The 72,089-nt window shown below is 39.4% G+C and overlaps 1 protein-coding gene and 1 long non-coding RNA gene across 4 annotated transcripts; both read right to left on the bottom strand.

Annotated features, from left to right (window-relative positions):
• Positions 1-14,175: 14,175 nt before the first annotated feature.
• LOC127472155 (uncharacterized) lies at positions 14,176-17,451 on the bottom strand. Its single transcript, XR_007904888.1, has 3 exons — positions 17,371-17,451; positions 16,477-16,685; positions 14,176-14,250 (listed from the first exon to the last, which is right to left on the bottom strand). It is a non-coding gene; the product is annotated as an uncharacterized LOC127472155 (long non-coding RNA).
• A 20,731-nt stretch (positions 17,452-38,182) lies between these two features.
• Positions 38,183-70,802, bottom strand: SMARCA1 (SWI/SNF related, matrix associated, actin dependent regulator of chromatin, subfamily a, member 1). Of its 3 annotated transcripts, none has more exons than XM_051789722.1 (24): positions 70,560-70,797; positions 66,890-66,976; positions 65,195-65,361; positions 64,165-64,265; positions 63,949-64,049; positions 63,478-63,657; positions 62,723-62,878; positions 62,338-62,469; positions 61,509-61,577; positions 60,643-60,752; positions 59,768-59,994; positions 59,094-59,215; positions 58,606-58,758; positions 57,075-57,207; positions 55,953-56,101; positions 55,224-55,343; positions 53,941-54,051; positions 53,640-53,753; positions 51,628-51,750; positions 49,964-50,096; positions 48,935-49,053; positions 48,523-48,735; positions 43,282-43,392; positions 38,183-42,577 (listed from the first exon to the last, which is right to left on the bottom strand). In XM_051789722.1, the coding sequence occupies exons 1-24, from the start codon at positions 70,656-70,658 to the stop codon at positions 42,506-42,508; spliced, it is 3,102 nt and encodes a 1,033-aa protein (XP_051645682.1). In that variant the 5' UTR covers positions 70,659-70,797; the 3' UTR covers positions 38,183-42,505. The 3 variants fall into 3 exon arrangements, with proteins under 3 accessions (XP_051645682.1, XP_051645691.1, XP_051645683.1); XM_051789731.1 differs by lacking the exon at positions 70,560-70,797 and adding an exon at positions 69,939-69,957; XM_051789723.1 differs by lacking the exon at positions 43,282-43,392 and having other exon boundaries at positions 70,560-70,802.
• Between the last annotated feature and the right edge of the window lie 1,287 nt (positions 70,803-72,089).

The following is a 72,089-nucleotide window of genomic DNA, read 5'->3' as shown; positions in this document are numbered from 1 at the left end:
CACTGACACTGATTATTTCTGTGCTGCACCTCTCATGCACTATATGCTGTTCAGCCTTTGTAAAAAGTAAATCACATAGTTTGGTCAGTTTGTGTACTAATAACTGCTCTAAATCCAGGAAGAAAAAAAAAAGGTAGTATATGACTTCAGAATGCAAATACCTAGATGGACCAGACTGCAATTGTAACACCAGCTTTCTGTTTTACTCTGCCTTGCCACCACAAGTTTCCTCAGTATCATCAGTTATTTCTACAGCTTTTTTTTTTTTTTCCCAGTGATAAAAGACTTTCCATCACACAGAGCTACTTCCTAGACAGCAGCAGATGCTCTGTCTTGCACTATGTGCTCTCTGCAAAGTCACTGGGAGCTGCGGGTCTCTGCTCCAGTTGGGGTTTTGCTTTCACTGCCAAACCCCAGTGCTGCTTTAATGCAGTACAACTCCACTCTCGTGGAGACCCGGCCCTGTCATTTTATCAGGAGGAAAACTGCAGGGGGGTGGATACAGCACTGACCTCTCCCGGCGAAGAGCAGCCCCACCGTGTCTCCATTAGGATTTTACAGCAGAACAGCTGACACACGCAGAGCTTGCACAGGGCACAGGTGAAGGAGGCAGCTGCCAGGATGCTGCCCGTAGGAAAGGACAGCCTGTTTCCTTTGCATTTGCCAGAACATACCGAGATGGACTGTTTCGAACTGGTACAGCTTCCTGCCCTGGGAGAAGAGGAGACATGCAGGGTTGTCAGAGGGGACAGCTCTGTTCTGCTACAGCCACCACATCCTACCCCCAGTCCTTGAGACCCTTCTCACCACGGTCTGATGCCACTTTCTGTGCCAGTCCTACAAAAGTTACTTTTTTTCCTTTCTACTCTCTTTTGAAACTGTTGCCTTTCCCTGCAACCTGGAAACACAAGACTAGGGGGACTAGGGAAGTTCTCTGGCTACATGCTGAGTTTGGGCAATTAATATTTGTGAAAGTATAGCAAATTGTTTTGAAAGAAAATTTCTAGAGAATTCTCCTGATCTTTCAAAAGCATCGTGTGAAATTGCTCTTGATTCCACACAACTCTAAAGACAAGGGAATAGCAAACCCTGTAAGAAAACTAAACGACAGCTCATCCACTTATAACAAATTCTCATTGTTGATGAAGATATTCATGAATTCAGCCAAAAGTTATTTGCAAATAATGCCTATTTCTGAGGTTGTAGTGTTCACCATAATTTTTCTTAATTACATCTGACACATTCCATATTATTTATGGCCTTCAGTGACACTGGGAAATTAACTCAGAGTCTTCTTTAAAGTAAATATACCGAACAACAGAATTAAATGCTGCACATTTGTATTACAGCATCCAGGCACCTGAAGTAATCAAGTCAGTGCATGCAGTGACATGGTGGGAATAACACCACATGAATGCCTACAAGAGATGAGGGCATCATTAAGCAGACTTTGCTCTCTCCAGTGTCTTGTCTAAACTTTGTTGTTCAGGGAGATCCTGAACTTCCAAGAAGCTTAATCAGCCCATGCTGATAGAAGACCAGTCTTAGCTTGGCTTGTGTGAGGGACTTACAGAAACTTCAAGGAACTCTCACCCCAAAATATCTGGTAGCCTGGAGGTGTATGAAAGGTCCAGGTGGCCCAGAATAGGAACAAAATGCCAACCCTCATTCATCCTTTCCCCACACTCCCTGCAACACAATGGCTACATACATTATATTTTGGCCTGTGCAAGAATCCTGTTAATGCCTTCGGTAGCTTCAGATAGGAGCATCCATGATGCACTTTGGAAAGTTAATGAAACCTGTCCACCAGAAAGGCTGAAAATTGTTGTCCTTCAGCTGTGTCATATTTAATCTCCAGGGCTATTTCCTTTTCAAAGCAGTGTGTGGACAGGAATAGTTTTCCTTCTTGTGGCAGGCACAGGTACACACAATCCACAAGCAAATTTATAACAGGGATTTGGTATCAAAAAGACAAGAATTGAAAATTAACTCTTACTGCCTTCAAATCCACTGAGTTTCTGTCTGCTTCCTTAGGTCTCTAAATCTTCTCATGATCTGCCAGCCTGGGTGTACATCACAGCCTCTGCTGAGGAAAACAAAAATAAAAGGCTGCTTTTTAAGTAGGCTCTCTTCAAAGACACAGTTACTCCTGTGAACAGGTTTCATAATTTACTAGAGATTAACAGCAGCTGGGCAGCTCCTTTAAAAGTTCATCTTTTACCATAAAGAGTGGTAAAAAAATGACTGGACAGAGGGCAGGATTGTAAAATATACTAACTCTTCATGAGCATTTGAAGTTAGACTGTTCTGATTATACTGTCTTTTCTCCCTGTTTTACCTGCAAACTGCAAACATTTCCACAGGCAGATTTGTATGCACACAGATGTCTGTGAAATAGTTGTTCTTCAGACATTTGAATGAAAACAAGGCAATATTATGCACAGATCAGAGACTTTGCAGCTCATCAGCACCTATTATCACTAAGTAGGAAACTGCAGACAGACACAGATGCAGCTACTCCATCCGAAGGAGGGAGCTGCAGTGCCAGAGCTACACAACCACACAACAGGGAGAGTACCATGTGGGTGCCATGTGCTCTCCACCACATGGTGAGACACAGCGAGTGGCTGGAGCAGGTTAGAGAGGGGTACAGTGTAAATACAACCACTATATCTATTGTGACAGACAGCTGCCATGGAGGAACAGCTGGTTCATAAACTTCATGGCACAGTCTCCTTAAAAATTCACTTTTTTTTCTTAAAAAATCCTTCTTGCCCACCTGGACAAACACTGGCTCATGTTCAGCCACTCTTGACCAGCACCCAGGCCTTTTCTTGCCAGGCAGCTTTCCAGCCACTCTGCCCCAGCCTGGAGCTGCAGGGGGTTGTTGTGACCCAAGGGCAGGATCCAGCACTTGGCCTTGTTGAACCTCACACAATTGGCCTCAGGCCATCAGTCCAGCCTATTCAGATCTCTGTGCAGAGCCTTCCTGCCCTCCAGCAGATCAACACTCCTGCCCAGCTTGGTGTCATCTGCAAACTGACTGAGGGTGCACTTGATCCCCTCGTCCACATTATCAGTAAAGATATTAAACAGGACTGGCCCCAGCTCTGGGCCCTGGGGACACCACTTGTGACCATCCACCAACTGGATTTAATTCCATTCACTCTCTGGGACTGGCCATTCAGCCAGTTTTTCACTCAGTAGCAACTGTCAAAGCAGAAGGTGTGGCATAAGAATTCATGTTGATAACTCTTCCATTTTCCATTATTAACTTGATGTTTTAATAGCCAGATCAAATCAAAACCATAAATGGGAGTCCTGACATGATTAAAACAGCCATGAAAAGGTTAAGGGCTGCTTAATTGAGTTACAATTCAGCACAAGATTTAAGAGAAAAATGTCACATATGAAAGATGAATATTAGAAGATAGATGGAGTAAGGGTTAAGCTGGGCTTTTAATCAATATATGGACTTGGCACAGACATGAATGTGTCACACAAGCTTTCTGAGAAGACAAGTTCCATAAGAACTCTCCATACCCACATTTCCATTAAATTCTATCTTTTTCATCTGGTTCTACATCTGCAATATTAAGGAGAAAATTACTTATCTACCTTTCCAATGTATGAGGAGAATTATCAAATGCAAACCACCATGCAATCTTCGGGTAGGAGATGGCAACAAACCTCTCCAAAGTACAGGCAACAGGCAAAATAAAAGCAGATATTTTAGCATTTTTAATTTATTGACTAGCAGGGAATGATATCATGGGTGTCTGATGGCAGATGAAATAGCTGCTTCACTTCATTTCTATAACTGTCAGAACCAAGTCCAAGCAAAGCGAAAAATGTGACACCTTTCAGCCAAACTTAATGGGAATAGAAATGAGTTGAAAAAGAATTGCAATGAGGTCTACAATTGAAACATCTAGGTGTTTAGAAATCATTACTTATTGTGTTAACACAATAAGTGTGATATGAACCAATAAGTCACAAAGTCGTCCCTGCATAGGAGATAATTTGAAAATACATTGTTTTGCAGTTGTTTGGAAGTATGTCATGAATTTTTTTTTTTAATATGCATGACAGCCAGTATTTTGTGTAGACTCAGAGAAATTTCATATTTATTTCTGACTCATTATCCTAAATAAATCATAAACTTTCATGCTGCTTAGTTATCTAATGAGAAAGAGTGAGTATATACAATAAAAGGCCAGACTGCCCCTTCAACACAGTAGCAATTGTTTTCTCTCTCATTTTGAGTAAAAGTTCACTTCTGAATTATATAAATCATTAGAGACATACCTGAAAAGCAGAGTAATACTTTTTTTCCTTCTGCAGAAGCTCTTGGCACAGAGAAGCTGCTTCAAATCAGGAGGGACACAAGAGGCAGTAAGGCAAGAAGAACACAATAAAATCAGTCATGTCTAACCCGCCATCCTTATCACAGAACTAACTAGAACATAATCTTTGCCAAAATTATTATCCAAAAAAATCCTTTAGTGCGTAGATTTCTCACCTAGGGAACCCTTTCCAATGCTGTGCCAACAACTTCACTTCAACTTGCCAAACTGAAACACTTAGAAGTCTTGTGTCAGGCTCTAAGATCACTAGTTTTAAAAAATAATAATAAAAAAAGTTTCTTGAGTTCTTTTACTTTCCAACATAGTATTTGAACCTTGAAAGTCGATATTTTCCGGCCTCCCTGAATTTTACTTTTTTTTCTTTACAGAAATTGATAGCTCTTCATAATCATCTGAGTCTAGATGCTGAAACTTGGGAAGCAAAAATACATATTTCTTCCAAGTGCTGACAGTTTTCATTTAATTTCTTGCAATCAGGGTCAAGGGAATAATAGTCTATTGTCCTTTAACCTCACAGGGCTCAAAAACTCATAGAAATGCTGCCCTTTCACAATGTTTGTCTGGACTTTGCTGGAGCTGGCCAAGGGAAGGTGTCTCTGGGAAACAGTGCCCAGCAGCACCTCCCATCCCCTGCCCTCCATGGCACCCAGCTCTTGTTGTCATCATCCCCTTTGCTACAGAAGACCATCCTGCAGTGGGTTTACTCTCCACTTTCCCTCCTGTCCTTCTACTTCCTTTAAGCACATTGATCCAAAAAGTATTTGTCTGGTTCTTTGCTCCATCTGCTGCTCAAATATTAAATGTGAAAGAAGGTAGAGAGCACCTGGACTACAGCAAAAATGCTGTTTAGGGTATGCTGCTACCACAGAGTTCACTTGCATTATCAATTTGAAATAAAAGCAAGATGCATCCATGGGTTTGTACAGCAGTCTCACAGGGGCTCAGCCCATGACAGAGTGAAGATTTCAGGCACCCAAATCATGCAGCACCAGGTCATCTAAAGGAAATGCAGTTTCAGTAAAATGAAATATTTGGGCACAGGTCAGCAACTTAAACAATTTACCTGGAAACCAGTGAATATTTCCTTATACACCCCCCCAGTTTTCCAGAACTTCTTTAATTCTATGCTAGATTACATTTTATAGGGTTTTGGGGTTTTTTTTCTCCAGTTTGGACATACTTATTTTCTTTCTTGATTCAGGAAATGAAATGGGAGCAGAACAGAACAGAAGAGATTTGCCTTTTCCTTTCTAGAACGTGACCACAGCATCCACTAATTCCTGGACTTTTGGTTCACAGTCATTTGTGCAAACCAACTTTATTCTTCCTTAAGGAAACCTTAGAGACATTGCTTTGGTATTCAGAGGAAGAAGCAGTTCTGTGCATTTACCACTTTTTTGTTTAACAGGATCCTAGAACACAGAGGAATTTTAGCACTTTTGGCCACATGAATTTTAGTGGGTTTGGGCACATATGCTTCTCCTGCATGAAAGCCTATAAAAATCATCACAGCCTCATGCATCACTGGCCTGATCCAACTTACACTGAAATCTCTGGGCACATCTCCACAAAACTGGACCCATGCACCCAACAATTCTCCTCTGACCAGGCTAAAAATAACAGAGCTCTTGTATGAAGCCAGATATAAATGGATACCAGACAATAAATCACTGTAATAAATACCAGTAAGAGAAGAAAATGGGGATTCAAGTCAAGCTCCAGATTTATAAACCATAGAGGTAAAAGATCGAGCAGCTGTGGAGAAACAAATGGGTCTGATTGACTGCTTTGTTCTGTTTGCAGATAAACTTTGCAATTGCAGCTCCAGTTAATAATCATGCAGGAATCCTTAGCTGTAAGCACAAAGAGAACAATAAAACAGCAAAACTCCAAAGTTACAACGCACAATAGAAGATGGAAGTTGATGCAGCGGGGCTTTGCCTCCTCTTCATTTGGCAGTACTGTCAAAGTGGCATAATGATTCAGAAAATAATGAATACATAACTAAAACTATGTCAGAATAAGCAAGAAGAGAAAAAACCATGGGTTTAGTACCAGTTTCTCTCCCTACTAATTGCTGATTTTTATAGCTTTGTGCCTCTTAGGCGGCAACACTGAGGAAGGAGAGGGAAAAAATGTTTTATTCAGTGCTCAATAAATGCACTGCAGTTTCATACTGACACAGCACTCAGGACAAAAGCATCCACTGTGCCATCAAGCAGCTGAACTTCTAGTCCTGTCTTGTCTGAAAAAAACAAGCGAGATGCCCCTTCTCCCAGTCAAATGACACATTAGTTGCTGTCACTGCTGTCAAGTCTGAGTTATAATGATAGCATTACAGCTCATACAGCCTGAAGGCAAACCAAACAGCATCAGAGAGGGAGGCTGCCAGGAAGGTGCAGTCACCACCTCATCTGCCTAGTGAGAGGAATAATGTTTTTTGCAAGAGATATTTCGCAAAGAGCAATGATCCTAGCAAACTACCATGAGAAATTCCCATCCCTTTCTGACTGACCAGTCTCCTTTTCATTCTACAGATACAATAAATCAACCTGCATATCCACAGCTGATAACAGTATTTTTCCTCATCAAGCTGAGAGCATATCAGGCTCTTTCTGTCATACTCAGCCCCTAACAGACCATACTCGTGGTGCTATGTTTTGACACACGTTTTGTGAGAGGTTCTGACCTCCTCGTGCTGCAGTCTAGCTTTGATCATATGGTTCAAATGCATGACAGCTGCAATGTAGAAATTAGCACATGGCACAGAACACCGACCTTTTGGCCCAAATAAAGGCAGGGTTATGTCCGATAGGAATATTGTCCTGACATGTAGCCATTGTTGTGAATAGTTTTTTCTAAGAGAAACCATTTTAAATTTTCACCTGCTTTCCTGCACTCAGAATTTCTCCCAGCATTTCCAATTCTGCCAGACAGTCTGAACTCCCATTAATAGGCTTCAATTCCTTCCCATACTGACAGGCAATGCACTTGCACTGTTTGTTTGCTGACGAACTGGAGCTTGCACTTGGGTTTCCATGCCCCCAGCAAACAGATGCCCGGGTTCTGTCCCACCACTCAGGAGCCAGAAGGAGTATGGAACAGGCAGGGACCAGCCTCACATCTCAGCATCACACTGAGCTGCTGCAGCAGCGACAGTGCCTCGTCAGAGAGTCTGTCCCACCAAAGCTCATTAGGGAAAAATAAGCGAGGATTGCTGGGGAAGGATCTTGTCATTGTTAATAATGTCAGACCCTTTTCTGCCTTGTCTTTTCATGTTAAAATTTTCAGAAGAACATGGAGCAGTCACACTTGACAGGTCCTAGAGTACCTTTGATATCCTGATCAAACTCGGCACCTACTACTTCATGTCTGGAGTAAATGATCTTTGGAGCTCACATACACATCGTGTATTAGCATATGTAGCTTTTTTTAATATCTGAGAGGTATGATTCTGCTAGTTGTATATGGATACACAGCTACCTATTCCTTGGCCTACTCTGATATCCAAGGGGATTCTCAGGCAATTCCCACTAGGCTGGCCTCAAGGATGGTACTTTTCTGCATTATGCAGAGCCACAGTTGTTACTCTGAACAGCTCATCAGTCTGTCAAAGAATTGGGTGACTCCTTCGAGCCAGCCACACAGACTGGCTATTTTACTTTTCCCCTTCTGACAAATAAATTATTGAACATATATAACATGGAAGTTTTCCTTTAAATTCATTAACAGATCATCCACATACCACAGCAAGCTCTTATATTTGGATATCTTTCTCTCATGAGCCTCAGGCCGACTTCTCTCTCTCAAAAATGAATTTCCCAGTGGATACTAACATGGTTATGGCGATGTACAATCCACTCCCAAATACAGCTCCCTGTGTTATGTCCCCACCTCACATCTCCTGTGCAGCTTGAGAAGTACCTTGCTCCTGAAAAAGCCTCTAAGGCTCTTACATTTGAGATTTTTATCCCAGACTCCCTGTGATCCACATTAACTTCCTTGTGGTTTGAAACTACACCTGTCTGGCCCCACAATCTCACTGAATACAACAGTGTGGTGACGTGAAGCATGGACTGCTCCAGCTGCAAATGCCTGCTGGGAACCTGCCTTGCACCAACCTGCAGCAGGTTCCTGATGGAACACATGAGGGGAGTTTTCAACAAAAATACTGGCAACAAATACTGCCACATGGGTGTTAGCAATTCCAGCAGGTGCCACTAGCCCCAGGTATAACAACCTTCTTCCCTCTCTAGGACAGCTGCACTCATCCTGACACGCTGCTGTGCCTGCCCCTGTACACTACAAACAGATTTTCTATCTATCATGCATAGCACACAAGAGAAGCTTTGTTATCAGTCTCCGATTATTTTTGCTGCATATGTAAGGAGAGGTTGAAATAGGCCAGGTTTATTTAATGAGCACATCCAGCAGCGTCAAAAGGTACCAGTCCTGCAGCCTGCAGCCCCCATCCCTCAGCAACAGCCTCAGCAAGTGGGGCACTGGAGAAGGTGACTGCTCCCACAGATGCTGGAAGAGCTGTAACTACTGAATTTCTGGTGCATTCAGTGACCAGACTTGGACAAAGTTTCACTATGTTACTCCAGGCCCTGCATCTCCTCAGCTCTGTCACTCGAGCTATCAAAACCTGCTACACAGGGTGATATTTTCCCTTGATGCAGTGATTTGCCCACAGGGAACTCATCTGAAATCTTCTCCCAGACAAAAAGCAGTGCCAAGCACACTAACTAGATTTAATCCCAAACCTAAGGGCTGCCTGTGGCATTACTTGGAGGTTGACAGCTCTTGCTGCCCCCCACACCCACCTCCTCCTGCCATCTCACCCTTGCTTGTTCTGTAACTACCAAGAAGACCTAATTTCTGACACTAGCTGTCCAGAAGTCTCACACAGAGAGGAATCATCTCCTCATCTTGCTTATATTACAAAACATATTAGAGATATTGAAGTGAAGTGTGTTAATCCTGTAATTATCATGGTTATAATGAGGCAGTTTAATGATCTTGCTAATTGTCTGTTCAGCAAGACTGGATTAGAAAACATTCTTTACCCCATTCACCCTTTTAATTCTGCTTAAATCAGATGTTCCCTGTAAGTGAAGAGTTGTAACTATGTGTATCACTACCCTATCACCAAACTAATGTTTAAAAATTGCTACAGGTCTACCCAAAGGCCAAATATTATATTGTAAGCAACGTCTATGTGGCCACACTCAGTAGCTATTCAGCTACATATTAATTCAGACAAGATTGCCAGAGGAAGCAAAAAGAGAAATAAAACATCTCTGTAAGGACTAAAATTTTGCTTATGGATTGCCTGCTAAAGGCCTTAAAATTATCAGCTGAAATAAGCTGCCTGAAAGTTGTTTCTGCCTAATCAACTCCCTTTCCTGTTTATTCTGCTTCAAAGCCCCATCCTCAGCCTGTGTCTGAATACAGGTGCTGTCCCAGAAACCACCTGCAATGCCCCAGGAAACTTCCATCTTCAACTCATGTGCATCCTGGGAGTAAGTCAGGAGCCCCTACATATGTTGTCAGAGACTCATTAAAAGTTATCTTTACAAAAGAAAATAATCAAGAATAGGTACACAAGTAAGTCATTGCTAGCTACTGCAAAAACCACCCTTCCAGCACATCAGCTTCTCTGCAGGAGTTGTCATGCATATGCTAATCCTGGAGTAAACTGAAAGTAATTGAAAGCAATGAAGCAGTAATTTACCCCGTGTTTGCTGTAATGCAGCTTTCCTCACCATGGCTTGTTCAAAACTCCACACCTCATCTTTCCAGCACTCTCAGCTGTAAAAAAGGTGAACTAAGTGATACTGTAATAGGTAAAATTTATCAAGTATCTCAGTGTGGAATTCCCATTTTGAGGCTGACATTTGTGTTTCCCAAGCAAATGATTGCAGAAGTGAAAAAGAATGAAGTGTGGTCTGCCCATTTAGACAAACACACCCCTCTGAGCTACCGAGGCAACTGGATAACTTCCTCCAGCTACCAGCCATCTCTCCGAGGGGGTGGAATCCCTACCTCAGCCTGCTGCTACAAAGCAAAGGTCACTTGTCATCAAAACTGGTAATAACGGTGCTGTGAGCAGCCACCCAAAACCCAGAGGTCAGATTTAAACTGAGATTAAACCAGCGAAGCTCCACCATTCAGAAAATAAAGTGATTTACAAGCAGTTGAGGTCCCAGCCTCTGCATTCAGCAAGCTTTGCATCACGTTGCACAGGCAAACAACTCAGCATACATAGGCTAAGCTGCCCAGCACTGCAGAGAACAGACAAAAATCAGGAGTTATCTCTTACTGTAACCAGATCTTAATGCTCAGCACTCACCAGATTTTGTTTCTAGTACATTTGACACGCTAGAGAAATAATGAATAGCAATTAGAATTAATCATTGCAAGCTCCATTGCAATTAACAGCTGTGGTTAGCATGCCAATTATTTATGAACATAGAAGTGACGTATGGGCTCAGCCCCAAGATTTAGCCAACCCACTGTCCCATCTCCAACTGCCAGCAGCAAATGCTCAGAAATGTGTTCACAAGAGCAAGGCAAGCATCAAGCAATGCTTGCCCTGAATACCCTTCCAACCTCCAGTGACTTACAGCTCAGGAATTTCCTGAGCCAGACGCTCTTGTCAGGGTTGTGCATGGGAGCAGCTGGCACCCAGCAGCACCCACAAACTCCTTTTGCTCTGCGAAACATCACTGCCTGTGCCTCAAAGGCCAAACCCCAGAGGGTACAGGCAAGTACTGCATGTAGCACTATTTCTTTCTTTTTTTCAAATACAATTATTCTCTTAGCATTACTGTACGAGCTCAAAGCAGCACAGAGCTGGAGCACTCCATTAGCCAAGTGCTGAGTGTGGATAGTTTGCTGGAAAAAAGGATTCACAAGTGAGACAACACCCAGGTAATAAATATAATATACTCTAATTATTTTCCATAGCCTTAAAAAATACTGTCAGTGCAGGATGATAACCAAAGGATGCAATCAGGAAAAGGCTTGTAGATAAGCACTGGATTTCATTAAAACCAACCAACAGAGATTAAAAATAAAGACAAGACAAGCTTATCAGGACACAAGTCCTCTTCCCAGTTCTATCAGCTCTTCTATTAAACTGTATCATCTCTCCCCAGAGACCTTCCCTCACTGAGCAGTGCTCGGGGCAAGAACAGCAGGGAGCTGGTCGGCTCAGTGGCTTCTGGAAGGCCACCACTCCTGCTCCCCACTCTGCAGTGGCCACAGAATGGATGGGCTCACATCAAGCCAGGCCCAGGAATGAAAGCTCATTTACAGGCAATGGGAAAAATATTCCCTTGGTGGGAAGAGGAGGTGTCAAATTACAGTGCAATACATTAAATGAGACTGTGTCTTACCACGGTCCAGAAAATAAAGCGGAAATATTGGAGTGACGAGGGTAGGTGGATTCACCAGTGAGATGAGAATCGAGCCCAGGTCCTCTGTAGGGAGATGGGTAAAAAACCAAGGGGATAAGGCTGAACTCATTTCCCTCGCACCTACAACAGACACTTTTAATCTGTGCTTCACGTTCTTGATAGCACAGACACAGCCGTCTGCAGGGGGTTGAACTGCAAGGTGCTCAAGTCAAAGAAAAGTTATTCAATAACTTCAGACAGGTTGTGGCATAACCTCCAAAACCCTTCCAGCTCTGCTGGGCAGTAGCTCTTTGCAAATCAGTTGTTGTACCTGAAGATAGCCTAGTGTGAAATTTTAAATAAAATACATATTGATTTTCAGACATATGTTACAGCAAGTAAAACCACTGGAGATGATGGAGAGCCTTGTTTTGTTATTTAGGGGTTTTGTTTTGGTTTTTTTGAAATAATTTAACAATACCACCACCCCAAAACAAGCTGCCACATAGCAAGTGGTGGACTCAGTATTACATTTCAAATGAAGCATTTGTTTCTCATTGTGCCTTCAAAATTATAAGCTTCTTAATTACAAACCTCTGTCTCAGAAAACCTTAGATCAAGAGGTGGTAGCCAGAAAACAGCAGCAGCAGGACTGTTATCAGTTTTGTATGATCCTTATCAATATATCAGTGCTGCAAGTGAATTTGCACATCAGAGACATCTGGGGCCAAACACAGCAGAAACTGCTCCCTGTTCCTGAGCTGCAACATGGCTCAAAACCATCCCTCTGTCCAACATCTATTGGTCTATCTTTAATATGAGCAACTGGTGGAAAGTTTGGGGTAAAAACTTCGCAAAGATGAATTTAAATCAGAACCAACGTTATTTCCAAGATTGCTCTGCAGTTCCTTCCATCTACTCCCTGGCTCTCCACATTAAATCACTTGGGTACCCCATATACTGCACCACATCAGACCTCAACAGCGCAGATCAGAACGCACAGCTGTGTTTATGCGAAAGAGAAACTAATAAATGAAAAATTACGAGTGGAAATTGAATCTGCTAGACGAATGCTCAGCAATAGATTAGCATATGCTGCATTTGCAAAAACAAAAAAATAATACTTTAACTCCAGCTTATATTAAATATTGAGATCGCTGAGTTTTCCTCCAAGTTCTGCATGTCTTGATATATTGTGAGCGGGCATATTTCATTAGCTGCATATATCCATATCTCTCCAATAACTTTCAAACTCCCGGACTGCTGTCATTTGGACTTAGATTTGAAGAGACACTTGAGACCTATAAAAGAAGGAAAAAACCACCAAAAACCAATACTAAAAGCAATGTGCTTTCACTGCTTTTGTCAGTGGAAACTTTCCTTTGAGCTGTATAATTGAAAAGCAATGCAGTAGCACAAAATATTACATGAGACGAGGAACATTTCAGTGACAGCCTCGTAGCCTGTAAACCAAAACATAATGCATTGTTTATCACAGATAATTGCAGCCTTTCTATCCCATTTTAATCTTTTTGTTACCTTTTAAACAAACACTCTCTCCCAATCTTAGACAGAGGAAATAAGAAAATACATTTGCATTCTCTTCTGAAGAATAATCATTATCCAGGGTAACAGAGAGAATAAACTGGATTTTTTGCAGAATATGCTACCCTGGTTATGTTAGCTACCCTTTGCAAGATAAGATACAAGCCAGTGAACCATCACAACACATTTTCTTATTTAACTTTTAGGAAGCTGTAACTAAGCTGTAAGCTTCTGTGTTTATATTGCTTTGCTTTGAATTCATATTCTGCCTTATTTTAATATTTTCTAAATTTAAAACAAATCCCACCAAAGTCAAACCTTTTTCATGCAGATGAGGATGCCAAGAGATAGTTCAGTTGTTGATTTATCCCTTAGAACAGGAACTTATTTGAAAAGGCATATCTCAATTTTTAATCACTTTTACAGCCTAAGAGGGAGCATTTTCTGGCGAGATATTTTTCCTCTTGCCTGGACTGCTCTGAAAAGCAGCCGCAGCCTAATATAACATCTGAACGCTGAAAAATCCTCAAGAAGATCAAAAATGTAATTCTAACACCAATCCTAAAGCCTAATTTAGCCAAAGCCATTCAAGGGAGAAAAAACCAAAACAACTTAGTAGTCAATAACCAGAGAGAACTTTAGCTGCATCCCTGAGTTACCAATTTCATGGACATTAATGTTGATGACTATTCTTCTTTTCCTTTCACATCTATCCATAGCCTGAGTATTTGCATGTGTGACTGATACTACTCATCCCATGAAAGTCAGTGGAACTATTAATGTTCACCCACTCCTGCTGAATTAAAGCTGTGCCTACCTCTATTTGATGTCAGCTTCTCTCTCAGGGTGACCCAGTTTGAACTTCTTACACATATTTAACAAAAACTCAGCTTCTCTCCAACGAGATACCACTGTTCTCTGTTTGTCATATCCTGCAAAGACAAGGGCTATGTAACACAGAAAAACTTGTGCAAAGTCAGCTCAGTTTGCTGACACCACTCAGATGTTGTTCTTACCAGGCACCTGCTATAACAAGATTTGCAATGCATTTTTTAGAAGAACACTTGGTTAAATTAGTATCTGCAAACTACAGTGCGACACATGCATAATGCAGTGTGGCAGCTCTGGAGATTTACTAAGGCTGCACAGAGCAGCTTCCACAGTGATAAATGAAAAATACAGGTTTTCAAAATACGAACTTTATGTCTCAAGACACGTGTTATTTACCCACAAAATTAATGGAAAACTACCAGAAATAAGAATAGGCATTCTCATTAAGTTGTTTTTAATTTACTGCTCTGTTTTGCACCATCAGCAAACCAGACCACTCTGGCTGTGCCAAGACTGTTGCTGTCCCAGATTCAGTCAGTGGGAGAAAGCCAAGCAGGAAAGCAAAACTTGGATCCAATCTTAACTTGCCCAAGGTGTAGGGATGTTTGAAGGACAGCTCAGAAGCTTATAAAGGACATTAAGTGGATAACTCACTGATGTGACAGTAAGTAGGACAGTGCAAGGTCTAAAGAAGTAAATTGTAATGTAGTCTTGGTCTCCAAAGAAATTGCAGAAGTAGGAGGATAAAACTCAAACTCTTGTGCTTCAAGGGCATGAAACTCCTGGTGCTGAAGTGAAGAAGGGACAGTCCTGCAGTTCTCAGTAATGCCTGATCCAGCAAATTTTTCAAAAGACAGAAAAACACAGAAAGCAGTAATGCAGGAACACAACAGAGTTTGAAGTCATGGATTTATGGAATTCAATATTAATTAAGTTAAGGTAGAGCTTGTTATTAGAGACTATTGCTTTCAAGTTGCTTCTTTTGGTGTATTTATTAATTTGGGTATTTTTAAACATGTTCTGTACAAAATTAAAAAAAATTGATTTTAGATTTCTGGATTATACTCTGTCCTACTTCACTATTTCCACTGAGCTTCACACAGACTACACTTGTGAGTGCTCCAGACTGAAGCTGTCTGTTCAAAATGCCAAGTATGCTTTTTTGGCAACCAAGACCAACAATAATGTACAAACAAGAATTCTGTATTTGTAGCTAAAGGACATTATGCACTTCTAATTTTCATCCTTCTGCCCAAGAGCCCCAGGGAACAACCCCGCCACCAGTAGCACCACAACACAGAGCATACCTGTCCATACCTATTTCCCTAAGGCCTCCCTCTCTGCCTCAGAGAGAGGTGAATATTGTCCCCTCACACCAACTTTCTCATCCAGTTGACAATTACTGAAAGAGGAGCCTTTGGATTTTCAGCCAGTCATTTGTATGGCTGAAAGAAGACAAGAAGACAAGACCAGGGTCATGAAAACCATTCCAGTTTCTTCCTCATGATAAATTGGTTGCAAACATTTCTACTAGTTCTAGCAGTATAAGTTGGAAGTCACAAGTGAGCAGAGCAATTCCCACTGCAGCTGGATAAACCCTCCCTTCCCAATCTGTTACAGCTGTAACGATATATGTGGAGAAATAATATTGATCAAGGTGGAATAATATTTAGAGCAGAATGTCAGGTTCAGCTACAAATACATTTGCTTGTGGAAGCAGCTGCTACATTCATTAGAATCTTCTAATAAACTGTTATGAAGATTGACACGTTGGAAGTAATTAAGTATTAAGTATTTTTAGGTAATTACTGCAGCAATAATAACATGAGACGTGCTCATTTTCAGAATGAAGAATTATCTGTAGTTCCCGTTGCTGTGCTCTTTTTAATGATTCGTAATAGTTTGATGCCAACGATTATTTTCTATTACTCCAGCTTTCCAACTTTCCAAACAAACTAATAGGAGTACAAGAAACTGTTTACAGCCTGGGGGAAATCCCACCAGTTTAACTTCAGCAGGTTATGTGGGACTCTCCAGGGAAAGGAGTGCACCGAAGGCACGGTGCCAATGCACTGATGAACAGCAAGGGATCCACATGTAAAGCAATTACCTTTAAGATCCCATGGAGAAGGACAGGAAAAATAGTATGGCAACAAAAGTAGCCATCAGAAAATTATTTCTTGTTAATAGGCATGCTCCCACATTTGTTAGGATACTCAGACTCTGATGAGGAAGGCATGCTTTCATGCAATTAGTGCTATTGGCACTAATTCCACTCCCTTCCACTCCACTAATTCCAGCTCCCTTCCACTGACACCTCAACTCACAGCTCAGACTTGTTCCTTAATCCTTTTGAAGGGCACAAAGTTCATCCTGGATGTCCAATCACCAGCCTGTATCTGCCAAGTGAGCCATCAGAAACTATCCTTGTGCCACACACAGCCAGAAGTCAGCAGCACTCTCACTTGGAGCCACAACATTCCAACTGCACACGGAGCCAGACTCAGGTTCACGCTGCTTCCAAACAGCATTTTATCTGCCAAGTGCAAAAACATACAAACCCAAAATTTCACATGGGTATGCTTGCTATTTTGCTAGGAACTGCCCAGTTAAACCACAACAGGCTTTCTGCAAGGTAGTTGCAATAGGATCTCAACATACCAATGGGTTTTCTCTGTTTAGGAAAACTTAACTATCTGCAGAGATAGTTAGAAATTATTAGCCTAGAAATTATTTCCAAGAGTAGAGTGACCAGGCTAGATTTCAGTGCTGACCCCCTCCTGCCCTCCACCCAGTGCCACCCTTTGGCCCCTGACAGGATGAGAGCAGCTGCACTCAAAGAAACTGCTCTGCCATTCCAAAAGAAATTTTGAAAATTAAAAAGTAAATAAAAATAAATACACATCAATTAGACAAGAACTCCAAAGTCTGAAAAATGCTACTGAATGGAAGAAACCCAAACAGCAAAGGTTAAAACAAAATGGTCTTATTGAAAAAAATTGCTTCAGTAGTTTTAAAACTACCTGAGAGTGGTTTTGGCCTTTCTATTTTCAGTAAATCTGGAGGTTTGGCTTGTATTATAACTTAAATGTCAAGTTATAAATGTACTTTGAACTGAAAATACATTAAAAAAACTTTTCAAAATGGGACCTTCACTGAAACTAACCATTTTCCCATAAACAGGTTTGGCTTTGACAGAAAAATGTCAGCATAAAACATACTCATCAGCTTCATTCTGAACTGGGTGGCCCCTAATGAGAGGATACTCCTAATCTGGCCTTCTGAAAATATCTCTGCAGTGCTTCTTCCCCCAGGCACTCCCAGACAGCCTTTTCCCACCACATGGTCAGTTCATCAGCGTTGCTCTGTCAGGATTTAGAGCTGCTGCCTCACTCTGCCCTCTTAGCAGGAAAGCTCAGACTCCTTCTCTGCAAAGATAGGAATATTTGTGCTTGGGATGGATAGATATAGTTAGATTAATTCCCACTTTGTCTTCATTTGCTTCCATTACAGCAAAGACAGAAATATCTGGCCCGTACACAGCCTCTGCCCAACCCCATTAACATTTGGTTAAAAAAGCCACCAAAGGAGAAATTAACAGCTCCTCATTTATTTTAAAGTGTTTTCTGGTTTCTTTTAGAAATGCACCATCTGTGCTTCACCACCATGCATTAATGAAACATGGTTCTTGGTTCTTTTAAGGTACAAAATTGATATTAAATGTACCTGTAGCCAGGAATTTGAACTCAGAAATTGTAGCTGTAACTGTACACAGGAAGCAGGAGTAGTGTGAGGTGCCTGCATATCCAACTGACACCCTTCCACCTGGAAAAGCTCATCCCCACAGCTGCCAGGAGCTTTCTGAGTAAGGTTGTGCAAAAGCCACCAGCAACATCCAGCTTCTTTTACAATTAAAATGTAATGAGGCCAAGGAGATTTTAGTACCCATAGATTTCCAGTAATGGTTGGATTCAAACAGCTGGAATCGAGACACACTCTCACAGATGGTTCTTATCTTGTGGTTTAACCAGTAGACTTTGGGATAAATGTTTCTTCAAGATCCCAAGGCTCTAATAAAGTTGCACTTCCACTCAGATCTATTTTTACTTGCATTGCTACAGGAGGTACCTTGGCATCTGCAAGACAAGACAGAAAGGTTTACAAAGTGGATCAAAGTGTAGGATTAGGACACAATTTGACTCTTCAGATAAATATAAAAAACCCACAACTGAACTGTGCTTTGAAGAGGAATTTTAAATGCTATTAAATCTATTTGGTGCTCTCTGACAGCGTGTGCTCCAGACAGAAACCCAAGATTTTTATCCTGCTTAAGCAAGCAGTAAAGATAGTTAAATTTCAGACAAATTCTATCAGACCAAAGTCTTGCAAGCACATTTCCACAGCAGATAACCCAGATTACACTAACAAAGCAATGGATTAACTTCTTTTCCCTCAAATGGTAATGCTGTTAAAAATACAAAGCCAAATGACACTGCCTTGGCTAGAAAAAGCCCATCAGTGTTGTGCAAAGATTACTTTTATTAAATAGCAATATCTCCATCTGTTCAGAAGTTACCTTTTTCTGGGGGAGATAGAGAAGGATGGAAAGGAGGAGGAGGAGGAAGAGAAAGCGGGACAGAGGCTTTCACATCTGCCTTTAAAGACATTGCTCTATTTGGTATAAGTGACATAGTTGTGCTTCTAAAGAGATGAAAATCTGAGCCTTTTCCTGAGGAACAGTGCCACAAATTTCAATATCTTTTACCTATGAGATGAAGTGGCACCAGTTATCATGGGAGAAAGGTAAACCACAATGTTTCATTTCCAGACCAAAAATTAAGTAACCTTTAAAAAAATAAAAGTAAACTCTGAAAACAAAGTTTTATTCCACATTAAACATGAAACAAACCTACTAAAAACAGGGAAGAAAAAAAGAAAAGCTTGAATTATGCCTGAAGAGGCTTTGGCCATATGTGGTGCCATATCCAGAAATTTCTTATTAGGCTGCTATGGCACTGTTCCATTTGTTAAATTATTTTATGTTAGTGAGAATGATTAGGTTTCTTGTGCAGTTATTGGGACCCGAAAGGCACCTTTATTTACCTCATTTATCATATACAGCAGCATTCAGCTGAAGTGTAGAGGTAAACAATTTTAAACAGCAATATTCTTGCTAGAACGCAGTCATCTTGACCACAGGAGTTTTGGAAAAATGCAGATTTAAACTGTTCACATTACTATTTTATCTGCATTTCAGTTTGAATTACTAACTTATCACCAAGCTCAGCAATAAAGAGACATGGAGGGAAGATATTAAATATTTATACCTACAGTACCTTACAAGTTTTCATCAAAATATTAATTGTAAAACAAAAGCACAACTGTTCCAGCTACCAGGAGTGGGAAAGGCAATACTTAAAGCCAACCAACAGTGCCACAGGCAATTTAGTTTGGAGTGCTAAAAGAATTGTTAGCTCAATTTAATTTTGTGGAAGAAAATACTTTGAAAATATATATTCAAAATATTAGTCAGTCACTTTGAAATCAGCATCTGCTAGAATTGCTAAGTTGTTTGCATGTTACAGGATAAACATAAACTAGGGATATATCTCCCTACTCTGACTCCTCAGTGTTAAACTGGATTACTGGCACAGGATTCCCTGCAGCTTTGCACACATACACAAAAGTACCATCATGTTGGTCCAAGACTCCACAGTCTGGCCTGGGAATGATGTTTTTAGCAAAGCAGGTACCCCTTCATACCAGCCACAGCAGGGACTGCAGCCCTTTATCATGCCATTTTCTTAAAGGTTGTCTGTTCAACCTGAGAACGTTTTTTACAGCAAGTCACAACTATTTTTTACAAGAAATAAAAGCTTAGTGCCATCTGAAAGAAATAAAAGCTGGTCTTTGCTGAAAGAGTTTATTATAAAAGGCAACCTGTGTGGGGGGAGGAAGGAAGAAAGGCAAAGATGCCAGCTAACATGGGCTGAAGAGAAAAATCAAAGAGTAGTTGGGATAAATGAAGAGCAACCCCTACTTCACAGAGATTAAATTATTAATTATCCTGAAGAAAGCCCTGTGTTTACCTCACATACTTTCAGTGCCTTAACCATGGCCACCACCGGTGCTGCATTATAACAGCACAGCACACACTTAGCTGGAGCTCAGGCTTATTGCATTACAGCGGATTTTAAATACTGCTGCTCCTCAAAGGCAATGATGTGGGGTCAAGAGCATAATACCCATTGCAGAGAAATCTAATTCCAAAGCTGGAAAAGTCTCTTCCCACCCCAAAATGGGTTTAGGTGTTGAAATGAATCCCGTATTACAGCTAAGCTTTGGTCAAAGTAGAAATTCTGAGAGATTTATTACTACTTTATCAAGAGGCTTCATAGTTTCAAAAAATACACACATTCTTCTAAAATCCATTTATCTAGACAGAATTTAGTAGTTGCATGAAGTATGAACATTTAATTGAAATTTGCTCCTAGCTTGTTACTCTAGGGCTCTCTCCATCTGCAGCACCCCACCAACACATGCATCCTTTTATTCCTGCCGTCTATCTTCCACATTCAGAAGCCCACTTAAAATCGTGTTCAGGCACTTTCCTTTATGCCTTTACATTCTCAGAAAATTGCTTTTTAACTTGGGTCAGCTTCAATTTTAACTTTTATTTTTTAATCTGCAGCAGCTCAGCATTTATATACCTCATTTTAAAATGGTGCTCTTGAAGAAGTGAAGGAAGTGGCTGAGGCCTCATCACCCCAAAGCAGCCTGCTGTGTTCACTGAATGTGCTGTGAGGCTCTAGGGGAGACAGGGAAAATAGGCTGTAATTTCAGCTCAGGCCCTCCTCAATCTCCAGCACAAGATAAAAACACTGCTTGGTAATGCTGGATGTCAGGACGTGCTCTCCAGCGTGTGCGTGTCCACAGGACCACTGAACCAGCTACCATCTGAAAGCATTTTACTTCCACAAACTTGCTGATTAGTGAAGAAATCTAAAAGCCCTTCCAAGAGCTAAGGAGAGCCCCAGAGCAGGGTAAGCAGAAATCATCGCTCAGTTAAAAGCTTTCAGTTGTATTAGTACACATCTGAAATAACTTGTTCAATTCAGGTCACCTCGAAACAGCCCGGCAAGATGCCATGGGAGTCTCAGGTGAGCAGGCAGTCCACGGGGCAGCTTTACATGATACCCCTCAAGCTTGAGGAGAGGTGGCATGGGGGCTATGGGAGTACTCACAGATAGCACATTAAAAAGAGAATGGTCTGGCAGAAGGAAAAACAGAAAGCAAAACTGGAGGAGATCTGAAGTTTCTGAAGTCCTTGCCCACAGCAGGAGGGTTGGAACAAGATGATCTTGAAGGTCCCTTCCAAACCAAATCGTTCTATGATTTTAAGAAAGCAGTGTTGTATATAAATGAAGACTTCAAACAAAACAAATCTTTGACTAGAAACATTAGAAAAAAACCCTCCTAATTGATTTGTGCATGTAGGCTACACATTGAGTTTCTAAAAGTTAGCTAAGAAACATTTCAAATACATATTTTACTGGGTTTGGTTCCCATAATATATTCTAAATGTAAAGGAGTTGATGCTTCATATTTCTTCTTGTCCACTTCCAATCACAGTGCCAAGTGCACTTATCTGAAGGACATTATTTTAATGAAGTCATTTGTGCCCTTAAAAATTAATATGTCAGAGCAGTTAAAGTCTAGTGACTGTAACCAAACCAAATAATGTATAATGGAGTAATGCAATGAGAAAAAAATACAGCCTGAAGTCAAGGTTAAGTATTTAACCTCAAGAAAAAAAGTAAGAGGGAAAAGAAAAGCCAACACCAATAATATGTCCCCTTGACACATCATAAAGGATACCATCACATTGTCATCACCCCACCGCATATAGTTGTGAATTGAGATTATCAGCTATCACTGTAGTGTACGCTGAAGGCACCATGAGATTTATCTTCATTTGAGAAGATAAAAATGATATTCTTGTGGTCTAGAAGCACTTGACCTAAGAGAAGCCCCTTTAGCAACACAGTACCAAAGCTTCTCAGAGAGCCATGACTAGAACGGTCCTTTTTGCTGCAAGCTAAACACATTGCAAAAATATGATGAAACATCCACTCCTCCTGTTCTTTAAGCTAAGTCACACAGAAACTGCTCTTTATTCCCATCAGTGCATGAAAATATGTTATTTATTCTTTGCATAAAGCCATAACAGACTGTTATTGCAGCAGCTCCCTAAATCAGAACAACTCCAAGTCAGGGCTTCCTGTCTTGAAATAATTCAGCTTTTCCCCCACTTAGGTGAAAGTGACCCATGTACCATGCCCTAAAATGCCAACAGCATAAGTAGCAAGAATACAAAGTGCACATGTTGATGTGCTACTACTTCACCACTTTTCTTGCCATGAAATTTTTCTTCAGTGAACGCCATCGTTTCAATAAGTATTAACAGAAGTAGAGTTAGTCCTCTGTGAAACGAAAGGAGGTGTTCACATTCAGACCCAAGGTTCTTTCCTGCAAGTTCCAGCAGATGCACCACCCTCAAACTCACTGCCCTTTGGGTAGTGGAAGGGGATTCCCAGCTAAATATACAGGAAGTCTAAACACATGAAGAGTGTCCAAACTTCCTGATATCCAACACCCCCCACTCCATTCCCAACAAACAGACAACATTTTTCCCTCCTGCAGAGAAAGGCCATTCCACTGGAACCCAGGCCTGGGTCAGCAAAGTGATACTACAGTTCACTCAAGCTACTGCTCACATGGGGGTTGACTTCTTCATTATTAGCTGCAAATGCTTCCATACAAGAAAAGCACAGTCACATTAGCAGAACCCATCACAGATATTTATGCAAGCTTCTTCTTGGCCCATGGAATTTACTGGTTTGATAAACTCCCTTCCCTTTTTAACACAGCTTAGCAGTCTCCAAGGTGCACCTCCAAACTAGATTAATGTACCTCCTGAACATTCATAAGGTAAAGAAATGTAATTTAATTTGCGATTGCATAAACCAGTCACGGAAGCCTCCCAAGAAGCCTGAGTTTTCATTTCTTTCATAGTAGACATTTAATTATATGATAATTACTTACAGCTTGCAGCTCAGCTTCTACTTTTATGAAATATAAATTGCTCTTCACTCAAAAGTGCAGGATGAGCATTTAAAAGGCTTCATTAAGTAGGTTTTAAGATTTTTCTGACGACTTTCTTTAAGCTGTGGAATGGAAAGCAGATGTACCTGTAAACTGAAACCTGCTTCACAGAAGAACAAAGTAGAATTGCTAATGTAATACCAGGATGGATGAGACTTTACAAGAAAAAAATATTAACTTTTAACAAACACATTTTTTTAAATAACAAACAAAATATTTCTGTCAAGCTCCATGATAAAAGGCATCAGGAGGAAAGAAGCAGTATTGCCAGCTCTCAGACATGAAAAACAAGGCTCTTTATTCCAAATTTCCAGTGCTTAGAAACCCGAGGTTGTGTCAGACCCACACTGTTATTAAAGCAAACCGACCAAAAAAAACCTGCCAACTCATTTGTAGCCTCCTAAAAGCCCAGAGAACTTGAATTATGAAAGCAGAGAGAGGAAGACACGAAAAATAGCTTCGCCTGAATTCATGTATTGTAATTCTGTGACTGTTCTGACCTCCCTCTTGATTTTAGACCACTAGGAAATGATGGAGCTGGTACTTCTGCTCTGTTATATCTTCAAGTACTATCAGGTCAGACCTAGGAAAAAAGCATGAGGACACAAAATCATGGAAGGCAGAAGTCCTGGTTGCTACAAAACATTGTGCAGGTGTTACTGTTATCTGGTGGCCATATCAATATCTCACAGTGGTAGAAGAGTTCTGTTTGCTGCAAATCCAGAAGGAAACCACTATCCAGGCAGGCAGTGTAGTCTTTTGCCACAGGGCTGTGGCTCCTTCCATCCCAGGCAGGAGAGGTGAGCTGAGAAAGGTGCTAAGGTGTCAACTCCACCTTTTGAGCCTTCAACAGGTAAGTTTTCTTTTCACACGAGAGTGAAAACACTGTTGGCTTCAGCTGGCTTGGGAGGTCTATAAATATGTACATCATTTCATAGTAGCTAAGTTTGGTATGCAGTTCTGATATGTTAATACACTGTCAAATCAGTTCTGTGCTTTTGTGTACTCTACATTTAAGATGCAACAATTGCTTAAAACATTGTCCAGCATCTCATTCCCCCAGCAAACCAAGAGGTTGAGCTCAAGTGACAGTTTGCTTCAGAGAAGCATTGGTAGCTGCTGTCTGCCGCCCTCCAAGTTGGTACCACAGAAGATAAATTCTCTCTGAAGCAGAGGAACACAAAACTAGGGACTTGCCTAGACCAGAGTACTGTTAAGGAAGTAATCAGATCTGAAAAAAAACACAAATTGAATGGCTCAGTTAAGCTGCATTAATTCATTGTACGGACACTCTCACTCAGAATTAAAGTACCCTTAATTCAATTGAGGCTTATTCATTTCCAAGGGAAAACTAAGCTTATGATTTTTCCACTTAAATTCTGAAGTAACAAGTTTACCTAGAATTTGATACATTTGATTTAAAAGGCACTTTGGAATGATTTTTCTGAGAGCTCCATCCTAGAGCAGCATTTGCAGACTGCAGTGGCTGTAAAGTACCGAGCACTCACATCACCCCAGAGTCACCTCGTGCAGCAAGTGAATTCAGTATACTGTGTTTTTCCTTCCTCTGAAGATGATACACCCAAAAGTGACACTTTTCATTGTGACCATGGGCATGCAGCCCCACAGACACTGGTCTTTACATGGAGGATGTGAATAGTGCTCCTGACACACTGCTGTCTGGAGTCAGCCACAATCCAGAGGAAAATACAGGAGCCAACACCCTGCAGCAAGGTGTGCCTTGTCTGGAATGGGCAGAAAAGTTCATCTTTATTTTATATAGTTTACAAAAGGGCATAGAATGCCACGCCATTTCATTCTGAACAGCTTCTCCATTATCTACTGCAGCACGTAGCACTTAGCAGCTAAATAACAGCAAAGGAAGGAAATTAAGAAGTATAGAGGAGCAAAAGGAGTTGTATTTCCAACAGAGACGTGAAGAGAATCAAGAGACAGTGAAAGGCTGCTTTGTGTAGGACTGAACATTTCTTCTGTACCCTTAATCACACCAACACAGGCTGCCAGGGTCAGGCTCTCATATCCCCTCCTATTGATCAGTAACGTCTCAACCTGTGGAAATCAGCTTAATGCTGAAACAAAAGCTACATGCAGCATATAAAAAATTTAAAAGTATTTTGTGAGCACCAGTGCTGAAGGGAGGTGGGCCCATGGGCTGCCCAGTAGCTTGGAAGGGTCTTTCCCATAGGGAAAAGGCTACTGTGAGCTACTGTGGGACCCACACACCTTCGACCACACATATTGCCTTGAGAGGAGACAATATTTTCCACAGCTGCTTTTCTGGAACATGTCTCATGTCCAGAGAGGGAAGAGTAGAGTCAAGGGACAGGGAGACATCACTGCCTTCTCTTTGTGTTTCCCAGCCTCTCTGCACTATATCTATTTCCATCCCTCATCAGAAGGATCATTCAGTGAAACAGTTTGAAGGCAGTGGGGAGGTAAGGAGACGATCTGATCATGCAGCCCCATAAAAATAAAAGGTTTCTCTTTTAAATTCCATTAAATCTGACTGAAATTTTGCATCTGCAGCAACTGCACAATTAAGACTGCAAGATATAAAGTTGTAATTTAAATCTATAATTAAAACAAAACTTCTAAAGAGCAATCTTTTACTCTTCCCAATCTGTGCTTCTAACGTTTCATCAGTTCAAGGCATTTTTAAAGCCCATAGCAAGATATAACACCACACTGTTCCCAGGGAGTGAAGTAGCAGGGTCTCAGACAACATCTGCCATCAGGCAGGTGCACTTTGTGCTCCACTGAAGAATGTTCCATTTTTCATAGTTGGATACTGCTGGGGAACCTCATTAGAAACCAAATTACTACCTGCATCAGGTTTACACTAATGTATTGACATCTACAGCACTTGTTAAATGAACCGTAAATCCAATACACTAAAGTCGTTTTCAACTGAATCAAATCAGGTTTCAGTCAAAAGAATTACAATTGTTATATACTTAATGCTTGGCACTTTCCTGGTGTCTCCAGCTAGATCATTTCAGACACAGAGAGAAAACTGTGAACCTGTGAAACAGCACAAGCTAAATTGGACACACTGCAAGCATACTAAACACGGGGCTAGGAGTTTAAGGATGATAATTGACTCTAATTGACTAGTTGGTAAAGCTACCCAGGCATCCACAGGCACACTCCTTACTAATCTGTTTTCAACATGCTATTTTCTTCTCCTAATTTATACTTTCTTATTATAAGCCACATTGTTTGCATTTTTCGGAATCTTTGCTTTTTAAATCTTTAACTCGTAGTCCTCCTCAGAAGGATCGTCTTTATGGGCCCATGGGCCCAGCTGCAATACACAAAGAACAGACAGAGTAGCAGCACTGTGCACAGCCCTCCTCAGAATTCTTTCTCAACAAGAATAAAAATGCCTTCCAGGCCTTAGGAAGCAAATTCAAACTCATCTGTTGTCTCTTCCCCTCACAGCCACCACTGGTCTTCTTTTAATACTCATTTAGAAAATGTTGACCCATGTGTGAGGACAGCATTAACCTCTTATTTCCTTTTCTCTCAGCATTGATGATTTCCCAGGAAATCAGGACTATCATCCAGTGCCTGGTTGTGGCCATGTGCACAGTACAAAAGGGGATGTCAGAAGAGAGGACAAAGCCAGTTTCCCCCTGTCCTGCTCCTCCAGCCTACCTTCTCAGCTTGTTTACACCAAAACATTTGAAAGGCCTAATTGAAATTCAGTACAGCTTTGAATTTGAACCAGCAGATTTGTCCAGCTAGATTTTCCTCCAGTCTTACACAGACACTTTTCTTAAGTGGCCTTAGTTCTGCTTAATTCATTTCCCAGAAATAGAAAACAGCAAAATATAAATTAAAAAGGAAATATATATGAGCCAGCTCCTCTATCAGCATAAATCCATCCTGGTACCAGTGAATTACACTGACACTGGGTGTCTGAGGAACCAGATCCTTATCAAGAGTTTATGGAGATTAAATTCATTTACTAGGCTAGACTATAAACAACCTTTTCTGGTCTCTCACTGTCTAAACCCCAGGCAGATTATCTACAAAAGTACTTTTCCTCCCCTTTGCTTGGAGCAGGGCTGTCTCCATGTTATGTCCAGCAGTGAAGAGATGCCCCTTGGAAGAAGTAGCCTCACAGAAGAATAAAAGGCCACATTAAATTTATGCAACCTAGAAGCAGTTCTGCTGATCAGTCAGAAATAATTGGTGACCTCCTATTATGTGAAGAAATAGCCTCAGTAGAAGGGGGGGAAACTGGAGGGTACCTACACTGGGTGCTCAACAGACAAGCAAAATGTTAGTGGGATAACCAACACTGTGGCTAATGCAGAAGCTATGAACTGGAGATCTCTGTTACTAAATACATAAGCTGCTACAGCATGGAAAAGAATAAAATCTGTTATTTCCCTGCAGCTGAGTCTATAACACACATCATCTGTGAACTACACGTTCTCCAGAGGATTAGGGGACCACATGTCTACATTTGGCTTCCCTTCACAGATGACAAAAAGGCTGCAGGGCAAGCGGGGAACAGAGTTCAAAGAAAGCCTGGTCCATTAGGTAAGGGGAAAGAGGTTCAAACTATGTACCAATGAAAGGGCAATACCAAGAAATTGAGGTTAGTTCAGAGTCAGTTACAAAAGCTCAGGAAAAGGAACAGCTTTATGAGACTTTAAAAACTAGTAGCAGATCCAGAAATCAAAGCCAATCTTAAAGTGAGTTGGAAAAGAAACACATGAAATCCCTAACATAGTAATAGGTCAGAAAGGTTGTTTCAGTGTAGAGCTCTCCAAATATAATACAACAAGCAAGCTGGCTAATGCTGTCCTGGGACCATCAGGATAGTTTTCTCGTGGTACAGTGTCTGTGCCCAACCACAGTGCAAACCAGCCAGAGCCAATGCACCAAGTCACATAATCAGTGCAAGAGGATCAAAACACCTTCCTGAAACACCTTTGATGAAGGCTTCTGACTTCTGAATTAGCTGCTATGCTTCAGTTTATTATTTTTTTAATGACAGTCTTTTGTTTTCATCCAAACTAATTATGCCTAAATCAATGGTAGTGGTAGATTTGGCATCAATTATCCCTGTGGATGCTCTCAACTTAAATGATCCTTTTCCACACAGATAATTCCCTTGGCTACCTCCTGCCAGAGCATCGACACCTGAGTATTTATTTCACTAATTATTTTTATGCACATGTCATCACTGGCACTTGATATAAAGCACGAGAATACAAACAGCTTCCCCCTCCTGTATTGCCCAGAGACATCAGAAGATGGACTCCCTTAGCAGTGAGCCACTGCCTAATATTCCACTCAGAAGCTGCACTGATACTGAGCTGTGTTCACAAAATCAGATTCCTCAGTCACAGACCCTGTACCAGATAAGGTGTCCAAGCAGATCATTTGTGGAGTCTGGTCAGAGACCAAATCTACTGATGTAATGACCAGTGTGTCTACCTTTACCTACATCTACAAAGCGGAAAAACTGTCAGAGGGTTTGGCATAATAAGACTTCTGTGCTTTGGTAGCTGCCTCTCCAATTGTCCACTTCTCCAAGTCTTCCCTGGCTTGAAAGGGGATACTCAATTCTGAAAGAGAAGCAAAGCCCACAGTGATTGGGGTGACAGAGGGGTCCACCTGCTGGCATATCATGTTTTCTGTCTATTCCACTTCCAAATCAGAAAAAAAAAATAAAAGTCGCCTATTGGAAGTGAAAGGCTTCTACATTATCATGTACATTATTATGTTGTCCACCTTTTTCCTCATATAAAAGTCATTTAGGTCAAAGGTAGTCCCTTGACTTTCATAGCGAAAATCTTAAACAAAGAGATGCAAACATTTTTTCTGACATTCTGATTTAGAATGTAAAAATTATCTAAAATAGCCCCTCTACACTGGAAAATTGTGTTTACTTCTGAGACAAACAGGATTAGTCTGAGTGACAGATTAACTTGCCTTTTGATACAAGGGAAGTGCTCTGAGGGATGAACACAAACACTGCAGGCTCCAAAGCCATGCAGCAGCCCCTTTCACCTCCAGGTCACTGGTTCAGGTCTCATCTAGGGGTAGAGATGGAAAATTTTTTAATGTCTAATGTTGGATGGTCCCTGTGAAATGAGTTTTGTTGTTGTGCCTTCACTTCAAGTAACACTAAGGAGTGCCAGTGGTGAGGCTCACTGGGCAAGTGTAGTGAGCAGCAAACCCCCACACTCCCTGAGAGTTTCCTTTCCATAAAGGAAGGTCTGTTCTTGAGCTGCCTGTAATACAGTTGTTCAGGAGCAAAACAAAGGATTTCTTGGCATCGGGGCTTATTAGCTCATTACTTGTCACCAGAATTAAATTTGTTCTAAGTGAATGTTCAAGGCAGCATTTATAACCCAACAGAACCTGTTAGAACTCAGATTTGATTCAGTGAGGAGTAGGCTGTGCCCCTCTAGAATTTTCTCCTTTTTTCCTATTTGCAGATATGTGGGTTTCTCTAAAGAAATATGTACAGTCCCAAAGCCTAGGAGACTGCAGTTTTGGAGTATTTCCAGATGCACCAGACGAAACACATTGCACCTGGAAAGGTCAGCTGTGGGCAGATGGAAATAAGCAATAAGCCATTTTTCCTTTATGTAGTCCCACACCACCAATAACACTGCCCAAAGGCCTCATTCTCTACCTGATATGCATATTGAGTTACTTTTACTCCTGTGAGATAAAAATACTTAACGTATTTTAAAGGTAAAAGGCTACTTGAGATTTTCCAAATTGGAACACTGTTTTTAAGGCCAGAACTTGAGACACTTTGTCTTAGAGGGAAGACTACTGCTCTCATGAAGGCTGCTCTGAAGACCTGAGCAACATCACAGCAGCAATAAAAGCATTGCAGCCACCAAGAGCAGCCGTGCTCTGGAGGGAGAGAAGACACTGGAGAGGGAGTGCAGAGAGGCTACTGCATTCTCCCAGCCTCGGGACCTTCAAACTGAAGCTGAAGGCACCCATGTGATCCTCAAAGAACCCAGAGCTGCTCTGAGGTTCTGGTCATCTTCTCCCACAAAGTGTGTCCTTTCAGGACAGCCCCAGCCACACCCTTTCCCCCAATCTATGCACACGAGGTGGGAGAGGGGAAGAAAGAGGCAACATTGCACTTTGCCTGCAATGAGTAGAGTAAGCAAGAAATAAACTCACATGTTTTCCAGATCTTGCCATAATGCTGTATAAAAGAAAAACAAGTTCTTGCCCCAGCTACCCACCCGTAACAATTTACAGCACCTGATTTAGGGGCATTAACCTGTGCACATGAAATGTGTCAGTTCTTATTCACTGTAAACAAGTCATCAGCATAGAAATATGCTCAGCAAGGCTACTGAGGCTGGTCCTGAAATTGTGAACAGCCCATTAAATGGAAGCAGTAAATTCTCCAAAGCACTGTAGATCTTGGTCAGTTAAAGAGCACTGGACAGACTTCAAACATCAAAAAATAGTTGGCTCCATCTAAATCCCCTTCTTGCAATCCAACCTAACTGCAGTTTCTGCACTGCAAGAAATTGAGGGGAAAGACAACCAAGTAAAATTCACAAAAGCACAGCAAATACAGCAGCACTTTCATAGCTACTGGCTTCTAGAGCAAACATCAACACCCAGCATGACAAACAGGCTCCACTAAAACATGAGAGAGGGATGAAACACAGGCAGGGGATATCTGTGAGCACACAGTGTTGTTCAGAACAAAGATGTATCTGAGTCAGCTCAGGTAATAGAAACAATAAGAAACAGGCTCCACTGGTGGTAACTGGTGATTTCGCATTAAAACACAGGACTATGGACAAGGCAGAAACAAAGACACTCCAGTGAGACAGTAGGAAAAGAAAAAGAAAGCCCAACATATACAGAAATATCATTGGATGTTCCCAAGTAAAGAGCTAGAAAGAGAGCAAGAGATTTTTTTTGAGAGGTCCTGGGCTGCCAGACCATACAGCACTACAAAGCTCTGCATTCCTTGTCCCACCACCTGCTTCCCATTTAAATGGATATAAACCCCTAAAACCTCTATTTCTTTGGCTATCAAAAGCAGTAAGAACACTGTAGATGTCTCAGAGGTATTGTGCTCAGGATAGGTGCAGAACAGAACTGCAAACCTGCTGTGAATGTAAACAGTGTGGCTGATCCCTCCCATACTTTATCTGCAGTGAGTTGCCACCTGTGTTGCCAGACCAAGACCAACTCTCCTCATCAATCCCAAATTCATATTTATAGCGACAATACAGAACCTAAGACTTTGCAGATGTATGCACTGCTTTTAACTCCTGCATAACAAGTGAAAAGTTAGTTTACTTGGATTTTAAATTGAGTAATAGGCTTTAGTTCCAGTCTATGAGAACGACCTTGACCTGACTAATCGAGATATAAATACTCCCTGAGCTATTTTAGCTTGACTCAAGCACACCTTTGGTTTTGTAAAGTTGAGATGTATGGTGAATCTGCCACAAGGGAATGAGAAGTCATTTTTTCATTTTAAGACTCCTCATCTGATATAAATAGCTTCTCTAAGGATTTGGTATGTAGTTTACAGGAATATTTTTGCTCAGAAGATGGAACAAAGGTGTAATGCAGGTGTCCCTGGGTAACCCAGTCCCAGGATCAGTGCAGACACTGGGACAGGATGGGGACCTGTGTCTCACCACTACAGAGGAAATACCCGAACTGATTTTTGCAGGGCTGGAACTCAGCTGATCCTCAGGGCAATTTACACTGCTCTCAACGATAGAAACCACATGCTTCTTTCTTTACCAAAGACCACAAAACTTCATTTACTCCCCTGATTGCATTAACCAATATGAAACAAAGTAATTTTTAATAAAGTGTGCCATGGCAGAGAAAAATTGATACAATCACAGAGCCGGTGTAATAGGATTTAATTCTGCTTCAGATGTGCTAGTTTTAATAAAAAAGGATTGAGCAAATCTAAAATAAATTACACTGAAAGGTCAGGCTTATTGCTTGTACAGTTATGTTAACTCTTCCACAGACATTTTTACAGACTGTATTTATGAGACCTTTTGATTTTCAGAAGAGGTATAAAATACATCTGCAATTTTCTCATTATTTGCGGCAATGTTTCTTCTACAAGTGTCATTTCTCAGTACTTCAATATAGATTTATTTAACGGACCTCTATAAAAAATGATGAGTTATTTATTGGGTGGTTTTGTTAAATTAGTGAAACTGTAATTCCCAAGGGAAAGTTAAACCCAACCGGAAAAAAATTTGTTAAGGGAATGATGATTCCCATTTGTGTGCCAGTGACACTCATGATTTCCTATTCATTAATCATTCCTCCAGCATGTCATTTATTCAATGGAAAGCAAATCAGTTACTTATTTTAATACGTAGCTAAGGCCCTGATACTCTGAGCTACTCAGAACAGCCATGATTTGGAAAGAACTGTAAACACTGAATCTTATTACAAGGCTCTTATTAATATTACAGCAGCACCCTGAGACCCTACCCATGATTGTAGCCCACATTGTTAGTGCTACCATAGCACAGAGATAGATATCCATCCTAACCCTAAAGGAAATACATGGCATAAACAGACCTTAGCAGAGAAGAGAAAGGACAGAGAGTCTGCAGAGAAAGGAGCTTGCTGCGGTCCCAGAGGAGACACAGAAATGCCTGTCAGTGTTCCAGCTCCCAATCCTGCACTGCCACTCAAAGGCCCCTCCTGCTGCTCTCCTGCCTCACCTGGACACAAATCCTGCAGGCACAACCAGGGACCCCAAGCTGCAATTACACCATTCCTGTCTTACCGAGTTCCTTGGCACTGCTGTGACTGCACAAGTCTATCGTGTATGAGCACGGATGTTCTCTGCTGCTTCTCTACGTTCTTAGCCAACTCAGGTGAACAGGAGACCTCACACTTGGAAAAGGAAATAAATCAGTCAGTCCTAAATCAGCCTCCATATAATATCTGGACACAACCAGCTCAATTCACTACAGCAACACCAGAGAAATTCCGCTGAAATTGGCCAAAGAAACCATTGGAAAGAACAGAAAATCCAAGCCACTCTTGGTATCTGTATCCACACTTCCAGGGAAACTAGGAACAAATCCATCAGCACTGAGCATAGGCAAAGTAGGCTGGACTGTGTCATCACATTTAAAAGTAAAATTAAGTCTTGGGTTCACTGTGAGGTTCTACACAACAGATTCACACCAGTAAAGAGTCCCTCCAGTGGCAGGAGACTGCACACAACCACCACTGGTTGGAGTAGGATAAAAAAGGACTTCCCCAGGGGGTCCTGGGTTTTAAGAATCACTTCCATTCCAAAACACTGATTTTTATTTCATTCTAGTGAAGTGAACAAATTAAGGTCAGCCATTACTACTGAGAAGCAGAGATGACACCTGATTTTTGCACATCACAGGGAACTGAACCAGAAATCTGACTGCCCCAGGACTAGGAACATAAGCAGCTACTGCTTGAAATTAGGGAGCCAAACCTTTGTGCTGTGGGCTACAATAATTCAGCTGGCAAAGGAAATTCTGCAAAACACACATATCAAAGAGCTACACAGGCATAAACATTAGCCTCTTTGCATAGTCTGAGTTACATGAATATGCAACAAAGGCATCCTGGGAACACCTGTGACGTCCCTTTACAAACTCTGCTTAATTTTATCAACATTTCTATTTTTAACAGCAAAAAATTGTTGAGGTAGAGTGGTATCCAGAGTGCTGTGTTCAACAAATGCAAAAGGCAGACAGAAGATGTCCATTACTGAAGCAGCGGTTGCAATAGTTTAGCTTTCAGGGCTTTCTGAAATATGGTCAAGGAATCAGTACAGATCTTGGCCAAGGCAATAGACACTGCACTGAAGGAGGGAAAGACATGCTCAGCCACAAAACAGTGCAGGGAAGGAAAGGAAAGAGATCAAGAAGTATCGAAAGTCAGATAAACTGGCAATGCTGCTGGTCTCAGGTTGTTCATCAAAAGCAACACAGAAAAAACAGGTATATAATCCATTAACACAGTCTTAGCAATGATGTCCTTGAACACAAACTCTTCCTGATGCACTACAAAGGAGACTCTTCTCAGCTCTCCCACACCTTGGCACACACAGGCAGGCTCTGAGTGACAGGTTTCCCATGTTGCTTCATCTAGTCCAGACTATGAATATTTAGTTTTGAGTAAGAAATAGTACATCCATTCAAAACTCCTGGAATATTTTAGAGAGCAATCAATGGTAATTTCAATCTAGAAAAAAAAGATAGTACTAATTTGTATATGTTGTGTTAATAGGGTGCTATTAGCTCCATATTACTTTTAGTTTCCTCCAGTGATGGAGACTTTCTGGCCATATTCAGACAGAGCACCTTCAACACTGCAATGAGCCCTCTGTGCAGAAAAGATATTGATTTCTGAAGAGTGATGTGTTGGCCCATGTACAATATCCATGGATGGGCATCAGGAGCTGCAATCAGCCCACCCTTACACCCCAGGTTTTAAATAAACTTCTAAACCAGGATGCCTGTCAGTCAGCATCTTAAAATCCTACTAGCACCGAAGAAAAAAACAGATTAACATTACTCTCTGTGATTCTGATTCTGCCTGAGGTTCACTACAAAGTTACTTGCAGCTCAGTAAACTTTGATATGTTTCCATGTTACAAAAACAAAGACAAAAACTTATTTATTCACTTTTTACCTCATACATCCCAAATCAATAATTGCATCTATTGATCAATGACATAAATTCAAAACTTTAATTTACATTGAGTACCATAACCTAATAAGGCAGCAACAACTGAATTTGTTGAAATCGATTTTCATTTCCAACAGAAAATCTTCGGGTCTGTAGCATAATAAGATGCAGTACATGGAGCAGTTAATTATCAATGAGCATCACAAAAAGCTAAAATTAAATTCCTTTTTGAATATTGAAAGAAAATGTTGAGTCTCCAGGGCTGATGTCAAGCAAAAGAAATTTCTTGTACCTCTTCCACACATTCAAGTACTGTTAATCATTCCTTTGTAACATAAATAAGTAAAATCATTTTAGAGATATGTACCTGCAGAAGCCATAAAATAACAGTGAAACATTTTTAAAGGGTAGGGTTTTCTGGGGTTTTTTTAAATTCCAGCAACATAATTTTAATAGTAAGTTGCTGAAGAAAAATCCTGTGGCACAAAGGGATGTTTATTTTCGTGGTGCAGAGGTGCCCCCCCTTCAAGCAGCCATTGAATGTGCACAAATACAAAGCCAAGTACAGACCTTGCAGGCTGCCTCTGAGCTGCTCTGAGTGTTGCACCCAGTGCCATACCAGCTAATGCAACTTTTGGATGGGAAGACCTACTCAAATCACCTCTCACGTGGCAGCAGCCAGTCAGCCAAGAAGTTTGCAGGTATGTTTGGGAAGGAGTGACAATTCTGTGGAGACAGCTGGACTATAGCCCTGTCAAGACAAAAATCTAAGCAATTGCCTAGAGCACCTCAATATTGCCACACCATCAGCCTTGTTCACAGTGAAAGGAGTTTCTCCATCTTCCTATTTCCTCCTTTCAGATCCAACACCACCACCTGGGGTCTGAACAGGTAAGAACATGAGAGCACTGCAAGCAGGAAAGATAGGGAGGAGAGAAGTCCAACACTGCCCCCACAAGCTGTGCTCCACCCCAAGGCACATGCACAGCTCCAGTGCATCCATAACTCCACTCACTCAGCAGCAAGTTACAGTGGCTTTACTTTAAATTTCAGTTTACTACCAATAAAAATAGATAGATTTAGCCATCAAATCTCCTGTTAAGTACACACAGATTTTCCCAGCCCAGCACAGGCAGTTTTTTCCAGGATTCAACCTTTTCCCTCCACATTTCAAATGTCAGAAGAGGAGCCTGCCGTGAGAGCAGGGCTTGCACAGGGACTGGGAACTGTGCCAAGACACCCCGTCTGTTAATTTGAACAGCTTTCCAAGGAGCCTCTGAATGAAAATATCCATGATGTCAACTGACCCAGCGGGATTTGAAATAAGGCCTAGAAGCAAAGGCTTAGTCCCAACCAAGAGCACATCACATATCTGTGCATCTTCCTGCTCCTCACAGGGACTCCACCACATTTCCATCCCAATACCAGTCAGTATTTAAAGCAGGTTACAGGAATAACTTACAACTTCTTGTCTCCCCTCTGTTTTCCAGCCTCGTAAGCACCACTCAGCACGTGGCAGCACAGCTTCACATCAGGGTCCAGGACTGGTCCAATTAGTGTGTCCAGAGAGGTCAGAACAACAAGTGCCTCCAAGGAGGCTTTGTAACCTCCAGCCAGAGACACAGGAACCGATGGCAGCCTCACATGGATTGCAGGGCAGGAGGGAAGACCAGACAAGCAACAGCCTCCTTTGTGCCAGGGCACTGAATGAAAATATTAATCCGCATGTTTTTAATCCTACAGGGCACTCAAGGTTCCCAAGACCATGGATGGCCTTGTTCAGCTTAAGGACTAGAAGTGTCACCTCAAGTCAGAGAGGCCCAGAAGACTTCTCCTGCCACCCAGAGCAGAAATTAGGCAGGCACAAAGCCACATCAGGTTGAGTTTTTTTGAGTTGACTGAAAACAAGGGGAGGTGGTGCTGAGTAGGCAGGGGAACACAAACATGCTCACACCAACACCCAGGCTAAAAGGTCCCTGCAGCATCAGGGTTCTTGAAGTGGACATCACCCCACACCTCTGCCCAGGTTACACCCCACCCATCTGAAACAGCCTTCTAAGTAAAAAAAAAAAACAATAAAACTCTCCAAAAAACCCAACACAAAAAAACCCCAACAAACAAAAACCCCTGGTCAACAACCCTCAAGTAATTAAGACATGAAAATCAAGGTATCTAGAACATCAGAATGTCATTTTAAGAAAATCTGAAAGCAACAGTTCAAAGGAAAGAGAAATAACAGGAGTCTTACTGGATTCTTAAACCCTCACTGTGAAGTCATCTCCTGAGGAATATCCACCTAAGCTAAAAAAAGAAGACACATAATGAATGCCATTTACCAAACTGCTAAGTGGAATTTGAGATTTTGTGGCCTTCGGCAGTGTCCACCTAATTAACAAATGAGAAGACAGATGAAGATGACTTTTCAGTGTATTTTCTTATGGCAAGAAACTGCCATGTAGAAATAAAAGAACCTGTTCCTTGCAAAAGGTGTCTAAAGCACAACCTTTCCCAAAACACCGAGTGCATCTAAGAACAATCATCATGTGATAATACCGAACTCCACAGCCAGGATCACTGTTCCTATCAAAATGTTCTGTTGTTTGAACAGACCATCTCCTCCACGAGAGTTGGCAGGTACTGCTTCCAAGAAAATCTTGAAAACAGTAGACTTTAGTGCTGGCAGCCCACTCCTGAGAACATGTAAGAAGTAGAAATGAGCTATGGGATCCTGCTCAGCCTGGCAGTAAGCAATGCTATTTGGAAGAACTACAGTTCTTGTGGTGAACCCAACAATTGTTTTGGCTGCAAGTGAGGACAAGATAAGGTGGTACCACATCTCTATTCCCAGTTCCTTCATCCCAGTCTAGGTGCCTCACCTGAAAAAGAGTGAGGTCTATCAAAAGTCACTGTGAAGCTGAGAGAATTGCTGCTAATCAATGCCAGGATAAACTGGTCTTCCAGAGCTCCTTACTGTCTTTCTTTTTTCAATGGGGTCATCCTGAGAAAAAAAAGTGGAAAATTGAGGACTTGTTTAGGGCATGCACCTCTGCAAGCAGAATATCTAGCATGTCTACTGCTGCAAAAACATAGTTCATGGTTCCTACCATTCTATGTCACCCAGACTTAAGCTCCAGAGTATTTCATTTTAGTAACACACCAAAGGTATGAAATAACCAATATACTTTAATACAGGATCAATACAATACTGTACTACAAGATAACACAGGCAAGGCTGTCACAAAAATATAGGCACTACTAGTATATTGTTTTAGATTACAGGAAATTATAGTTTGAAAGCAGACATGGAACAACCGTACAGCCCTTACATTCAGCCACCATAGCCTGAAAGTTATGGGAGACACAATAGCAACAAAACCAAATCAAACTATCTTGAACAGTATCCAAGTGAGTGGGCCCATGTGTACCAGTATAATTACCAGAAGACATCGGGTTCATATTAATTTTTATTTTCATATATGTACAACTTAGGAAACAAATCTCAATTTGAAAAAGTTCAGAAGTTACCTTTAAACAACACAATGTAGACATACCTTTGAGGCAGCAAATATTACTTCTATTAAGGCTCTCATGAAAGAATGGATATCATGCAAATGCAATTAAAAGAGTACATTACATTTCAAAATATGCAAACTAAGTTCAACTTTAACTCTTTCAGAAAAAGAACATAACAAACATTAGAACTGTGACCCACTAAAGCATTTACATACATGCTTGAAGCTAAGTACACGGACTAGATAAACTTAGGTAAAATGTAACAACTGCCACGCTCTCTTAATCAGATCAGAAGTACAGTCAGCAATCAATCCCCTCCAGCAACACAAGTGCCAATGTCTGCACCAACCTTGTCATTTTACATTCACATAAACCGGTACTAACTGCAAAATTCCATGGTTTTTCAGGCTGTAAGGCTTTGGCATTTATTTATGATCACTGAAAGTACTTAATCCCTCCACTGAACGTGGGCAAGAGGCATGCACAGAGAGCGCCTGTAACACAGCAGTGCCCAGCAGGAACTGCAGACACTGCACAACAAAGTTATTTCTATCAGGCATTTAGAAAGATTCTGATTAATTTTTGCATACTGTACCCCTTGCTTATGATCTCAGAGTGAAAGCTGCACTTTTTTAAACCATGACCAGCACTAGCACTAAATCAAACAAGCAGTGCTAATCTATAAGAAAAAAATTCTTACTTAATATTTTAGTATAGTAAAGCTACTTGTGCAAACAGTATCTAAGGATGGTCTAATATTACCAGCAAGAAGAAAGTTCATTCCTTCTCTGTGTCATCACAACAAACTGAAATTAAATACAATGAAGGTGGTCAGCAGCATGACTTTTTTGGTGTCATCACTAATATAAGACAAAAATAAAAGGACTGAAAATTTGGCAAGTAATGAATATGTGAAAAAGAAAACCCACCACAATTGTCCTGACCTCTCCCAAGATGTTATGTGCACTGTCTGATGTGTGAAAGGTGCTAGATGACTTTTTCTTTCTTCAAGTCTAATGCTAACACAATCAGATTTTAGTTGTCTGCTGAACAGGAACTCATAAGTTATTTTCAGAATTTTATATCTTGTCATATTTTTGGCAACTCTCAAATTGCCTAAAGGCCCAGACTTTTGTGAAGTTTTGTATCACATTACATTCAGTGCTTACTAACTTCTTACAAACAGTATTCCTCACCTAAGAAAACAGCAGTTAAAAACAGGAAGATTCTTTCATTTCCACCATCTAATTTTGAGTCACAGCAGCAGCATATCATTTAAGATACTTGCTAGGCACGTACTGTGTGTGTACCTGCAACTACAGGAACAGAAAAGGGACAAGAAAGATCCATTTTACTTTAATCCTGACCAGTAGCTGTTAGCAATTTTCTTTAGTTATCACTGTAGGACATGATGGATGGGAAGACTCACTACGCTGAGGAACTAGTTTATAGTGTACAAGTGCTCTCAAGGACTGTTGTTCAACAGCACATTCAGCTTAACCAGGGACTACAGACTGTAAAAGATAACAGGTAGCTCCTGGGAGCATCTATCATTCTTCAGAGAAGCTGTCTGGTCAAGGGGATAATATCTGGAAGAACAATTGCATGATCTTTTGCTATAGAACTTGTATATCGTGTCACTGAGGAGAAGAATGAACATTAACTCAAGTGGTAACTCAAACCAAGAAATCTGCATAAAAGAACATGTTAAGATATTACCATTTTAAGTCTTTCCATACACTTTGCAACACAGAGAAATTGGATACACAAAAACATGCAAGTCAAACAAAGCTAATCTACAATAAACAAAACAAGAATACACTTATTTCAAGACTTAAAACATTAAAATATTCATCCAATGCTAAATAAGAGCAATGGAATAGCTCTAGACCTAGTCATGTAATTCCATAAAAATTTCAATTGGCTTTTCAGCTTTTATTTTCCTCCTCTTTTAACTGTTTTTTATAATTTCAGGCCATAAACTTAGTGAGTGGCACATGAGCTGAAAAGCAAATGTAAATAAGGCATCTTCCTCTCTCTATTAATAGCAATACTCCAGGGATTTGTGATTATATATGTACATAGCTGCACAGCCTTTTCCTCGTCCATAATTACATGAGATGTCCTTCTCCCAAGGAGAAAGCAGGATGTCAACTAGTCCAATACCAAAAGCATCAGCTGAAGAGACAAGCTTCTTTTCTGAGCAGACCTATCCCATCTGGGTTGCACACTCATTGAAAGCACACACTGACACCCATGACTAACCTTCTGCCTGAAGTTGTGCCCCATCATTACCAGATGTAAATCTCCACTCATCAGATGAACCTCAACAGAGGAATACCCTTTTTTACACTACAAGGCATACAAATAAAAGCTTATTAGTAACTTGGTCCCCAAACAAAAATGCCATTCCAAAATATATTCAAATTAATAAAATTATTCATCTTTTAAAATGCTCACTCATTTTAACCCAAACCTTAAACAGAGACCACCAAGAAAAGCTGGAAATTACTCATCAAACTTATACTGAGATACTAAGATACTAATCCCAGAAAACTTCAAAGACATATCAATATATTTTAAATGACATTAAAGAACATGGGCAGAACTCAAGAACTTTATTTTATAAAGTCCTGATTTTACAAATACAGAAGGTACCCAATGCAAAGCACGAAATACAAGGACTTTAAAGAGGTTTCTTCATCTCAAAACACCTCAAACCACCGAAGGAAGCAAACTGCACCAGAAGAAATGTACAAGTAAGTCTTCAAGGGAAGTACCATGTAAAGCACACTGCATTAATCTAGACTTGACATTATGAGGGCATGTCTCACTGCAGCAAGGTCCATACTAAACACCAGATCAGAGACAGAACATTAAAGTAAAACATTAGATGTCACAGTCACTGTTCTACTGATCTGGGAAAGGCAGAGACTCCAAGGTGAGCAGAAACTATGAACCTGCTTAGTAAAGGCCATTCTTGCAAAGTCAAAAAATCATACATCCAACACTTTCATCCCTTCATTAAAATAGAAATACTAAAAAGGAGCACTCCATAACATATCCCCATTGCTTCTGACTGACATGTTGAATCAAAGGTAAAAGCAGAACTTCAGCAGAGATAATCAGAGCAACAAGGCAGCATAGCTGAGCAGCCTACCTATCCAAAAATGAATTATTTTGTTTGCTATTTAAACAACAAGAAGCTGGTAGTTGACTACTTCCTTTTATTTGGCATAGAAAAGTTTTCATCTAGAGGTCATTCTGAGAAACACCTCACCTGTGTTTAAATCAGTGATAAAATAAAAAAGTATTTGTATTTGCTGTATAAGTATTTGCTGGCTTTTCTTTTGAACATTTCAGAGAAAAATGTCCATTTAATGCTGACAGCAAACAAGGATGTCAGTCTAATTAGATTTTGTTCTGTCATGCTCCTAATCCTGTCTAAGCACTCCTGTGAAAAAAAATCTGATTGATGATGAAGGCACAATTATACAAACCTTAACATTCTCTCTAAATGTAGCTATGCAAAAAAGGGAGAGAGGGTAGGGAAAACAAATATGAAGTATATTTCTCTTCAAATAATTAAGTCAGTTTATTTTCCAACAGCCATATAAATTTAAAATATGAAACAACAATAATACAGCTATAGAATCTAGGTTTTCTTTCAAAGCAGCAGCATATAAAACATATAAAAGCTAAAACCTCAGCACAAGCTTCAAAAAACCAAGGACTGAGTGAATTTTGCCAAAGACATGAAACTCACAAAATACAGTACACAAAAATACTGGAATGCATAAGATATAAAGCTACACATTTTAGGTAAAGAAGGCATTGAGAAGTATACAAAATTTGCAAAATTAAACCATGGGACTTGGGGAGAGTACCATGAATACAAAGAAGTTGGCAATTAATACACGTAGATGGAGTGAAGAAAGTGGCAGTTTAATATTTAGCATTCAGTTTTCAGGTTCACGACTTCACTTTCTTGGCATCTTTTTTTCCAGAGTTCTCAGTAGCCAAATCTGCTTTTCTCTTCTGTGACTAAAGAGAAAAAATAATTATAAAATTAACAAAATGGTGGCATGATGATAAAAAAAAAAATTATACTTTTAAGTTTGTTACTGACTATTCAAAAGGGAGATATGTGACCCTAATGTGTTCTGGAGTTCAGTTCAGCTTTTCAGGATATAATAACATGGCAAACATAAATCCCTGATGTAGACACTTAAGTCTGCCACCCTTTTTATATTCTTGAATCATTACATGGTCTCAGTGATGCAGGTACCACACATACCATGAACTGGATGGAAAGATCAGGACCTTGACTTATACATAATTCTGATCTAAAGATGACAACCCTTCAAAATAAAAGAAGTACTTTCATTTCTTCTTCCAGCAACTACTATGTAGGGGAGGAGTAACAATCTGAGAACAAATAAAACCAACATATGAGGTACAAAAGTAGGTAGAAAGTAGGCAGTGTAACTTTTCCTTAAGAAGAGTCTTCCCCTGCTACTTATACAAAAGACTTTTCAAAAAAAAGAAAAAGCTCCAAAATACTGTATGTTGGGAATACCTATCTAAAAAATCTAGTAGAGCTGTGAATAGACAAATATTTCAGTTTAATCTCTCACCTAATGGTTTCTACTAAAGTAATCAGTGCCTATCATTATCTTTTACATTTTCTCACAAAATATAATTGAATTCTGCCCCACTAGAAGGAAAGTAAATGCTGCTAAACATACTGCTGTAACTTTTGCTCCTCTTTTCTTCTTTTCAGCTCTTTCCTTTTCCTCAATTTCCATATTTTCTTTTTCTATTAATGATATGAGAGTATTGCAGCGTCTCTGAAACTCCTAAAGAAACAGAAAACATCAATTTTTTCAGTAAATTATACAAATTCTCTTGTTTACATAAATATGTTCAAAATTCTTGAATCTCAAAATACTTCCATTTTCCTAAAACATTCAATATTCATGCAGCTTAGTTACTGTTGATCTGCCTTTCCCTTAGTGTAACCTTTAAAGAGAGAAAGATTTACTGAAATATTCAAATTCCTGACAAGGAGTTCTCAGGATTGTATCTTCCAAACTGACAGCCCAAAAGACTGCTCTGATCTTTCATCTTGGTTAGATGAAGCAAATTACAGTTTGCCAGCATAGTATGGCAGATTTTAGGAAAAGAGGTCTTCAAGTGTATCTTGAGGAAAAGAATCAAAGCCACCTTAACCAATAGTTTTCTGCGGCAAATTGATTAAAGTTTGGGGGTTTTTTGTGGTAAGACCCCGTAGACCCCAAATTGGCAAAAATCTATCCAGTCTGAAGTTGTGAACTCACTGCTGTATTTTCAAGCAGCACCCAGGAGGTGGTAGGCCCTAAATGCTTTTAGCATCAAGACCTGTAAGGCATCTGAAAGTGATGAGGACCTGAACAACTCAAAGTAGCTGCACTGCAGTTACTAATGGTCGTCTTGCTTTATAGAACTCAAGTGACTCAGACAGTTTCTTGTACCCCATCTCAAAGGAAAAAAAATCTCTTACCAAATACCCAACAGCACCAACTTTTATTACAATTATTCAGTATATTCTATGTACATTAAGAACAGTGATTCCATGGGCTTTTCTTTCCAACTCAAAGCAGGAAGCTTTCGTCTGAGCTAAAAAAAAAAGCTGGAAAAATATGTCTTATCTCTATTAAATTCAATGAAGCCATTTTTGAACCACAAGCTATCCTAGAATCACCTAGCAGCATAAATCTTAACCTACAATGGGTCCATTTGCAATGAAGTGAACAGGTGACCTTTCTGCCCAGAAATTAGTCTCTATTTTCTCAGCATCTGTAAAACCTGTATATTGCCTCAGCCATCATGTTCCCGATGGATAACGATGCACCCTGAATGCTTTCTTGATCCTGAATGTTCTGAAACAGTCAAGCAAATGACTCATCTTTGAGACACTAACACGCTCAAGCTTAACCACATTCTTTAAGTTCTACAGTTTCCACAGATTCCTCTACAAAGGATGCTCCGTGGCCTTGGGTGAAAGCTGTGTAATTCAGAATGGACACAGAGAATCCTGCCACTACAAGAATTCTTTTTACCAGACACACAAAAAAAAGTGTTCAGGACATTTTTGTTTTACAACTCCCTACTAGAAATGTTCCAGTGTCATGCATGTAGCCTTGCAAAATGAGTATTACAGTAAGTCTTTTCTATCACATGCATGTAAAAGTAACCCCACACCCACCAGTACAGGCTAAACCACAAATTAGGGTGCCATGCTTGTGCCCTGGAATGTGGCAGTCTTGCTGAAGCTAAAATACTCTCACTTCAACTAATGAAACCTCCCAAATTCCACCCAAACAACAGCTTTTAGACAAAAAGGCAATAAGTCTGAGTAAATTTGAGTGCAAGCCATCCCAACATACATTGCATCGCCAAACAGAACAAAAGAGAGCCTCTGTCCCAAAATCCTACACTCTACAGATGAATACAGACAATAAAAAGTAATAGAAATAGAAAGATGATTGTCAATATGACAGAAGTATTTTATATCAATTAAATTTGTGTACATTGCACTCAGGAGCTGGGGCAAAGAGTGATGACAAGCTGGTTAATAACAACAACCAGCATGATTTTTACTAGTGTATGAGAAACTGGTTTGTGTTAAATTCAAGACAAGCAACTAAACAGAAAGGATTAAGAAATAACCTTGATCCATTTGCTCAAGGCATTCAGAAAAATCCTCCTCTTTCCTGGGGGAAAATGTTTGCATAAATACATAGATTTATTAAAGTGTACAGGTTCATGGTTAGAATTTCCAGATGGACCACTACTCCAAAACATCTGCTGTGGACAGAGGATGGACTCAAGAACAATTTTCTCTGGAATATCACAGAGGCAGTTGACAGTAAGATGTGACATGCACACAGGTTTCTTTACACCTGCCATCAGAAAGAATCTGCATGAGAAATCCTGCACTGAGCAGCTGAAATTTCAATGTGGACTGCTCCATTCCATTTCATTACTACAAAAATACGCTTATTTAAAATGCCTTGCACTTTTAGAGATGAGTTTTTATTCTCTGTGGCCTGATACTTTTCTCTTTAGAATGGAAAGAGATAAGATGTACTTTGCTCACCCCTTCATAGCTATAAAGACCAGTATTGCAATAAATAAGATGGGAGCATTGAACCATCACCTTCCGCATGAGTGAAGGCAGAGATGCTGACCTGGGAGCAAAGCTTTATCCACAGGTCTGGATATTCCTGTATTTACAAATGAGTCATTTGTCTTATGTTAGGTAGGGTTTGCAGAAAGGTAAAAAAGAATATGCATAATTTATGACTTCAGAGAACAGATACCTGCTGCACTACTGCCATGATATTTTGCATTCTTCCTGCACGGACAGAAATAAAAGAACAAAAAAGAACTGTGCTCAATTTAAAAAGGAAGAAACCCTACAATCTTAGGCACTCGTGATCTCTTTGAAACCTTACATTTTGGGTAAACCATCTGATTTTGGAATAAATAAACGAAGCAGAATTTGTTTTTCAAAGAGAAATCTTCAGGAGAAGAAACAGAAGTAATAAGATGGAAGATAAATTAGCTATTTGTATGGAATTCAAGAGACATCTAGTGGTTAGGACACAAAGTTTTCTCAAAGAGCCTGCTAAGTCTTTTTCAGAATTATGCTGCCCTTTCTATCTCATTTCATATCAGCTTAAATGATCACGTGAATTTCAGCATTCTAAGAAGTCTTCTCCACTTTCACTAAACTTATTTACTCTTCTATAAATATTTGTATTTATATTTGGTTCATTATCCTTGGTATTGTGATTTTTCCAGCACATTTCTTTACCAAAAAAAAAAAATCCCCAAACTAGTGTAAAATGGACCCATAGAAATTAATCCCCCCACAAATGTCTGGATATTAGAATACATAGATTATATCAGTGATTTGCAGTTATAAACTACTAAACCATACATAGCATGACAATTTAAAACATTTAAGAAAATTAAATGCGCACTGAAAACGAAAGATTGCTTTAGCTTTGTATTCTCATAACATTATTTTTCAGCTGTGTGATAGCAGAAAAACTAAAAATATTAATACTAATGGATGGAATTTTAAGAGAAAACCTAAGCCAGAAGATTCACCATATTCCCAGTGCCTCAATTTCAGCATTAGAAACCACGGAACTTATTTCTACACTTGAGCAAATTATTTCTATCCCCTTTAAAAAGAAAAGTGCACTGAACATAAGGATCTGCAAGGAGATTTAAATTGCATATTTAACTCCACCCCTGACAACTATATATCAACCAATATTAAAAGCCAAGCTACATTTTTAATTTCTAGTACCCATCTCTATGATTTACTTCAGTGAATTCCTGCATAGACAACTTAAAAGAAACTTCTTAATGGACTAAATATTGGAGGCTTCTCTCTTTATGGACATAATTTTAAAATCCAGTATTTCTTCAAACAGACATTTTAGTAAGTAATGCTTGTAATTCTTTTTAATTAAGGGCTAACTGCTGCACTATCCAGAAACACTTTAATTGCTGAAATATCAAGCAGAAATTGTATTGCATAATTACAAGCAGTACTGGGAGAAGCAAATATACCCACCTGTTCAAATACACATTTTAAATATTTTATCTTATGTTTTATTTATTCTTAGTACAGTACCCAGAACTCTGAAAGAACATTTTATAAACAAATCCTGAGGCCAGAAAATTAAGTCAGTAAACAACAATGCACAGTGGCTCTGCAAATGCTAGACTAAACTACTAAAAAATCCAGATTTCTATACAAAATGACATTTAAGTTATATGACTGCAGCACAGCATTTAATTGAAAATTTGTTTACAAGACAATGGGGAGAATCTACAACAGCTGTATAAAGGACAGGGAGCTCCAGTCTCTTGTATCAGCCACAACCAATACGATTTTCTATTCGAGCAGACAGAGAAGTATTACAGCTCTCACTCATTGCAAGATTAAGTTATTTCTAGTATTACAGAAAAATTTGGAAGTACATTTTTCCTATTTAAACACGTTCATGTGAAAACACGTTTGTGTTTCTTACATAAGGTGAACTGATTCACAAATTTTACTCATAAAGAAAAGGAACTGAGTCAGGGGAGGGCTAAACAAAAATCCCAGGGCAAAGCTAACAGTTTTTAGTAATTGAAAGAGTTCCAATATTCTGATATTGGTACCTACATAGCTTCTTATTTGCAACCACCAAAGTTTCTGTTAGTGTTATCAATTCCCACCTAATGACTAAATTAAAAATTAATGGTTCTGCTCTTATGACAAAGGGAAAAAAAATCTGAAATTCAGAGTACTAGTCTACTTTCTGTTGAAATTGCATTATATTCCTTAAGTACGAATAAAATCTTCAGAAAAGTATACCTAAAGAAATTTAAGCACTTTCATGTGATAATCCACATTCACAACTACAAAGTGCATTTTAAACCCATAGCTTCAATGATTAATTCCTATGTGAATCACTAACATTCTTCAGACTTTTAGAAATTAAATACTACATTAGAAAAGCTATTCTTTTCTCCAAGTATATAATTTAGATGGTTTTGGTCTTTAATATTGTCCAACAATTCTAAAAAAGTCGTATTTTAAGAGACATTGTTCGATAAAACATTCAAGTCTGCAATAAACTAACAAGGATATTTGTAAGTTTAGTCTACCTCTGCATTAATCCCTTTGGGTAACATGGGACTTCAGCTTGGTAGGTTTTCTAATCTGTTTGTTCCAGTTGTACTGTGTTGTTTGCTGCACTAAGGGAAAAGGTTACTTTATAAAAAAAAAAGAAATGAAAATGAAAACCAAAGTTATTCTTTCAGCACTTGTTTCCTCGACATCAAAGTTCAAGCACAAATCCAAATTTTATGTGATGGTGCTTAAAAAAAAGGGAACAAGATACTTCATATAATGCCTTGTCCATGTAAGTGATACCCACCATGGCAGTTCTGGATTTGATGAACCAGTCGAACCTGAACTGAGGCGCGTTGCGCACACACTGCCTCAGCTCCTCGTACACATTTTCTTTGTCAAAGCCCATCTTGTGCAACATACATATCAAAAATCTGTCTTCTTCTTCTGTGTAATTTTTCCCTTTGTTTGTTCCATACTGAATACGCAGCTGATGAAAAGGTGCTTTATACCTTGCAATCTGAATGCAAAACAAAAATGAGGAATAATAAACATACACTATTACATCGAGGATTTATTACATATTAGCGTAGATCACTGATAGATGGAATACTACACAGGATATAAAGGAATATAGAACTCCCATCCCCAACTATTCCTTTTCTGAAGGAATTTGAAAGGAGTCAGCTGCAGAAAACAAAAAAACCTGGAGTGATTACTTTGGCATCGAGGGCTTTCTTGATACTGATCCTCCGTTGAATTCTTGCCTCTCCTCGTTCAATTTGAGCCATAATCCTCTCAATGTCCTGTAGTTCATTACAACGTTCCCAGAAAACAGCTGAAAACACAAAACAAAATTGTTGAATGTAACCTTTTCCTCTGCTCTTACTACTTTACTCAGTTAAGGCACTCTGGCAAAAAAAGAATGTAGCTTGTGGTTCCATTAAATCTTAAAAGATGTGCTAATGCTCTCCCAGTTTACTATGCTAGCCAAAAAATAAACTTGCACAGACCCTTTATTCAGTATCCTTAAAAGTTAACTATAAGTAAAGGTTTAGTAAAAATTTCTAACAAATTTTACATTCAATATAATTAACTGTAGTCATTTTTAAGTACTGCTTTCCATAACAGTAGTGAAACAGGTTAGAGCCACTGGTGTAGCAATAAAATCTCTATGGGCAGAGACTACTTAGTCTGTATGTTATAAAAGCTAGTAAACTGTGGTTTCTACAGTGACAACTTTTAGCCAATCCAAAATAAACTCAATGCTTTGAAGGGAACTCTTCTGGAGCTCTTCCTTTTTAACTATAAGAAGAATATTGCAAAGCTAAATTTTATGGTGTTCATCCAAGAATGAAAGAGGAAGAAATCTGTACAAATTAAAAAGTATTTTGTAAATACAAAAGACAAAGATATGGTGTACTAGCTAAAACAGCAGAGACACAGCATAAAGAATCACACTGGCACTACAAGGCAACTTGACAATTCCACAGGTCCACGTTGTCAATGTAAATTAACCATGTATAATTCTAAATTTTGACTAAGGAGGGATGAAGGCAGCTGCAGGTGGTTTTTATATCCTGAAAAATCAAGCTTTTTAACAGAATTAAGTCTTTTGAAAAAAACACTGTATACTGTAAAAAAAAAAAAATCTTACACACATACAAATTCTGCATTTTAAAAGAACATGTAGCAAAAATGATGGTAATACTGTGTGATTAAGAAATACATTTCAAAACATCACAAACCTGAATACTCAATGACCTCCTCAGGTGACTTTCCTTCCACCTCACGGGCAATATTGTCTATATCGTCACGCCCGTATTTCTCATTAGCTTTAATAAACTGGTTAAAATCTCTTTTATTCCAGTTTGTAAAACCCTGCAAGCAGCAACAGATCAAGAAGGCATTATTGGGAAGAAGGGAAACATTTTGCAGAATTTTGACTTATGTATGTACCATTTGCTCTGACTGGCAATGGCTCTGACACATCATGTAATTACAGTGGCTAATGGTGTTCCAGGATTTCCATAAATTCTCATTATCCAGGGGCTTATTACTGAATCATTAAAAGTCTAAAGAGGTTTTTTTTTTTGGCAGGAGTCCACATGCATTAGTAAGAGGTTTTTACCCTCTCTTTTTAAAGTTTTTGTGATATTTCTCCAAAGAAACAAGCTCAATGACAGTCACCTTTCAGCAGATACAAGAAACACATATCTGAGGAGTACAGGGTGAGCAATGCAATGTCATTACAAGTTCTTAGAGCAGTGCAAGTATCTAAAGCAAGAGTTCCTACTTCAGACATTTACAAACCTGGTACCAGACAAACAGTTGGATGAAAGTGTAAGTATGTCAAGAAATGATCTCTAGTCCAAAAAGATGCAATCAAATGGAAACTCTATAGCACTGTCAGAGAATTTGTTATGTACCAAAGAAATCAATCCAAAACTGAACAAGTAAAGCAAGATGCAATGCACAAAAACATCATCCAAGAAAGAGACGTTACAATTTAGAGACAGGAAAAGGAGAAAACACCAAGAACAAACAAGACAATCACATGCCTGAGCAGTAATCTGTAGTGCACTGAGTTTCTTTCATCACAGAAATATATTTACAAGGAACTCTGTCAGTTCTGCAGCTGAATAAATTCACTCCACAATTGGGCAGCATCTTTAGAACTAGTATAATGTACACAATACAAGTATTTCCTTTTAATCATTAACAGCAGTACTGATATGCATATCAGCACCAGTTTAAATATTTCCTCTGCTATACACAGGTGAAATTAGTAGTGAAATTGTGACCTTGCAATTTTCTTCCAAGGTACACTATTTCTTTCTTCTGAATCAAAAAATCCTGTTACTTTGAGATACACCTTTCCCTGTAACAATCAACTTCCAATAAGCCTACTCAGCAGGATGACCATCCAATAGGGCAAGAACTAGCCAGGGACAGGAATTCAGTCCCAGTAGAAAAAGAACATGCCTAACAACTCAAGCAGGACAGAATTAATAGATGTGATGTGCCTTAGACATCTGCATAAACACCATCTATGTTGATAGAGGCTTGTCCTGATTCAAACCCTTTTTGATTAAAAAAATCCATGCAAGCTATATGTATACAGGAGAAACCTGCTGATTGGGTTTCTGCAGGTACTGCTGGGTAGTGCATCTACTATACAAGTTCTGGCCTCAGAAACATTCAAGGACATTCAAGGAAATAGTAAATTTGTCCAAGGGCAGGAAAGGTTTTGCTCCCTCAAAGCAAAACCAAGGAAAATCATTACATGTTATGTACTTTCTTCTTTCAACAACATCAGTGTAGCTTTCCTGTGTGTATTTACCATTATTAGTACTTACTTTCCATCATAGTAAAAACACATGATGAAATACTTCAGTTCTTTCTATTTTACCTGTGTGAGAAGTTTTTCTTTCTCTTCAGTTTCCTCAGTATTCAGAGGCATAGACTCATCTATCTTCTTTTGTTCCTCCTTTTGTACTTGAGCTGCATTTGGAAGATCAGGATTCCTGGGGACCTAAAATCAGGGGTATCAGAAAGCAGTAGTGCAGCAATTGTTATTTCAAAGACTGTACTTTAAAAGTACTGATCTGTACAAGTTACCAAATGTGTTTTAGCTAGATCAAATCTTATTGCTTAAACCCTTCCTCCCAAAAATAGGACTAGATTTTGTCAAATGTCTTTTATAAATTTGTTATGCCCTGTACTCACCACTTCCACAAACAACTATTTAAGGGTATTGTGAGGGGCAGAGCCCCACCTCACGTAAGCTGTCGCAATTCACTGATCTCAGTGGCACTTTTCATCAGCTAAGGACCTGCTCTCCCACATCCAATGGTTTAAAATGCTGTATAACTACAGTGAAATCCTAAGTTCTGCCAGGTTTCCTATGAAATTATGCACAGAGTCAAAGTAAGGACCAGACAGACAACACGAGGTAAACAAGGCCAAGCAACATTTCATCTCTTTCCACTCTGACCCATTTAATATTCATGGCCTTTAAGCTGTGTATTGCAATTCCACTACACTCAACAGCAAACAAGTCCAGTAAAGATTTTGTAGAACTATTGCCTTTTGCTGCAAAAATATGTAAGTTAAGAGCTGTTTAGCTGTTTTTAATATCTAAGAAATTTTCTTGACTTTGATGGTTTAAATTAAGACTGACACATAAAGCTTAGTTCCTACCTATTTCATACCTTCTGATACTGTTTATGGCAGTTTTCAGTTTTAATAATAAAGTCTCATCAGAAGCAAAGTTCCATTTCAAAGGACAAATTTAATCATATTTATCACTTTCACCACCAGTAAACAGTTACACTAACTTTTTAAGATAACAAGTATTCATGTTTAACCTATCCAGTCTGACAGGTTTCACTAACAGGGCTGGAAACCTCTCTGTTTTCATGCATATTGTCAACATTAGCAATTCTCTCATCCTTCATTGTTGGATCATTAATGGAATAAATTCTTTCCCTGAGCTAATTATACTCCTTTTAATGCTTAGCTTAATTCTATCCTGTCATCCATATAAATTCTCTTTGCTTCAAACTAGATTCTGAGACACCTTCTGTTTTTTCTTAAAAATACAATTTTGCTAATTTTAATTCTACTTTTAGGCAACACCAATTTTCTATCTGTTGCTTTGTATGACAAGTTTATGTTTTCCAACACATTTTATAGGTGATTTCTACTTGCTGAAACCTGCCATGAAACTTGGGGTTTTTTAAAGCAAGTTACAGACATGTCTAGTAGGGGATCCACTTGATTTACTCAGCCAATAACAGTGGAAGTAAAGATAATCAACATTAAAACAGAATCTGAGTTCACTACTTGTCCAGTAACGTCAGCAGGGAAGAGGGAGAAATTCAACTAAGGTATAGTAGGAACTAAAAAGAAAAGAAAAAAAGAGAAGTCTGTTGTTTGGTTTCCTTTTTGTAGTATTAATACATTCAGACTTCTCCACATCTTTAAACCCTTTATATCCCAGCAAAATCAAAGGAAAATCATTATCAGTTCACTTACCTTCATATCAACACAAAGACAGTATTATCTTAAGTTACTTTCTGCATAAGATATACAAAAGCTTTAACAAAAAAAGTCATACTCTGGAAGGTGACCTTATATTTCTCAGTTAGACCACATATCACACTTTTGGGTTTGAGTATTTGAAGCGTCACAACTGTCTCGACTTTTTCTACTCTATTTTATTGTTAGGAACCCACCACAAAACACAAAGCTACACAGATATGAAATCTGTAGTGAAGAAAAGAATTACAGATTACTTTTTCTGCTCCGCAGTGGAACAGAAACAGGGGAATAGAGGTTTTAAGTTGCAATAAATCTGCAACAAGGAATACAAATACTTTTCACTGGTTTGAAGAGAAAAAAAAAAACAAACAACATTACCTTATATCCTATAGTCTTACGATAATACAGAATTTCTTTTTCCAGAAGTTCAAATAACCGTGGTGGGAAAAACTGAAAATCCTGAATATTTGGTTGTTTCGGAGGTCGTGGAGCCTTCAAAAATACACAGATACATCAGCATTATATAAGCTTGACTTCTGTGCAAATACATTCTAATAATTCAGCAGCAGTGGCAACCTATCACTTTGTAAATACAGAGGGTGAGAGCACGGGATGCAACATGGGAGAGGAGTAGCAAAAGATTAACATAAAAAGCCTTCCATACTTGTCAACTTCTTACCTTTGGGACTTTTGGTTCACTAACACGTAGGGCTTCTCTGAAATAAGCATCAACTGCATAATTAGCTTTGCGTTCTCTTTTTGGAGGTTCAATCCATTCCATCATGCTCAGCTACACACAGATTAGAATAAAAAGGTATTTAAGTAGCTTTATGCTTTCCTAAAGTCACAGGAACAATGACTGAAGTGGCAGTGCAAAACAGGAATGTATTTTTGCATGGCAAATGTATTGGTTGTGCTCAATAACTTAGGTACTACAACAGAGTTCAAAAATAAGCTAGAAACTACAGCTGATTAACACATTCAAGATAATACACAAGCAAGGCAGTGGAGTGGCAAGAACAGATCCTGTTACAGTATTCTAGGTGTGTCAGACACCTGAGTAAGGTTGTGATTCCATCTACCAAAACACAATGGAAGGACTGGGGACTTGGGCTGTGAATAGTCTAATTTCTTGTGATATGAATAAATTGCTTCTCCATCTACAGAGGCTATAACATAGACAAAAAATCCATTAAAAGTAGATTAATCTTAACTGAATCACTTGAAGTTACTTAAGTGTATTTCAAGACTATGCTGTATTTAACTTACTTCTTGTAATGAAATTATCAACATGAAGAAAGAACCTTACGCACACACTGCACTATATTCTCATTAAACAATTTATTTTTCTAAATGTTTCTTCAAAATTGATAAGAAACCTGGGCTAGAAGGGCATTTTGTAGTTAACAAATAATAATTCACAGATCTGATTCCAGGTAAGACCTTCAGGATATCTTCTCTATACATCCCACAAAAAACAAAGAGACACAAAGGGAACATTGTGGGACTGAGCACTACCTATTTGTTTGGATGATCCTTCTATTACTACGTAAATCAGTGTACAAACAGTGCACATTAATGCTTGTGACTAAAACTTTCACTGCAAAACGAGACTAAAGTCCAAGATCCACACACAGAATCAGGTCTGGTCTTCCCCCTCAGATATGTGACAGTAAAATAAAGCTGAATGCAGCAGTATAGTAGGATGCAACATAGTACTTTTGCTGCAGAAAGGATAAAATTTGAGCAATATTATCAGATTTTACCATGAAAAAGATCAGTGGACCTGAGAGCTAATTTTAAAAAAATGATATTTAAAGAATATTGACGCTTTTGCAGAGCCGAGTGAGTTTTTCAATAGCTCCTAACTTCTCCAGAATAACCTTCATAGCCATAACATTTATAGTATGGCCTTTATACTTGCACCTCTCAACTTAAGTCTTAAAGACTAAGAAAAATTACCTTTTGCTTTTCTCTGTAATCTTCACCTTCAAAGTTGTATAAGCTCATCTCTGTGTCCATAGTGAAATTTCGCAAGGAGCTCTCCCCCATTTTCTGCAACCGTTCATTCATTTCAGCCGTCTAAAAAGAGAGGAAGATACTTTTAGGCTCACTTAAGCTATTTTATCTTTCCTGAAAAATACAGCTTTCATCATTACTGCAACATTCACAATGTCTCTTTCTGCTTTAAACTTTTACTTACATTTTCTTGTAAAGAGAGATGCCCATTGTGCTTTTCAATTTAGAACAATTTGACTCCAAGACTCTCCATTAAGCTAAATTTATTATGCTGGGATGTAGTCCTACAACTATAGGATTTAACTTCTAAATTTAAATTAAATTTATGCCCAACTCCTTGGAGTTGAAATGGCAGTTCATTTTTGCACAGAGCTATCTAATCCCTAATGAAGTTCCATAAAGATTTTGTGTCTATTAGAATTGTTGGCATTAAATTTACATTTTTTTAAAAGGCCACAAAATAAACCGTGCTTAAGATACGATGCACACAGTCTGAACCTTGAAAATAATTACAACTCGACTCCTTCAAAACTTTCATATGATTTAAAATATGTACAAATAGTAAAAATTTGGCATAAAAATAAATTTACATCACCAGATCCCATTTCAATTTTGTACGTATATATTTCGTGTTTGATACATTTTGAATTCCATACAAAACTGTTCTCTAACCTTCTTTTCACCTCTTTCTAAAATAGTCGTTATATCTTCTTCTGTCAGCTCACTATCTTTGGAAGCAAAAACATGAGTGGCTCCGTGGCGGATCATCTGCAGCATTTCATCTTTTGCCAGTTTGTTGGACTGTTGGTCTATGAGCCTCCCTAAAATTAGAAGAAATGTGTTGAAAGTTATAATTGCAGGTGGTCTAGTAGGACCATGCAAACAGTGGATTTTTTTAGTTCACTGACAGAACAAGAAAGGAAAAACAGAACAACCATACAGAAAAATTACATTTCACCGGAGATGACAATAAATGGAAATCAAGAACTTCAGGGAAAATAACAAAACAACTACTTTAAATCAAGCCATAACAAAAACGTTTCACATTCAGATAATCCAAATTTTACATTTAAGATCTTATTCTTACAAAGCTCAACTTTTAAGATCACAATCTTTTTTCAGGATAAAAAATGACAAAGTATTCTGTAATAACAATTAATAAGTATTTGATATCTTTAAACTCACTTCACTGATTTCAATCCAAATTTCTGAATATTTTTGCCAAAATTTGAATTGCTGTCCCAAAATTTCACTTATCCTATCTCATCTCTTCAACATGCTATCAATATTTTGACCATTATCCTTTCAGTAGCCCACCCTCGAGGAAATACAAGTAACCTTCAAAACTTAGCTTGGGCACCTTAGTTTTTGACAAACTATTCTTCCAAGAGCTTCTAAACAAAGATACACAAAGCAGTTTTAATGTTCAGTCAATTCTTTTGTGGTAGGAAGCATATGTATATAATTATTTTATCTGCCATGGAACATATCTTTTTTTTTTTCTCATTTTTAATACATCACAAATCCAAGTAACATCTATTCAGCTGTAGTTTACTTTTCTCATTTAGACTCTTAATATAAGTCTACGTCTACATTCTTAAGGAAATAGAATTTAAAATAATTCAGCTGAACAAGTGAATAACTTACACATTAGAGTTTCTTGGGTTGATTTAGTACACTGCTATTATACATAAGGCCTGCTTTCTCTAAGACTGTACATTTGTACAGCCATTTAACCATACTTTAAGGGACTGAACAATTCTGTTGCAGACAAACATATATAGCAGTTGATACCTTGTTGTATAACTATAGAGTCCAGCCTCAGTTTTATTTCAGCTCTTTCTACAATCCTCTCTTCAACAGTATTATCAGTGATAAGTCGGAACACCCGTACTGGTTTCTTTTGACCAATACGATGCGCACGGTCCTAACAAACATAAATCAATGAGTGTTCAGCAACAAGAACTCACAAGCAATACACAGTTAGCTTGCAGAAACAGCAGACTCAGACTAGCATGTACTTCTTGCTTCCTCACCTACTATTCAAGAGCATACAGAAATGTAAAACCAGTGTAGTAATATTTACCTATACCTGGCTGTTACAGTGTTTATGTTTGAGTCATTCTGTAGCACTAAATTCATCTTAATGTCTGTCTAGGCTGCAGCTGGGAAGTGGGGATACAACAGTACACACACACATTTGCACTGCTTTCAAACTAATCCTCTCACTTGACACAGGTAATGAAACTCTGGCATCCCTGGCTTGAGCATATTGATTCCTTGGGCAAAGTTCCTGCAGCCACAGGTTCAATACTGTACTTGTCCTAAGCCAGCTACGTTAAATCATCAACATGCAGCTGACACAGCACAAGTACAACACACAGAGTATGAGCTTTATAACTGACACACTATATTTGTGTTTGTGACAAACTTGTGTTTATCCTCTCTGGAAAATATGAACAAAAATATTTTGTCATCTTAAATAAAAAAGTTAAACAACTATCCTTCAAGCTGTGGGTACCAGGACTTTCTGACTGTCCTTAAAAAATGATCTGTTAAGTCTTATACTCTCCTCCATAATATTCATTTCTTCCTGAAAACCCTACTTAAGTTCACAAATCACACTCATCAGCTTCCAGGAAGTTGGTCTACTATTGGCAGTCAGCATGCATATCAAAAGGATGAGCTATTCACATGAAATATTTGATGAGTTAAGGTGCATTAAAAAAAAAATTAAATATTATAAACCACTGAACAAATACCCACCCTCCCAATCACGCAAGAAGGATCATGTGATTTTTATTCCACATGAAACAAATTACAGACTTTTTTTTTTTACATTCAGCACTCAGAAAGAGAAGATTTTAGTATGTTTTACCCAAAGATAACTTTTTTTTTCCCCAGCATCACCACTGAATGATTTTATGTTTATGCAGAAACAAGGTGGGTTGCAAAAGCATAAATTTTTCAAATAAGAGAAATATAAGGCTGCATGTTTTTAATCATTTACTTTGGAAACAGTCCTCTGTTATTCACTTACTGTTCTTTTCTGGAAAGACAGATATTAGAATGATTCTATAAACAATATTGATACAGTATTTCAATAGAAGTAATCTGTCATTATGAAAATAATTCAGACAAAAACCTACAGTTACTTCCACAAATTCTATTCATGCCTTTTCATTCAATTCCTCAGTTTCTTGCTACTGTCTTGTGTATACAAAAAGTAAAGAAAAATAACAAAAATGTGAGTTTTGAAAAGAGTTGTACAAAACAGAACATTGACAACTTCAACAAACGAACGTGTATTAGGGAGTCAACCCACCATGGCTTGCAGATCTACTTGAGGGTTCCAATCTGAATCATAGAGAATAACCACATCAGCAGTTGCCAAATTAATTCCAAGACCTCCAGCTCTGGTACTCAGCATGAAAATGAATTTACTGCTGTTGGGAGCATTAAATGTGTCTATTGCTTCCTAAAAGAAAAAAATGTGGTGTCGATTAAGTATCAGATCTTTCAAACAAATTTCCAAACTGTTGGTGGCTTTTCAATAAAATTTCTTTTAAATTTACTCAATTTTCATATTAAAAAAATTATCCAAGTAAGAAACTGTAGATTTGCACAAATGGAAATATCCATATTGGGTCCACAATATATTCTATTTTTCATAGAATATGCCCTTGGTAGCCTTTTAAAAAGTGTAGCATTTTTGCTTTACCTTAAAAAATTATGTAGCTATCCATAAATATGTAAATAATAACTTCTTAATAATCTAATACATAAAACCAAACTAATTTCTTGTTTATATACCTCTCTTTCTTCATGTGGTGTCTGTCCATCAAGTCTGCAGTATTCATATCCACGCCACATGCAATAGTCTTCCAAAATATCCAGCAAGCGAGTCATCTGACTGAAAAGGAGAACTCTTGAACCTGACAGAATACAGAAGGTTTTGTTGTTGGTTTTATGTTTTCACATTAATCTTATCACAGAGCTAATATAGAGTATGACTGAGAATCTATGTGAAATATTCTGTACTATGTCTAACTCACGTCTCTCTTCTGAAGTTACTTTTCTGGTATTGATCTAACTACTCAAGGCAAATTATTTGATAAATTATACAGGAGAAATACACAACCAAAGAAACAGAACACTTCAAACCATCGTAAGATAATTAGGTAACAACTGATGTGCACAGACAAACTAATCTTCTCATTGGAAATTTTCTTCAAGAAAGGAAGAGTAGAGCTTCCTTTCTCCTTTCTTTCTGCTTCTCCAAATTTTTAGTCTTACTCATCATTTCTGTAAGACTTCTTTCCCTCCATGTGCTCAGATCTACAGAAAATTAATTTTCAACAAAACCTCACAAAGTAATGAATGCCTTCTCAGTGGAGGGAAGACAAGAATGAACCTATGCTCTTTTTGAAAGGTAGTTTTACTTAAAACGAGCACTCAGATCACTGCTGTCCATAACCAGTACTCACCTTGCTCTCTGAGTTTTGCCAGCAGTTTATCCAGCACTAACATTTTACCACTGTTGGTGATGAGATGCGTGTCAGTGGTGTAGGGAGGGCCTGGCTCAGCACCATCAAACAGGTAAGGATGGTTACAGCACTTCCGCAGCTGCATCAGAATATTCAGCAGACGCATCTTATCCATCTTCCCAGCTGAATTCAGGATATCAATATCTTTCATCAGGATCCTTGTATACCTGAAGTTTTAAAGGCAACTTTGAAAAACTCTCAGGTCTGTATTTGACATTCAAAACATGCATGAAACCCTGCAATATCCCAATTACTTATTTCTGGACGCAGGAGTTTGCTTTGTTTATATAACAATGAGCTATATTATTATTAAACTTGGCAAAAAACGTCTGACTAATAAGAATTTATAAATCCATACCTAAACATGAAAGGCAATCTGTTTGCAAGCGACAGTGATCTGTCATTTACTGGGTTATCTTTCATTTCAGTAGTACACAGTGAATTAAATATATCACTTATTTGACAGAAGCTGCTACACTGATCTGCCTCCTTTTCCTCACATTTTTTCTGGGTATGTAGCTCCTCAAAGTTTTATTTTAATTTCAGGTGAGATTTTTACTGGTGCATATATACTTGAATCAAAGGAGGAAGCTTAGGAGGCACATGTTCTTTCAAACAAACTTAAGGAAGGAAAAACAATTCTGCTTTCTTCCTCCCAGCTCTTTTCATTGGCCTTCCTGAGTTCTTTTTAACTTGTGCGTTTTTTAAAAAAGCCTCAAATACAGGTTTCTCTTTCTTAACACTCAATTATAAGAAGAAAAATAACATCAATGTGTGTATCAGAAAAGAATCTTACTATGATGTAAATAACTCACCATTCTCTCTGCATTTTGCTGAGTCCAAGATAAATTTTTACTTCCTTCTTTGGAGGCAAACTCTTTTCAACTTCACCTTTTATACGACGCAATAGAAATGGTTTCAAAACCTACACAAATTAAGGGGTTTTATACAGATAAATGTATAAAGTTGATTGCCTCAAATACAAAATTAATAGACTCAGTTGTGTGGTATGTATTCAGAACTAACCAATATCTATTGCTGTCATGGTGACTCCTTCAGAAAAATTCTGCTAAAGTCTGCAAAAGAGAGTTGTCCAGTAATGACTAAGTTCACACATAAATATGCAACCCTAGGTAAGAATTGCCACATTCTTCCCAGTTGTTATCCTAAGCAGGGGCCAAACCCATAAGCTTATAAAATCTATTTCTTTTTAACCTAAGCTCTGTTTCATTTCCACTAGCAGCATATACAAAACACACCAACATTTCAAATATAAGCAATGTATGTTGTAGTTTCTCTGATTTGTTTTGTTACTGTAAGATGAAAAATGTCTTTTATCTCATGCACAGTAAAACAAGGTAAAGGCATGCCTTTATTCAGACTAGCATGACGTGCATCAGATACCATTCACGATAATAAGTGGTTTCAAAAAGATCTCAAAAGTCTTCATTTTCACATTTTATGTTCAGACTTTGTCTGCTTCAAACAGTAATGGTACAAAAAGCGGTATCTACAATAGTAAGTTCCAATATTTAATTCATGAAAATTCTGCCAGGCAGTTCTGGAACTAAATACCTCACGTTCATCTTCGCAACTCTGAGATGAGGGGCAAATAATTCAGTTTTCTCTTTTACACTGTGCATGCTAACGATGGCATGTGATTACAGCTTTAATTACTTACAGCATGAAGTCTTTCCACAAGTTTCTGATCACCGAGACAATTTTTAGTGTCGAACCATGAGTCAAAATCCTGTGGTGAGAAACAGCACAATCAGTATGAACAGTTTATCATCTGTACTTGTAACAGACACATATTGACTCTCTTTCATTCTAGCTGAGAGTGGCATAAATCTTGGGACAAATGACTTCTGTGAGTGAAAGAAAAATCAGTCTGCAATGCTATGTCTGTTCCCCAGCATGTTATAACATTCAAGTCAACTGCATAACTCTGCAGATAAAATACTATTACTCTGCTTCATTTACAACAGCATTCCATGCTCATCACTGCCGTGTCCAAGTCCTTCTCCTCAGTGCTTGTGTAACGATGGGGCAAGAAGTTAAAAAAAGAAAAAGAATCCTGAGTCCTTAAGTAATGAGATGGACAACAGAGTAAAAATAATGGAAGTAAGCAATACAAGTATAAGGAAACATTAACAGTAAAGGAGGAGAAAGGTTACTCAAATTCTACACAAAAAAAGGCTTATGCCTACTTGGATGTTTCACATTCTTAATTCTTCAGTTCTTTCCCAAATTTTGCATAATTATTGAACTATTTAAAATATTACATTTGCTATTACTATTCTGAGGCCTTATCTACACTAACAGAATGCGCTGTTTTAACTAGGCAGAGCAAAAGCAGTCTACAGTTTGGTAAGACACAGAGCTTCTCCTGAATCCAGGTTTTCCACAACCTATGTCTCTTACTAGGCTGTTCATTCTTCTCCTCTACAGACAGCAGCCTGGGAATCAAAATACCAAGACCAACACTGTACTTCCGAACATCAACTTACGTCTGCAGAATTGAAGACATCAGGTAACAGAAAATTGAGTAATGCCCACAGCTCGTGGAGGTTGTTCTGTAAAGGAGTTCCTGTAAGCAGCAATCGATTTGTTGTCTTGAACTCACGTACAATCTCTGACAGCTAGAAATACAACAAATAGTTATCATCACCATGTACAGATAAGCACAGTGAATCTTCATCAGTTTCTGACACCTAAGACAATGTCAATAAAATTTAGAGACAGTGAGCTACCCATGAAATTCATATTTACCACCCAATAGCTTATGGTTTTTATTTTGAAAAACACCACACCTGACACTTAAAATCTGCACAAATCAGATGGAATCTTTTTGTATTGAACTAATTTCAAAGCATCAAACAATTTCAAGTTTACCTTAGACTTCTCATTCTTTATTCTGTGGGCTTCATCGATTACCAGGTACCTCCAGTTAAATTTTTTGAAGACTGATTTCTCTTTAATTACCATTTCATATGATGTAACACAAACATCCCATTCACCAGGCATCATAACATCACGGATAAATGCAGCCTAAAGCAGAAGAACTAGATTAATAAACACTTATAAATATGAACAATTTATATGACATTCAGTGAAAACTCTTTCCACCAACATTACTGATGAACTAAACTAGCACACAAAAGACTATGAAACATCTTTTCAGTAATTGAAAGATACTGTAACAAAACCCTTCAATCCTTTGTATTTCAGGCACAGAGAAAGCTGGGATTAAGCAAAACACAAATGATCTCCTATTCAAAATTAAGTATTTACTCTTCAGCATAATTCCTCTGTAATTTAAACACAGTACATACAACCAGTAGGGAAAAAAAACTCTAACTTGTCCAAAGACACAATCCACAGAAGTGTTTCAACGCAATTCACATAACCCACTCATCTTTTCTCTTTCTTAAGTACCTCATTCCTCTGCCCCCTCTCTGTTTTGCAAGATGTACTTTTGTACTTTTTCTTCATAGTTACAAGCATAACATTTTGCATTTTCAACATTAATATAGTTAGAGATTATTAAAATATACTGTAATAAAGTAATTAGCTTAGAGAGAATTCCACATACCCAAATGATATTTTTGCAAAATAATGGAAACATTATTGAACTGTACAACACTTACCCTGGCATCTTTATCCCCGATAAGGCAAACAGCACGTAATGATGGAACCCAGCGCTTGAACTCATTCATCCAGTTGTGCAGAGTTGATTTTGGGACCAGGACCATGTGTGGCCCAGGAATGTTTCGGTAATGCTTCAGATAGCCTAGTAATGCTATTGTTTGCAGAGTCTTACCAAGACCCTGCATTGGCAAAGAGGGGGGGGGAAAGAAACCTGCTGAAGTGAAATACCATACAGAAATAATTTTGAACAATTTTCCTGCTATGTAATTCTGCCATTTAAGTTGTTCAAAGCAAACCGGATAGCAAACGTTTGCAATAAAATTTCTTTCATTGTATTACAATTTCAGATTTGAAAATCAAACTACTGTAGAATGATGCATACTACTGCACATACATTAAATACTATAAGCACTTTAATGTTGCATTTTGCTCAATAATTGCCACAAAAATTCCAAAAGATGACTGCTTACCATTTCATCTGCCAGAATGCCATTAACACCATTTTCATACAATGAGATCATCCAGTTCAAACCTCTAACCTGATAATCTCTTAGAGTTCCTCCTTTCACATCTGTAAACGTAAGATTCCTCTAAGTAGAAAAATACTAAGTAGAACATTTTAATTGTGTTCTGCTCAGATCTTAATTACATCAAAGCAGCTGGAGAAGTGTTGATACAGTACTTACAGGAGGGGGACTCCTCGAAGCGAATACACACATTAGATGTTTTCCGACTCTCGGACAACAGCTCCTCATCTTCCTCTTGCTCCGTGCGCCGGTGACGGTACCTAAAGGAAGAACCCAAGAGTCGTGTTTATACAAAATAATTTCAATACACTGACTGCAAACTCAAAACACAAATTACAACAGAAGCAATCATTGATCTGCAATGGGTACGTTCTAGTGTTCTGTTAATAAGTTATTCCTTAGGGGTCATTCCAGCTTTAGTTAGAAAGGCTGATATAAAACCCTCTCCTCCAGAGCTGTAACTATAATCTGACAACAAGTATTGTGAGTTCTCTAAGGCACTTTTTAATGAGCAACATAGAAATACAAGACACATCAGTGGTGGCCTTAGACTCAGTTACTTGATAACTACAACGTTCAGAAGAATCACATATTCAAATTAAAAAAAAAATTAAAAATTTATAAAATAGAATGTCATTTTGCAAACATTCCAAAACCTAGTTGTTTGTTATTCCAAAACCCCTCAGAGGCACTGCATGCAGGCTCTGCCTGCAATACTTAATACAGACAGACTGGCAGAGCAAGAAAATTTGTGCTGAGGATCCAACATCCCCACTCATCCATACTGTCTTGTTTTAACCTGGTCTAGCTCCACTCTGGTCCCACTGACTTGTTCACCAGCAGCTGGAGCACATCTGGAGCACTTCTGGAGTGCACCTCTAATTCAACATCACACAAAAGAAATTCAATTCATGTGCTCCAATATCCCCCCACAATACAGACCAAAGCATTGTAAGTGGCAAGAATCAGGCAATTTGGTTTACAAGGGCATTTCTGATCCAAGGTCATATTAACACTGATGGATCAGCATGCACACACCAACCAGCTTTTAAAGAAACTGATACACCATTAACAGGAAAAGTTCTGGATTTACCGAAAGTACAATAATCTCTATGCAAATTAAACAGATATGTTAAAAAGCATAAGTTACTTGAAACTGTAAGAAGTCAGAAAAAAAAATAAAACCTACTCCCCAGCTGAAATCAAACTCTGTTTTTCATCTTTCTTCATCCGTGGCCGTCCCAGCTTGACTTTCAATGGAGATGTTGGTGATTTTTGTGCTGCAGGTTGAATAAAATGTGCAAAAAGTTCTGTCTGCTTCAGGAGGAATTCAAACCTTTTTGCTCGATCTGCTTTCTAGTTTGCAAAGTGGGGAAGAGAATTTAAAAAAAAAAAAAGATAACTTTTCTTTATAAAAATGTATTTTTATTGAAAAACAGAATTCAGACACTGTCTGACAGAATGCAATTGTTATCAGCTTCTCAACAACATTTCTAAGCTTCATGTAACACTGTACCACTTGAAGCAATTTTCATGTGATGTCATTTATATATCATGATAAAAACTACAAGAGTGAAATAGCAGTTCTGCACCATAACATTTCCAAAAAAAACACAAACCACAGAGAGCCTTTCTGCAGGTAACAGCCATGGAAGTGCCCCCCCAGCAGTAACACCAGCCAAAGAAAAGGGCAGCAAAATGAGCCTGACGCGCAATGCGCGATCTCGCCACACGAGGACACTGCGTTTCCTTAACAGCACAGCACCGACCGGCACAGAAACACCTTCACAGAGATCTCCTGGAAAAAATTACTATTTCTTCCCTGATGAAAGGTAGATTCTTTTGATATCCGATCCCTTTGCCTCCTAGAACAACTGAACTAACAAGCTAATTTAGGAAAGCTGTAAATTCACCACGTATTACTGTGAAAACAAGTTTAGCTATTTACTCAACTCATTCCCAACAAACAGATTTGTGTGTCTTCTCTTTGGCTAAACATTAAGTATTCATTCATACAAGTATGTTTAAGAGTGATACTCTTCCCTGACTTCCATGGTATCCAATCCTTTCAGACTCTACTGTAATTATTAGGCATCCATTTAACATTAAAGCTTTTAAGAAAAATACAACAAGATACAGATACCAGCTTAAACCAAGAACTTACTACATGTATCATTCAAGAACAAGCCTTGCAATGTCCTCCTGGCTTCTGTCTCTTTGTCACACAGAAGCTACTCTGTTACATCTCCTCTCCAGCACTACAAGCTCCCTTCCTTCATGTCATGGACAGGTATCTTTTGCATTGTTATGGCACAATTATTACAGGATATCAATATTTAAAACCTTTATGTTTTTATATGATGAAAAACTGGGAGATTCAGTATTTCTCTCAGCTAAGAAGTAGCTTAAGGATGCCTCTGACATGACTCAAGGGGTCATCAGATAAAACTGGCAGAGACAGATTCAAAACAAAACAGGGAGTTCTAAATATAAAATGTCACTGAATAGTAACTCCTTACCACAGAAGGGAGTGGATAACTAAAAAAGAAACCACAAAACCAAAAATCAACTGACAACTGCTGAGTATAAAAACCACAGCCTCCAACTCCAGAAATCATGCAGACAGAAATACTTGGACGAGTGAGACAGTGTTTGACAGAACTACCACTACCTGCTTCCTCTGTTCTCCTGTTCTTCACTAAATACTTACTGTTAGTCACTGTGAGAAACACCACACTGGACTAATGTTTAGATGAATCTTCATTTGGCCAGGGTTTTTTCTGACACATTCAGGCTGCAATAACCCCATGTAACTGTGCTGATCTAGTTCCAACAACCAAGTGCCATAAAAAGCTGCAGTATATTTCATCATGAAAACACTTACCATCTTCTCTTCATATTCTGGGTCAACTTCTTTTTCAGGTCTAGCCGCTTTTGGAGGAAGTTTGAGTTGAAAAGGGGGATCATTTTTCTGGAATTCAAAAGTTAAACATTTTATAAATATCAGCTTCCTATATAGTTTTTTTAGCAAAAAGATATCAAACTGAACAAACCTACAAACTACATGGTAAGTATGCTATTATTACGCATTAATTATATTATTTCACCAAAAGCAGAACATGATATCCATGATGAAATTAAAGAGGAGATATGATTAGAAAAAAAGAAAGCTGGAGATTCGTCTCATCCTTGTGTTTATCTCTACAAGTAAGATCCATGTTGAAAGCACTGAAAGAAATTACTGAAAGAGAACAAAGTTTAATTTTTTCACAGAGATCTTGCTATAAATGTATCATTAATATATTGAAAAGACATTTTAAAACATTAAATGTGATTTCTTAATGTCAGATTCCTAACTGTAAGTTTCTGATGCATCTTTGTTGAGTTTTGTTTGTTTGTTTTCACTTCTAGATAAATAGTCACAAGTTCAATTGGAAACACAGCTTAACTACACTTAGGCATATGGATAGGAAGAGATAGAAATTAACAACCAAATCAATTCATGCAGCAACCACTCCCTGAACTACCTTATTTACTACACATGAAACAAATTTCAGCAACTGTAACTAAAATGGCTGACTTTTGTAGTTTATAAGATTCATTTCTGTCTTCAGTTGGGAAGCTCAAAGCAGGTTTATCACAACTTTGATACTGGCAAAATGTTTGGTGGATTTTTTCCCCTAATTTAGGAAAGTTTTCCTAATTTGCCTTTGAAGTGTGCCTTTTTACACACCTCCTGCCAATAAAAAAAATATATTTTGAGATGCATTAAATTATAAAACTGTTTTTTATATGCTCTGAATAAACCGAAAGGAACTGTCAAAGTTCATGTCTGTATAAAATGTAACATTGCAGAATCTTAATTTGCTTTACGTATCAGCCTCCCATAAATACATTAAATTAAAATAATAATTAATCAAAACTATTCAGGGTCAAGTAGCAAAACGAATCCAAAATGTACCAAAAGTCTGTCAAGCAACATTACACTTAACTTTCAGAACTGTTAGTGATAAATATACAGTTCTTCAAGCAGAACAACTCAGTATTATGAGTATCCTTTTTAACTGAAAGTTTTCCAAGTAAATTGCAATGCAATATTATCTTTCTAAGCCCCAAGGCAGATGGCTGCAATGCCAGTTCTGTTGTTACTCAGATTTCCCCAGAAGAATAAAACTTATGGTGGCATCCAAATCAAATTTATTCTGCAATAAGTATTTGTGAATAACACATTCTGAGTTAAAGTAGCAAACAAGCTGACATGTAAAGTTACTGCAGCCACAGCACTATAAAATCACATCCTATACATTACCTTTCAAGATAAAAGACAGTTTCCCTGCTTTCCCACCCCTGCTTCTCACTGCAGTGTTTCTGTTGAACATTAATGGCTCCCAATGTATCAGAAATAACAAACAGGAGATTATCAAAAGCTGATGAAAGAGACAAAGAAGATACATGCATTCCTGTTTCCCTTCTCCTCCTCATAACTTACAGGGGAAGACAATATGCTGCAGTTTCACTAAAATACTATTTCGTGCTGGTGGAGCCAGGCAGGTGGTAGGGATAAGCATCATATCCAAACTTGCTTCTGCATAATGTTCTGAGCTACAGAAATCTACATCCTGACAATGATTACATTTTGATATAAGAATACTTCTCACTAAAAACTGGACCATGTACCTCCTACAACACAGAACCACAAAACATTTCATCAGGTCTGTGAGAGTTTTTCCCTAGAAACTTTACACAATGTATCTTCATCACTTAGAGGCCTGACTTGTCAGGGAACAGGACATGTCTCAGTGCAATTAACCAGCAAAAAAATACTTTCATTTTTAACTCAGGAAACTCGCTGGTAACAATTTGCCTCTACTCTAGAAAGTTTCCATTAGCAAATAAGACAGTCCCCTGAAAAATGATGTCATTTAAACACCTCACAAAGAAACACAACCACGCAGCAGTTTCAAAAATAACAGATCCTGAGTATTCCAAGGATACAAAATACCCCCCTGTAAAATCTCTGATAACTACCCTAAATAGTGCTACTAGTATTAGGGTGGGAAATTTCTACCTGGTAAGTGTAACAGTCCTAAACTGAGAAGGCCCCACAAACCGTCAACAAATGACTGGGAATAAGAACTCAAAAGGCATAAAGAAGATTGTGAAGGGCCTGGAGGGGAAGCCATACAAGGAGCAGGTGAGGCCACTTGGCTTGTTCAGCCTGGGCAGGGAAGCAGAGGGGCACAGCATGAGGTTGTGTCAGGGGAGGTTGAGGCTGAATATTAGGAAAAGGTGCTTCACCCAGAGGGTGGCTGGGTACTGGAACAGGCTCCCCAGAGAAATAGTCACAGCTGTGCCCAAGCAGTCAAGCCTGACAGAGTTCAAGAAGTGTTTGGACAACACTCTCAGGTACATGGTGGGATTCCTGGGGCTGTGCTGTGCGGGGCCAGGAGCTGGATGTTAATGCTCCTTGTGAGTCCCTCCCAGCTCAGGACATCCTATAATTCTACGATACTGCCCAGTATGGCTCAGTAGCATAAAGTTGATAATATCTGAAACCATTCACTGCTTTCAAATGATTTCTCCATGCAGGCATTCCTAAACATTTAGTACTGACTTTTCATCAGTTCACATGCATAAAATTTTGCAGAATAAGTTGTATCTAATAGAGAAATAGCCCTTAAACATTTTCCCGTGAACAACCAGGCAATGCTCAGAATTACACTGCACTGTGTCTGTACACATAAGTAATGAAAGCCTCAAGTGTTCCTTACAGACAAAAACAGACTTTCAGTAACAGGGCTAAAAATTCCGATTGCACTGTTATCAGTAGTTCTGCAATTTTCTCCAATACCAGAAATGGACAGTCCTCATTCTTACTAAGTTTTTATAAGATTCACTCTTCAGGTTGAACCTTGTTCAGTTTCCAAGGATACCTGAATACGTCACTTTTTTACATTCCTTGTGCCTTAGCCTTCTGTCTTTCTTCCAAAAAAACTAACGAGAGCCAGCTGGCAGCCCTACGCGCTCGTTCGAGGGCTGTGCTCTGCACCAGGGCACTCGAGCCGGGCAGGAGAACACCCCGAGCCGTGCGGGCTGGGGCGGAGCGGGTCAGCCTCGAACCCCTCGGCCCGGCCACACACTCCCACCGCCGGCACTCGGAGATGCCGGTTCTTCCATGGAAAGCGTCCCAGCTTTCCCTGGGGACTGGGGAAGGGAAATAGCGGGGCTCCCGAGGACGGGTCCTGCAGGAGCGCTCGGGGTGCGGGGGGTCCGCAGGGGAGCGGGGGCTGAGCGACCCCGGCACCGGCGTGTCCGGGCCGCAGGGCCGGGCCGGGGGCACCGCAAGCGGGCGGTGATGCCACGACGATGCTGAGGGACCGGCGCGGGGCCAGGGGTGTGTCCGGGCGGGGCCGGCCCGCAGAGCCCTCACGGCGGGTGCGGAGGGGCCCGGGAGGCCTCAGGGCCGGGGCGGCGCGGCCCGAGCAGCGGCCGCAGGAGGGGGCGGCGGGGCCCGGTGCGCTCCCACCACCCGCAGGGCCCTCCCGGCGCGGTACCTCCTCGGCGCCGGGGTCCTGCGCGGCGGCGGGGGCGGTGGATGTGGAGGCGCGGGGCTCCTCGGCGGGGCCGGGGCCCAGGTTCGGGTCCATGTCCATGTCTCCTCGGCGGTCCCGGGGCGGGGGCGGCCCCACCGCCCCTCCCTCCCCCGGCCCGCGCGCGGCTCTCGCGATACTGACGGGGCCGGGCCGTGTGAGGGGAGCGGGGCGGGGGCGGCACCGGGAGGGTCCAGCGGGGAGCCCGGAGCGGTGCCCGAGCGGTGCCCGCCGGGCGCTGCACAACGGGCGGCCCGCGGAGGCCTTGCTGCCTCCCGCCCTCTCGAGTGACACCGCAGCTCACAGGAGAGAGAGCGGCCAGGGCCGCTACGGGGAGTCACGGAATGGGTTGGGTTGGAAGGGACCTTAAAGATCATCTCGTTCCAACCCCCTGCCACGGGCAGGGACACCTTCCGATAGACCAGGTTGCTCCAAGCCCCGTCCAGCCTAACCTTGAACACTTACAGGGATGGGGCATCCACAGCTTCCATAGGCAACCTGTTCCAGTGTCTCACTATCCCCCCCACACCCCCATTAAAGAATTTCTTCTTAATATCCCATCTAAATCTCTCCTCTTTTAGTTTAAAACTGTTCCCCCTTGTCCTATAACTATCTGCCCGCACAGAAAGTCGCTGTCCATCTTTTTTATATGTCCCCTTTAAGAGGACAATGAGGTGTCCCTGGAGGCTGCTCCTCTCCAGGCTGGACAGTCCCAGCTCTCAGATTTTTCAGACTTCGGAGCATTTTCGTGGCCTCCTCCGGGCTCACTCCAACACATCCATATCCTCGTGCTGGGGACTCCAGGGCTGGATGGTGGGGTCTCACCAGAGCAGAGCAGAGGGGCAGAATCCCCTCCCTCCACCTGCTGCCCATGCTGCTTTTTACTCAGCCCAGTGGTTCCAAACCCTGTTGCAAATGGCAAGTGTGTTTTCCTAAGTGCCCCAGGCTGTACTAGAGAGAAAAACATCTCCTAACATCTGCAGAGGTACCAGTGGAGCTCCCAAAGCAAGAATAGCTTACAGGAAAAAACATATGTGGTTTTTTTTCTTGAGCCATTTTAAATTCAGCAGTGTTTGCATATTTCTGTTGAAAATTGCACTTATGAAGCCATTCGATTTAGTTACTGGCAATGCATGTATTTCTGACTGTCAATGCAAGACATTCAGATTCTCAGCTGCTGAGCTGTAACCTTGGTCATATTGCTAAAGGATCCCAAAACAATCCTTGAGATGTCAGACTTTAAAAACTGAGAGCTCCAAATCAGCCATTTTACCTGGTGATTACTTACAAAGGCATTATCATGAGCATTTTGTACAGAGACAGCAATGAAACCTTAGCCCAGTAGGCAGAATGAGCAATAAAAGCTTCTTCAGTCCAGTAAAAAGCTCAGAAACTGTTATCAAGATCTTTTTGCATAACTTAACAACTAAGCTAAGCAAATGGGCTATTGCAGCACTCACACACTGCATTTAGAAAAACCTCTGAGAACTCTTT

Source organism: Manacus candei, unplaced genomic scaffold, assembly GCF_025592945.1.
Source record: "Manacus candei isolate 608988 ecotype Guabito, Panama unplaced genomic scaffold, ASM2559294v1 h1tg000003l, whole genome shotgun sequence".
Lineage (NCBI taxonomy): Eukaryota > Metazoa > Chordata > Aves > Passeriformes > Pipridae > Manacus > Manacus candei.
The sequence above is the reverse complement of the archived record's forward strand: the minus strand, read 5'-3'. Positions and strand labels throughout refer to the sequence as shown.

Coding starts and splice junctions, on each gene's coding strand:
- SMARCA1 (XM_051789722.1), bottom strand. CDS start 70,658: ATGGACATGGACCCGAACCTGGGCCCCGGCCCCGCCGAGGAGCCCCGC. Junction 63,658..63,948: donor GCATTCTGGCAGATGAAATG/GTAAGCAGTCAT, acceptor TTGCCAATGCAG/GGTCTTGGTAAGACTCTGCA. Junction 43,393..48,522: donor TCAAATCCAGAACTGCCATG/GTGGGTATCACT, acceptor CTGTTTCTTTAG/GAGTTTCAGAGACGCTGCAA.